This window comes from Oncorhynchus tshawytscha, linkage group LG16 (genome assembly GCF_018296145.1).
Source record: "Oncorhynchus tshawytscha isolate Ot180627B linkage group LG16, Otsh_v2.0, whole genome shotgun sequence".
NCBI classification, from domain to species: Eukaryota; Metazoa; Chordata; class Actinopteri; order Salmoniformes; family Salmonidae; genus Oncorhynchus; species Oncorhynchus tshawytscha.
The window spans coordinates 76,161,761-76,233,849 of NC_056444.1; the positions used below are offsets into that span (position 1 = coordinate 76,161,761).

At 43.1% G+C, this 72,089-nt stretch overlaps 3 protein-coding genes across 8 annotated transcripts in view; 1 reads left to right on the plus strand and 2 right to left on the minus strand.

The window, feature by feature from the left end:
• The first annotated feature begins 17,251 nt into the window (after positions 1–17,251).
• LOC112216365 (proton-transporting V-type ATPase complex assembly regulator TMEM9) lies at positions 17,252–28,759 on the plus strand. 3 transcript variants are annotated; one of them, XM_024376312.2, is made up of 6 exons: positions 17,252–17,386; positions 17,919–18,088; positions 18,879–18,970; positions 19,268–19,376; positions 25,226–25,357; positions 27,274–28,759. In XM_024376312.2, the coding sequence occupies exons 2-6, from the start codon at positions 17,993–17,995 to the stop codon at positions 27,424–27,426; spliced, it is 582 nt and encodes a 193-aa protein (XP_024232080.1). In that variant the 5' UTR covers positions 17,252–17,386; positions 17,919–17,992; the 3' UTR covers positions 27,427–28,759. The 3 variants fall into 3 exon arrangements, with proteins under 3 accessions (XP_024232080.1, XP_024232082.1, XP_024232081.1); XM_024376314.2 differs by having other exon boundaries at positions 17,296–17,390; XM_024376313.2 differs by having other exon boundaries at positions 17,322–17,421.
• Positions 28,760–30,797: 2,038 nt separating this feature from the next.
• LOC112216366 (structural maintenance of chromosomes protein 1A-like) lies at positions 30,798–48,953 on the minus strand. Its single transcript, XM_024376316.2, has 23 exons — positions 48,622–48,953; positions 47,881–48,069; positions 47,445–47,557; positions 46,780–46,983; positions 46,155–46,393; positions 45,694–45,952; positions 44,395–44,535; positions 44,103–44,285; positions 43,726–43,833; positions 42,400–42,585; positions 40,439–40,618; positions 40,122–40,268; positions 39,736–39,873; positions 39,313–39,536; positions 38,893–39,034; positions 37,413–37,558; positions 36,992–37,145; positions 35,492–35,602; positions 35,094–35,250; positions 34,270–34,424; positions 33,753–33,974; positions 32,505–32,612; positions 30,798–32,297 (listed from the first exon to the last, which is right to left on the minus strand). The coding sequence occupies exons 1-23, from the start codon at positions 48,728–48,730 to the stop codon at positions 32,217–32,219; spliced, it is 3,696 nt and encodes a 1,231-aa protein (XP_024232084.2). The 5' UTR covers positions 48,731–48,953; the 3' UTR covers positions 30,798–32,216.
• A 13,157-nt stretch (positions 48,954–62,110) lies between these two features.
• Positions 62,111–72,089, minus strand: part of LOC112215235 (neural cell adhesion molecule L1-like) — a 57,234-nt gene continuing 47,255 nt past the window's right edge. For 2 of the 4 annotated variants that reach the window (XM_042299654.1, XM_042299656.1), the window contains exons 24-30: positions 68,042–68,155; positions 67,609–67,758; positions 65,226–65,357; positions 63,732–63,804; positions 63,562–63,573; positions 63,312–63,323; positions 62,111–62,867 (exon numbers count right to left, since the gene is read on the minus strand). In XM_042299654.1, coding sequence (XP_042155588.1) covers positions 62,609–62,867; positions 63,312–63,323; positions 63,562–63,573; positions 63,732–63,804; positions 65,226–65,357; positions 67,609–67,758; positions 68,042–68,155 — 752 coding nt within the window. In that variant the 3' untranslated portion in view covers positions 62,111–62,608. The remainder of the gene's footprint in view (positions 62,868–63,311; positions 63,324–63,561; positions 63,574–63,731; positions 63,805–65,225; positions 65,358–67,608; positions 67,759–68,041; positions 68,156–72,089) is intronic. The other 2 variants (XM_042299657.1, XM_042299658.1) reach the window with 2 other exon arrangements.

The window sequence follows — 72,089 nt, forward strand, 5'->3', positions numbered from 1 at the left end:
TACCTCTCCTCCCTCTACCTCACCCCCCTCTAACTCTCCTCCATATAACTCTCATCTACCTCACCCCACTCTACCTCTCCTCCCTCTACCTCACCCCACTCTACCTCTCCTCCCTCTACCTCACCCCCTCTAACTCTCCTCCATATAACTCTCATCTACCTCACCCCACTCTACCTCTCCTCCCTCTACCTCACCCCACTCTACCTCTCCTCCCTCTACCTCACCCCCTCTAACTCTCCTCCCTATAACTCTCATCTACCTCACCCCACTCTACCTCTCCTCCCTCTACCTCACCCCCACTCTACCTCTCCTCCCTATACCTCACCCCACTCTACCTCTCCTCCCTCTACCTCACCCCCTCTAACTCTCCTCCCTATAACTCTCATCTACCTCACCCCACTCTACCTCTCCTCCCTCTACCTCACCCCACTCTACCTCTCCTCCCTCTACCTCACCCCCTCTCTCCTCTCTACCTCTCCTCTCCTCCCTCTACTTCTCCTCTCCTCCCTCTACCTTACTCCTCTCCTTCTTCTACATCTGCCTCTCCTCCCTCTACCTCTCCTCTCCTTCCTCTCCTCTCCTTCCTTGACCTCTCCTCTCCTCCCTATAACTCTCCTCTACCTCTCCTCCCTCTACCTCACCCCTCTACCTCTTCTTCCTCTACCTCTACCTCTCCCCTCCTTCCTCTAGCTCTCCTCTCCTCCCTTTACCTCTCCTCTCCTCCCTCTACCTCTCCCCTCTAACTCTCCTCTCCTTCCTCTAGCTCTCCTCTCCTCCCTCTACTTCTCCTCTACCTCTCCTCTCTTTCCCCTACCTCCTCTCTCCTTCCTCTACCTCTCCTCTCTTTCCCCTACCTCTCCTTTCCTTCCACTACCTCTCCTCTCCTCCCTCTACCTCTCATCACCTTCCTCTACCTCTCCTCTCTTCCCTCTACCTGTCTATCCTCTACCTCTCCCACTCCTCACCTCCCTTTACCTATCCTCCCTCAACCTCCTCTCCCTCTACATCTCCTCCCTCTACCGCTCCTCCTCTCTATCCTCTACCTCTCGTCTCTATCCTCTACCACTCCTCTGTATCCTCTACCACTCCTCTCTATCCTCTACCACTCCTCACCTCCCTTTACCTATCCTCCCTCAACCTCCCCTCCCTCTACATCTCCTCGCTCTACCTCTCCTCTACTCCTTCTACCACTCTACCTCTACCTCTCCTCTCCTCCCTCTACCTCTCCACCTCTACCTCTCCCATCCTCCTCTACCTCTTCTCTCCTCCCTCTACCTCTACCTTTCCTCCCTCTAATGCTCCTCTCACTGTCCACATATCCTTCTCTAGTCCTTTCTGTGCACAGTTCTCATGCCTACCAGATTCACATGACCAGTTAAAATCCCATCAATAATAATGTGATATATTCACTTCTGTGTTCCAAGGTGATGTATGTTGTCTTCTTTATTAGTGCGAATGGTACAGTTTGTGTTTTAGTAACTATAGCTACAACAATGATTCCCTTACAGAACTATTACTATCCCAACTATCCTCTCTATTGCTACTACCAATAAACCATACACACAAACTTTGTCCGTTCCACTTCCTCCTCTCCCCCAAAGTGATCCTCTTCTGTCACCTTGAGCCTGGTCGTCATGCTTCCCTGACCATTCCAAAGGTCACAGCTTGTAGCCACTGTCATTACCTGTCACTCTTCCCACATTCCCTCCCTCCTTCCCTCCCTCCCTCCATCCCTCCATCTCTCCCTCCTCAAGACGCTCTCTGTCATGGATTTCATTCCTCGGCTCTGGGTGACACATCAAAGTGCCATTCTTAGTTGGGCTTTGAAGGTTAAGAGCGGAGAGAGGGAGAAGTGATCCTACTAGGAAATGAGCAGAGTGTGTGTGTAGCGTGTAGCGTGTAGCTTGTAGCGTGTAGCGTGAAGAATGTAGTATGTAGTGTGGACATGGGAGGGAATGCAGAACATGCAGAGGCAGGGCAGTAGAGTCAAGTTGACCAAGGTTGCTCTCAACTTGACCCTGTTGAAGTGTTCATTTATGTGTTTCATTGTATCAGACAGTCTGCCATTTACAATGACAGTTTTATCTGATTCTCAGTCTATCCACATCTACGGATTCATCATTCTAAAATTTTGGGAGGAACAGATAGTTGTGTTTCAGCACAAAAGCAGTTTAGTCTAATCAGGGAATGTTGTTACTGTGGGAGGAACCAAATGAATGGGAGGCACTGCAGACAAGTCACTGTCCTTCATATTACCAGAGAAACACTCAGTAAACAAAGCTATTGTAACAGCTTTGTTTAATTGAAACAAGCTTGATTGAGAGGAGAAGGGAACAGCTTAAAGAGGCAGGGATGTGAACACAGGCAGCTGTGGTGTCATTTCATCAACCAGGAGAGAGAAGGGAGGGTCGCAAAACTTTAATCACATCAGATCAGTTATTCATGTTGTGGGCCCTGGTCATTCACGCACGCACGCACACACGCATGCACGCACACACGCACAGACGCATGCACGCACGCACACACGCACACACGCACGCACGCACACACGCACACACACACCATTCACGCACGCACACACGCACACATGCACACACGCACACACGCACGCACACACGCACACACGCACGCACACACACACATGCACGCACACACGCACACATGCACACACGCACACACGCACGCACACACGCACACACGCACGCACACACGCACGCACACACGCACGCACACACACACACGCACGCAGACATCATTCACGCACACACACACGCACACACGCACGCACACGCACGCACACACACACACGCACGCACACACCATTCACGCACGCACACACGCACGCACACACACACAAACAGACCTGACAGACAGACTGGCGGGCTGGAATGAATAATGCAAGCAGCATTTACACTGGAAAGTCCATCTCTGATCTCTGCTCAGTCTGTTAGAAACATTATGTAACAACAGGGAATGACAAGTAGAGAGAGAGGCAATGTATCAAACAGGATGAGACAAAACCCTCAAACTAAACCGGCCAGGTCACACCAGACCCACTGCAGTATTAGACGTTTGTCCTGGCAGCAGGGTAAAATACGTTGTAGATGTGTCCTGTAACACCACCACAGCATGTTTTAAATCAGTCTGTTATACACATTACGACAACTGAGGACATATCGCTACAAAATTCATTGCAACTTGGAAGTTATTGCTGTCAAGGGAGAAGGGAGACAACAAAGACAGAGAGAGGTTCTGGGGGAGGGAATAGGACAGAGAGAGGATGATGGGGTGGAGGGGGGGGGGCGAAAAGAGGCAGGGAGGGGAAACCAGGGAGGGTGAGATAGATAAAAAATAAAAGTGAAAAGTGTAATTCTTGGCTGCCACCATTTATCGTTAAATCCCTGACAGGCACCTACCATAAGTCACTAAATAATCGCACAGAGATCCCTCATGTCCTCCTCTCTCCTTCCTGATGCCCTTGGTACCACCGCAGTGATAGGTCAAACTACTGTCTGTCGGTACCGGATCTGCTATATGGTGCGTTGGTTTTGTCTCTGATTGGTTCATTCCACAGGAGTTGTGTTGGGTCTACTGTACAAGAACAGCTGTGCTATATGGTGCGTTGGTTTTGTCTCTGATTGGTTCATTCCACAGGAGTTGTGTTGGGTCTACTGTACAAGAACAGCTGTGCTATATGGTGCGTTGGTTTTGTCTCTGATTGGTTCATTCCACAGGAGTTGTGTTGGGTCTACTGTACAAGAACAGCTGTGCTATATGGTGCGTTGGTTTTGTCTCTGATTGGTTCATTCCACAGGAGTTGTGTTGGGTCTACTGTACAAGAACAGCTGTGCTATATGGTGCGTTGGTTTTGTCTCTGATTGGTTCATTCCACAGGAGTTGTGTTGGGTCTACTGTACAAGAACAGCTGTGCTATATGGTGCGTTGGTTTTGTCTCTGATTGGTTCATTCCACAGGAGTTGTGTTGGGTCTACTGTACAAGAACAGCTGTGCTATATGGTGCGTTGGTTTTGTCTCTGATTGGTTCATTCCACAGGAGTTGTGTTGGGTCTACTGTACAAGAACAGCTGTGCTATATGGTGCGTTGGTTTTGTCTCTGATTGGTTCATTCCACAGGAGTTGTGTTGGGTCTACTGTACAAGAACAGCTGTGCATTTTGACTTCCTTTTTTCACGGAACCCCTTAAATACGTACTAAAGATCTTGGGTTGAGAATCACCACTACAAGGTGGATGGATAAAAGACGATGGAATATAACAGGACACAGTGTATATTTCTAACACGGCATCACCGGGTGGTGATCCTGCATTTCAGAGGCCACATTAACTGTATTGACATCTGCATGGGAACGTTCCATTGCATTTGCAATACTCAATTCACCTTTGTCCTCTTCTTAAATTCCATTTAAGTTACAGATATTTGAGACGCAGGAAGAGTATCCTTCTTTCTGAACATATTTGACATGTTTATATCTACAGTGCTTTCCAAAAGTATTCATACCCCTTGACTTATTACATATTTTGTTGTGTTACAACCTGAATTCATAATGGATTTAAAAATATATATATTCTCACCCATCTACACACAATACCCCATAATGACAAAATCAAAATATGTTTTTAGAAATATTTGCAAATATATGGAAATATCTCATTTACATAAGTATTCACACCCCTGAGTCAATACTTTGTAGAATCACCTTTGGCGGCGATTACAGCTGTGAGTCCTTTTGGGTAAGTTTCTAAGAGCTTTGCAAACCTGGATTCTACAATATTTTACCATTAACATTATTCATTAAGCTCTGTCAAGTTGATTGTTGATCATTGCTAGACAGGCATTTTCATGTCTTGCCATAGATATTCAGGCTGTTTTAAGTCAAAACTAGGCTACCCAGGAAGTCTTCTTGGTAAGCAACTCCAGTATAGATTTGACTTTGTGTTTTAGGTTATTGTTATTGTGAATTCATTTCCCAGTGTCTGGTGGAAAGCAGACCGAACCAGGTTTTCCTGTAGGATTTTGCCTTTGTTTATAGCTGTATTTTTTTAAACCCCCCTAGTCCTTGCTGATGACAAGCATACCCATAACATGATGCAGCCACGGCCATGCTTAAAAATATGAAGAGTGGTACTCAGTGATGTGTTGTGTTGGATTTGCCACAAACTTAACACTTTGTATTTATTTCTTTGCTACATTTTTTGCAGTATTCTGTTAGTTTGTGCATTGTTGCAAACAGGATGCATGTTTTGGAATATTTTTATTTTTATTATGTACAGGCTTCCTTCTTTTTATTCTGTCATTTAGGTTAGTATTGTGGAGTAACTACAATGTTGTTGATCCATCCTCATTTTTCTCATATCACAGCCATTAAACTCTGTAACTGTTTTAAAATCACCATTGGCCTCGTGTGAAATCCCTGAGCAGTTTCCTTCCTCTCCGGCAACTGAGTTAGGAAGGAGACCTGTATATTTGTAGTGACTGGGTGTATTGATACACCATCCAAAGCCAAATAACTTCATCATGCTCAAAGGGATATTCATATATGTTTTTTATTATTACACATCTACCAATCAGTGCCCTTCTTTGCGAGGCATTGAAAAACCTCCCTGGTCCTTGTGGTTGACTGTGCTTGAAATTCACTACTCGATTGAGGGATGTTACAGATAACTGCATGTGTAGGGTACAGAGATGAAGTAGTTATTCAAAAATCATGTTAACTAACCACTGTCATTGAACACGTAATGAGTCCATGCAACTTTTTATGCAATTTGTTAAGCGCATTTTTACTCCTGAATTTATTGAGGCTTGCCATACAAAAGGGATTGAATACTTATTGACTCAAAACATTTCAGCTTTCAGTGTATTATTCATTAACAAAAAAAAATTCTACAAACAAAATTCCATTTTGACATTATGGGGCACTGTGTGTTGATCAGTGGCACGACATCTCAAGTTATTCAATATAAAATTCAGGCTGTAAAATCAAATCCAATCAAATGTTTTTGGTCACATACACATGGTTTGCAGATGTTAATGCGAGTGTAGTGAAAAGCTTGTGCTTCTAGTTCCGACCATACAGTAACATCTAACAAGTAATCTAACAATTTCACAACAACTACATTATACACACAAGTGTAAAGGAATGAATAAGAATATGTACATATAAATATATGGATGAGTGATGGCCGTGCAGCACAGGCAAGATGCAGTAGATGGTGTAGAGTACAGTATGTACATATGAGATGAGTAATGTAGGGTATGTAAACATGATATAAAGTGGCATTGTTTAAAGTGACTAGTGATACATCTATTACATCCAATTTTTGAATATTAAAGTGGCTAGAGATTGAGACAGTACATTGGCAGCTGTTTAACAGTCTGATGGCCTTGAGATAGAAGCTGTTTTTCAGTCTCTCTGTCCCTGCTTTGATGCACCTGTACGGACCTCGCCTTCTGGATGATAGCGGGGTGAACAGGCAGTGGCTCTGGTGGTTGTTGTCCTTGATGATCTTTATGGCCTTCCTGTGACATCGGGTGGTGTAGGTGTCCTGGAGGGCAGGTAGTTCGCCCCCGGTGATGCGTTGTGCAGACCTCACTACCCTCTGGAGAGCCTTACGGTTGTGGGCGGAGCAGTTGCCGTACCAGGCGGCGATACAGCCCAACAGAATGCTCTCAATTGTGCATCTGTAAAAGTTTGTGAGTGTTTTCGGTGACAAGCCAAATTTCTTCAGCCTCCTGAGGTTCTACAAAGTGGATGGATGGTATTAAACTAACTAACTTATCAATTAATTAACAACTAAATGATAATGTGATCAAAACACAGAATAATACAGTATGCATAGGTCATAAATGCTAATAACATAAAGAACTGTTATATACAGTACCAGTCCAAAGTTTGGACACACCTATGCATTCCAGGGTTTTTCTATTTTCTTCATTGTAGAATAATAAAGAAGACATCAAAACTATGAAATAATACATATGGAATCATGTAGTAACCAAAAAAGTGTTAAACTAATAAAAAATATTTTATATTTAAAATTCTTCAAATTAGCCACCCTTTGCCTTGATGACAGCTTTGTAGACTCTTGGCATTCTCTCAACCAGCTTCATTAGGTAGTCACCTGGAATTCATTTCAATTAACAGGTTTGCCTTGTTAAAAGTTAATTTGTGGAATGCATTTGAGCCAATCAGTTGTGTTGTGACAAGGTAGGGTTGGTATACAGAAGATAGCCCTATTTGGTAAAATACCAAGTCCATATTATTGCAAGAACAGCTCAAATAAGCATGAAGGTCAGTAAATCCGGAACATTTCAAGAACTTTCTTCAAGTACAGTCGCAAAAACCAAACGATATGATGAAACTGGCTCTCATGATGACCGCCACAGGAAAGGAAGACCCAGAGTTTCCTCTGCTGTAGAGGATAAGTTCATTAGAGTTAACTGCACCTCAGATTGCAGCCCAAGTAAATGCTTCACAGACTTCAAGTAACAGACACGTCTCAACATCAACTGTTCAGAGGAGACTACAGTACATGAATCAAGCCTTCATGGTTGAATTGCTGCAAAGAAACCACTACTAAAGGACACTCGTAAAAAGAAGTGACTTGCTTGGTCCAAGAATCACGAGCAATTTACATTAGATCCATGGAAATCTGTCCTTTGGTCTGATGAGTCCAAATTAGAGATTTTTGGTTCCAACCGCTGTCTTTTTGAGACATGTCCAATTATTTGACTGGTAATGTATATGTCATGTTAATGTCTTTAAATGTGTTGATTGTGTTTGTTGGGCCACACTATGTATCCTTGTCATGTCCCTGCCTGTCACACCTGAGGAGGAGTAGAGGAGCGATGAGCCCCATGTTAGGATGATGTACGGTGTCTTCCTTTTGACTCTGATAAAAAGGTAGAGTGTGTCTGTACAGACGGACCGATGGATGGAGATAGGGATCAATTCTTCCCTCTGTCCTCTTCCTCTCCATGTGTGATATTTATCTGATAAAAAGGTAGAGTGTGTCTGTACAGACGGACCGATGGATAGAGATAGGGATCAGTTCTTCCCTCTGTCCTTTTCCTCTCCATGTGTGATATTTATCTGATAAAAAGGTAGAGTGTGTCTGTACAGACGGACCGTTGGATGGAGATAGGGATCAGTTCTTCCCACAGTCCTCTTCCTCTCCATGTGTGATATTTATCTGATAAAAAGGTAGAGTGTGTCTGTACAGACAGACCGATGGATGGAGATAGGGATCAATTCTTCCCTCTGTCCTCTTCCTCTCCATGTGTGGTATTTATCTCCCCTCCTCCCCGAACAGGGATATTTTGGACACTTTGTACCAGTCTACAGAGATTAGCATGAATTTGGGGGACATGCATGAAATTGTTTTCTTGTGTTTTATTGTCATGATGCTGTTTATACAGTGTGGATGGGGGGGAAGGGGGGGAGAGAGATTAAAAAAATAAAAAAGGTTTTGTCTTCCGGGAATGGGGAACAGTAAATAAGGAGTAATGAGGGAAATGCATGCATATGTGTGTATGCTTGTGGGTGTGTGTGTGTGTGTGTGCACATGTATATGTGTGTGTGTATGTGTGTGTGTGTGTGTGTGTGTGTGTCGTGTAATGAATGGAATCCTGCAGTGTCATATTAGCCTCACTGGAATGCCACACAAGGCCCTGCTGCAATGCTGCCTATTCATTTAGGTGTGTGTGTGTGTGTCCTGCATGCCTGTGTGTGTCCATCATGTGTCATGGTAGCTGCTAGGGCTGCGTGTTCTGTCTGGCTGAATCTCCTGCTCTGCTTCAGCAGTCAGTCTCCTCTCAGTTCCCTCGAAGAGCATCTCTGTCCCTTAGAGGCTCTACCTCTTCTACACTGCATCCATTTCAGATACACTCTCTTCTCCTCTCCTCCTCCTCTTCTCCTCTCCTCCTCCTCTTCTCCTCTCCCCTCCTCACCAGACTCACCACAGCTCCTCTCCTCCTTTCTTCATCCTCCCCCTCCTCCTCCTCCTCCTCCTCCTCCTCCTTCTCCTCCTCCTCTCCCGGGACTCAGGTGTGTGATTGACAGCTGTCCACTTATAAGAGGCAGAAGAACACCAACAGTTCTCAGACTGAACAACACTAGAACTAGTCTAAACCAGATTAACTGTTTCCTCTTAACATTTCTCTGTTTTTCTTTTTATCAGCTTCTTAAAAAGGTACAATATGCAGAAATCACTCAGCCATTTCCTGGTTGCTAAAATTCTAATAAACTCATCAAAAAAAGAAACGTCCTCTCACTCTCAACTGCATTTATTTTCAGCAATCTTAACATGTGTAAATATTTGTATGAACATAACAAGATTCAACAAACATGTGACTAACAGAAATTGAAAAATGTGTCCCTGAACAAAGGGGGGAGGGGGTCAAAATCAAAAGTAACAGTCAGTATCTGGTGTGGCCACCAGCTGCATTAAGTACTGTAGTGCATCTCCTCCTCATGGACTGCACCAGATTTGCCAGTTCTTGCTGTGAGATGTTACCCCACTCTTCCACAAAGGCACCTGCAAGTTCCCAGACATTTCTGGGGGGAATGGCCCTAGCCCTCACCCTCCGATCCAACAGGTCCCAGACGTGCTCAATGGGATTGAGGTCCGGGTTCTTTGCAGTCCATGGCAGAACACTGACATTCCTGTCTTGCAGGGAATCACGCACAGAACGAGCAGTATGGCTGGTGGCATTGTCATGTCAGGATGAGCCTGCAGGAAGGGTACCACATGATGGAGGAGGATGTCTTCCCTGTAACGCACAGCGTTGAGATTGCCTACAAATACAACAAGCTCAGTCCGATGATGTTATGACACACCGCCCCAGACCATGACGGACCCTCCAGCTCCAAATCGATCCCGCTCCAGAGTACAGGCCTCAGTGTAATGTTCATTCCTTCAACAATAAATGCGAATCCGACCATCACCGCTGGTGAGACAAAACCATGACTCGTCAGTGAAGAGCACTTTTGCCAGTCCTCTTTAATGCAGGTACTATTTAATGAAGCTGCCAGTTGAGGACTTGTGAGGCATCTGTTTCTCAAACTAGACACTCTAATGTACTTGTCCTCTTGCTCAGTTGTGCACCGGGGCCTCCCACTCCTCTTTCTATTTTGGTTGGAGCCAGTTTGCGCTATTCTGTGAAGGGAGTAGAACACAGCGTTGTACGAGATCTTCAGTTTCTTGGCAATTTCTCACATGGAAGAGCCTTAATTTCTCAGACCAAGAATATACTGACGAGTTTCAGAAGAAAGGTATTTGTTTCTGGCCATTTTGAGCCTGTAATCGAACCCACAAATGCTGATGCTCCAGATACTCAACTAGTCTAAAGAAGGCCAGTTTTATTGCTTCTTTAATCAAAACAACAGTTTTCAGCTCTGCTAACATAATTGCAAAAGGGTTTTCTAATGATCAATTATCCTTTTAAAATGATAAACTTGGATTAGCTAACACAACGTGCCATTGGAAAACAGGAGGGATGGTTGCTGATAATGGGCCTCTGTACGCCTATGTAGATATTCCATAAAAATCTGCTATTTCCAGCTACAATAGCCATTTACAACATTAACCATGTCTACACTGTATTTCTGATCAATTTGATGTTATTTTAAATGGACCAAAAATGTGCTTTTCTTTAAAAAACAAGGACATTTCCAGGTGACGCCAAACCTTTGAACGGTAGTGTATGTCAGAGCGTTGGCCTAAGATACAGTGGCATAGTATAGAGTACAGTATATACACTACATATCAGATGGGTGATGCAATATTTACAAACAATTAAAGTGACTAAGATACCGTAGAATAGTATAGAGTACAGTATATACATATCAGATAGGTGATGCAATATTTACAAACAATTAAAGTGACTAAGATACCGTAGAATAGTATAGAGTACAGTATATACATATCAGATGGGTGATGCAATATTTACAAACAATTAAAGTGACTAAGATACCGTAGAATAGTATAGAGTACAGTATATACATATCAGATGGGTGATGCAATATTTACAAACAATTAAAGTGACTAAGATACCGTAGAATAGTATAGAGTACAGTATATACATATCAGATGGGTGATGCAATATTTACAAACAATTAAAGTGACTAAGATACCGTAGAATAGTATAGAGTACAGTATATACATATCAGATGGGTGATGCAATATTTACAAACAATTAAAGTGACTAAGATACCGTAGAATAGTATAGAGTACAGTATATACATATCAGATGGGTGATGCAATATTTACAAACAATTAAAGTGACTAAGATACCGTAGAATAGTATAGAGTACAGTATATACATATCAGATAGGTGATGCAATATTTACAAACAATTAAAGTGACTAAGATACCGTAGAATAGTATAGAGTACAGTTTACACATATGAGATGAGTAATGCGAGATACGGAGACAAAGTGGCTAGTGTTTAATTTCCTTAAAGTGTCTATAGGCAGCAGCCTCATATGTGCTGGAGATGACTGTTTAACAGTCAGTGGTGTATTATAGAATACAATACAGTATATACATATGAAATGGGTAATGCAATATGTAAACACAATTTAAAAGTGACTAAGATACCGTAGAATAGTGTGGAGTGCAGTTTATACATATGAGATGAGTAATGCCAGATACGGATCATTATTAAAGTGGCTAGGGATCCATTTCTAAATGTGGCCAGTGATTCCTAATCTATGTCTACAGGCAGCAGCCTCTGATGTGCTAGTGATGGCTGTTTAGCAGTCTGACGGCCTTGAGATAGAAGCTGTTTTTCAGTCTCTTGGTCCCAACTTTGATGCACCTGTATTGACCTCACCTTCTGGATGATAGCGGTGTGAACAGGCAGTGGCTCAGGTGGTTGATGTCCTTGATGATCTTTTCGGCCTTCCTGTGGCATTGGGTGCTGTAGGTGTCCAGGAGGGCAGGAAATTCGCCCCCGGTAATGCGTTGAGCAGACCGCACCACCCTCTGGAGAGCTTTGCGGTTGTGGGCGGTGCAGTTGCCATACCAGGCGGTGATAAAGCCCGACAGGATGCTTACAATTGTGCATCTGTAAAAGTTTGTGAGGGTTTTAGGTGTTAGGCCAAATTTCTTTAGCCTCCTGAGGTTGAAGACCCCATCATAGCACTGAGACGGCACTTGTGAAGGTGGTAAATGACATTTTAATGGCATCGGACCGAGGCTCTGCATCTGTCCTCGTGCTCCTAGACCTTAGTGCTGCTTTTGATACCATCGATCACCACATTCTTTTGGAGAGATTGGAAACCCAAATTGGTCTACACGGACAAGTTCTGGCCTGGTTTAGATCTTATCTGTCGGAAAGATATCAGTTTGTCTCTGTGAATGGTTTGTCCTCTGACAAATCAACTGTAAATTTCGGTGTTCCTCAAGGTTCCGTTTTGGGACCACTATTGTTGTCACTATATATTTTACCTCTTGGGGATGTTATTCGAAAACATAATGTTAACTTTCACTGCTATGCGGATGACACACAGCTGTACATTTCAATGAAACATGGTGAAGCCCCAAAATTGCCCTTGCTAGAAGCATGTGTTTCAGACATAAGGAAGTGGATGGCTGCAAACTTTCTACTTTTAAACTCGGACAAAACAGAGATGCTTGTTCTAGGTCCCAAGAAACAAAGAGATCTTCTGTTGAATCTGACAATTAATCTTAATGGTTGTACAGTCGTCTCAAATAAAACTGTGAAGGACCTCGGCGTTACTCTGGACCCTGATCTCTCTTTTGAAGAACATATCAAGACCATTTCAAGGACAGCTTTTTTCCATCTACGTAACATTGCAAAAATCAGAAAATTTCTGTCCAAAAACGATGCAGAAAAATTAATCCATGCTTTTGTCACTTCTAGGTTAGACTACTGCAATGCTCTACTTTCCGGCTACCCGGATAAAGCACTAAATAAACTTCAGTTAGTACTAAATACGGCTGCTCGAATTCTGACTAGAACCCAAAAATTTGATCATATTACTCCAGTGCTAGCCTCTCTACACTGGCTTCCTGTCAAAGCAAGGGCTGATTTCAAGGTTTTACTGCTAACCTACAAAGCATTACATGGGCTTGCTCCTACCTATCTCTCTGATTTGGTCCTGCCGTACATACCTACACGTATGCTACGGTCACAAGACGCAGGCCTCCTAATTGTCCCTAGAATTTCTAAGCAAACAGCTGGAGGCAGGGCTTTCTCCTATAGAGCTCCATTTTTATGGAACGGTCTGACCCATGTCAGACGCTTCTCAAGTCCTTACCGAAGACTTATCTCTTCAGTGGGTCATATGATTGAGTGTAGTCTGACCCAGGAGTGGGAAGGTGAACGGAAAGGCTCTGGAGCAACGAACCGCCCTTGCTGTCTCTGCCTGGCCGGTTCCCCTCTTCCCACTGGGATTCTCTGCCTCTAACCCTAATACAGGGGCTGAGTCACTGGCTTACTGGGGCTCTCTCTTGCCGTCCCTGGAAGGGGTGCGTCACCTGAGTGGGTTGATTCACTGATGTGGTCATCCTGTCTGGGATGGCGCCCCCCTTGGGTTGTGCCATGGCGGAGTTCTTTGTGGGCTATACTCAGCCTTGTCTCAGGATGGTAAGTTGGTGGTTGAAGATATCCCTCTAGTGGTGTGGGGGCTGTGCTTTGGCAAAGTGGGTGGGGTTATATCCTTCCTGTTTGGCCCTGTCTGGGGTGTCCTCGGATGGGGCCACAGTGTCTCCTGACCCCTCCTGTCTCAGCCTCCAGTATTTATGCTGCAGTAGTTAATGTGTCGGGGGCTAGGGTCAGTTTGTTATATCTGGAGTACCTCTCCTGTCCTATTCGGTGTCCTGTGTGAATCTAAGTGTGTGTTCTCTAATTCTCTCTTTCTCTCTCTCTCTCTCTCTCTCTCTCTCTCGGAGGACCTGAGCCCTAGGACCATGCCCCAGGACTACCTGACATGATGACTCCTTGCTGTCCCCAGTCCACCTGGCCGTGCTGCTGCTCCAGTTTCAACTGTTCTGCCTTATTATTATTTTACCATGCTGGTCATTTATGAACATTTGAACATCTTGGCCATGTTCTGTTATAATCTCCACCCGGCACAGCCAGAAGAGGACTGGCCACCCCACATAGCCTGGTTCCTCTCTAGGTTTCTTCCTAGGTTTTGGCCTTTCTAGGGAGTTTTTCCTAGCCACCGTGCTTCTACACCTGCATTGCTTGCTGTTTGGGGTTTTAGGCTGGGTTTCTGTACAGCACTTTGAGATATCAGCTGATATACGAAGGGCTATATAAATAAATTTGCTTTGATTTGATTTGATTTGATTTGAAGAGGCGCTGTTGCGCCTTCTTCACCACACTGTCTGTGTGGGTGGACCATTTCAGTTTGTCAGTGATGTGTACGCCGAGGAACTTGAAGCTTTCCACCTTCTCCTCTTTGGTCCCATCAATGTGGATAGGGGGGTGCTCCCTCTGCTATTTCCTGAAGTCCTCTCCTAATATTGTTGACCGCCAAAATAAAGGAAACACTTGAATAAATGAGGGATACAACGTATATTGAAAGCAGGTGCTTCCACACAGCTGTGATTCCAGAGTTAATTAAGCAAGTAACATCCCATCATGCTTAGAGTCATGTATAAAATACCCAGTTGTCCATTATTTGGGCTACCATGGCTAGAAGAAGAGATCTCAGTGACTTTGAAAGAGGGGTCTCAAAGTAGCATAGGGGGTTTCAAAGGTATGTGTGTGGTGTGTTAAATCAAACTTGATTTATTTGTCACGTGCCGAATACAGCAAGTGTAGACTTTACCGTGAAATGCTTACTTACAAGCCCTAAACCAACAGTGCAGAAAATATTTGCCAAGTTGACTAAAATAAAAAATTATAATAAAAAGTAACACAATAAGAATAACATAACAGGACTATATACAGGGGGCACCGGTACCGAGTCAGTGTGCAGGGGTACAGGCTAGTTGTGGTAATCTGTAAATGTAGGTGGGGGCGAAATGACTATGCATAGGTAACAAACAAACAGCGAGTAGCAGCAGTGTACAAAAGGGAGGGGGTCAATGTAAATTGTCCAGTGGCAATTTTATGAACTGTTCAGCAGTCTTATGGCTTTGGGGTAGAAGCTGTTGAGGAGCCTTTTGGTCCTAGACTTGGCACTCTGGTACCGCTTGCCATGTGGTAGCAGAGAAAACAGTCTATAACTTGGGTGACTGGAGTCTCTGACAATTTTATGGGCCTTCCTCTGACAGCTGTTATTAAATAGGTCCTGGATGGCAGGAAGCTTGGTGATGTACTGGGCCGTTCGCACTACCCTCTGTAGTGCCTTACGGTCAGATGCCGAGCAGTTGCCATACCAGGCGGTGATACAACTGGTCAGGATGCTCTCGATGGTGCAGCTGTAGAACCTTTTGAGGATCTGGGGACCCATACCAAATATTTTCAGTCTCCTGAGGGGGTAAAGGTTTTGTCGTGCCCTCTTCACGACTGTCTTGGTATGTTTGGACCATGATAGTTAGTTAGTGATGTGGACATCAAGGAACTTGAAACTCTCGACCCGCTCCACTACAGCCCTGTCGATGTTAATGGGGGCCTGTTCGGCACCCCTTTTCCTGTAGTCCACGATCAGCTCCTTTGTCTTGCTCACATTGAGGGAGAGGTTGTTGTCCTGGCACCACACTGCCAATTCTCTGACCTCCTCCCTATAGGTCGTCTCATTGTTGTTGGTGATCAGGCCTACCACCGTTGTGTCGTCAGCAAACTTAATAATGATGTTGGAGTCGTGTTTGGCCACACAGTCGTCGGTGAACAGGGAATACATGAGGGGACTAAGTACACACCCCTGAGGGGCCCCAGTGTTGAGGATCAGCGTGGCAGACGTGTTGTTGCCTACTCTTACCACCTGGGGGAGGCCCATCAGGAAGTCCAGGATCCATTTGCAGAGGGAGGTGCTTTGTCCCAGAGTCAGCTTAGCGATGAGCTTCGTGGGCACTATGGTGTTGAACGCTGAGCTGTTGTCATTGAACAGCATTCTCACATAGGTGTTCCTTTTGTCCAGGTGAGAAAGGGCAGTGTGGAGTGCGATTGAGATTGAGTCATCTGTGGATCTGTTGGGGCGGTTTGCAAATTGGATTGGGTCTAGGGTGTCTGGGAGGATGCTGTTGATGTGAGCCATGACCAGCCTTTCAAAGCTACTGATGTGAGTGTCATGGGGCGGTAATCATTTAGGCAGATTACCTTCGCTTCCTTGGGCACAGGACTATGGTGGTCTGCTTAAAACATGTAGGTATTACAGACTCAGTCACGTTATCTAGAACAGCTGGTGTCATCTATAACAGCTGGTGCTCTCGTGCATCCTTCAGTGTTGCTTGCCTCGAAGCGAGCATAAAAGGCATTTAGCTTGTCTGGTAGGTGTGTGTGTGTGTGTCAGTCACCAGATCTCAACCCAATTGAACACTTATGGGACATCCTGGAGCGGCGCCCGAGCATCCCTCCAGTAGAGTTGACCTTCTGCCTTATATAACTATACCAAAGAAAACATATCATACTAATTTCATTGTCCTGGAATTACTTTAACTATGTTCCGTCTAGTCTATGAGACCAGTCTGAAATACAGATACAGGTGGGGGGAAAGAGGAAGACAACCAGACAATACAGATAAGTGTTTACACTGATGTTAAAGCTCATTAAATAAGTATCAGTGTCTCCCTCTGCCATTTCTCCCCATGATGACTAGGACCTCAAGTGTTTTCAGCTGCATCCGTTGCGTTATTGATTTGTATGACGTATTAAAAGGTAGCCTAGAGTCTAGGCTGAAAGAATATATATGATAGGATTACCAGGAAATAGAGATATTGATCGGGTCAAGAAGAAGAAGCAGGGTTTACGTTACAGCTAAAGAGAGGATTCGAGGGCGGCAGGCAGCCTAGTGGTTAGAGCGTTGAGCCAGTAACCGAAGGGTCACTGGTTTGAATCCCCGAGCCGACAAGGTGACAAATCTGTCGCTGTGCCTTTGAGCAAGGCACTTAACCCTACTTGCTCCTGTAAGTCACTCTGGATAAGAGCGTCTGCTTAATGACTCAAATGTTAAATGATACATCAGGCTACACATCGTAAACAGACATTTTAGCCAATATTTCACATGCTGGACTGAGGCTTTTTCCCCAGCAAGCATTAAATTGCATTCAAATATGTAAATAATTTGTGCATTGCCAGGAATCCTAAATACACTCGTCCTTTCCAGAGGAAAACCTATAGCTCTGGTCTTTCTATTCCAGCCCAGAAGGTGGCGATAAGGCACTCACAGTTCGCTACCAACCGCCATTACACTCCACTGAAGAAGAACAAGGAAAAGCAGAAGTCCTGTGGTATGTGCGTAGCAAATAAATACAAATTTTCACAGGTATTTGCAAGCTAATACATATTACACTGGTGTGGAATTTGTAATGTTACTTTTGCCACATACACATATTAATTAATGACACGAATGTCTTCGACTTAGCCTCTAATAAAGGCCTTTATCGACAGCATGCTAGCTACTGTTAGCCAGCTATTAACGTTAAAGCAGCAATCATCAGTTAAAACAATAACAAACCTGAGAAATGTAACCACTCTAAAAATCAGAGATATAGCTATGAATGCAAAGACTGACCATCCCATATATCAAACTTAGGCCAAATAGCGTTTACATTTACTCCTGTTTACAAACATTTGGGTAAAACATGCTTAGATTTGGGGTTCTGATGGTGTACGACTAATCTCAAGAATCAACGTTACTGTTGACAGCAGTTGTAAATATATTTGTTTATTTAAAAATGTAGCAAAAGCAAACCTGTGGGAAAACTTACCATAAAGAGTGTGCATGTGACCGACCACCTCTCCCCTCCCCTTCCCTCCCAGATACAGCTCGGTCAGTGGTCTTCCTCCTCCAGTCCAGATTGAGGAGATTGCTACCTGTCTTCCTGTCTGTCAGTATGTCATCCAGGAGAGAACAGAGTTCCAGGTCTCTCCTATTTGGCTTGCTGCTTGTGCTGCTCTGTGAGGTGTTCTCGTTTGCACATGCAAGCAAGGTATGTTCATTGACAGGGCCATACTCACTGGTGTACAGTGTCAATTTCTGATGATGCTCACACAAATCATTAGCCTGGTCCCAGATCTGTTTGTGCTGTCTGCAGTCATTGTCAGTTGATAAGACAGCACAAACAGATCTAGGACCACACTCTTATAAAAAAGGGTTCTTCGGCCATCCCCATAGACGGGTTGGTTGTTCAGCAACTATGTGGCAGAACAGACAGGGTTGGCATAGATGGTTGGCAACATGTTAAATATATTTATTATATATATTTAGACTATATTGCGAATGTTTATTGAAAACATAAATAAGTTTACACACAATGTGCGCTTGTTGTCTCTCAAATACATTGTTACAGATGTTGGTTAACTAGCTAGGGGATTTTTGCCATAGACCTCAAAACAAGACTTGGTATCAAGAACGAGATAAAACGAGTTGAAACGAGCAACCTACGATTCCCACATGGCAGCTTCTTGTCATTGTTGCTAGTAATCTGACCATCCAGTATCACAGCACCACACGGACTTCTGCCTGATTGCAGCACATCGTTTTTTGGACTTTGTTAGCTAACCCATCTATAGGATAACCCTCTGTGGAAAAGGTTCTACATGGAACCCAAAATGATTTTTTACGTGGAACCAATAAGAGTTCTTGAAAGGGTTCTCCTATGGGGACAGCCGAAGAACCCTTTTAGGTTCTAGTTATTATAATTTTTTCTGAGAGTACAGGCTAACAAATCACTGTGTTGAAGACCCCCATGACGATAATGTTATTCTCTATGTTCACAGAGTTTTGAAGACGTGCGCTGCAAGTGTATCTGTCCACCTTACAGGAACATCACTGGACACATCTACAGCAGGAATGTCTCCCAGAAAGATTGGTGAGAAATGTTCTATCACATAGGCCCAATGCACATCATGCAGAACTCACAATCTGGTCAAACTCAGTCACTCATCTTTGTTCACTCCTGTTGTCTTCCACAGTACATTTAACTAGTTCTGTCATGAAGCTGTGGATTTAAGGATCCCCCACGCACACAATTTGCTGATCGATGTCTTTGTAGTTTTGGAAAGAATGAATAAAAGTGTCAGGCTTACATCTTGGACTAACATAGAGGCAGTAGACTAATAATAAGAGACTAGTTATTTATAATGTGTGTACCTTTGTCTGTGCTCAGTAACTGCCTCCATGTAGTGGAGCCCATGCCAGTGCCAGGCCATGATGTGGAGGCCTACTGTCTGCTGTGTGAGTGCAAGTATGAGGAACGCAGCAGCAACACCATCAAGGTACTACTGACCCTTTACAATGACACACACAGTTGATTTCAACTGATATTGCCTGGTCAAAAGTGACCCGTTTTAGTGCTGAAGAGACTATGGTGTAGGGAAGGAGTATGATATTCAACAAGTTACATCATTAGTAAAGTAACAGATTGACTGGCCATCCATACAGTAGTCAGTCCCCTCAGTGTTTATTTATTTATCATATGCTACTATCACATCCTTCAGCCCTACTGACTTACTCAGCCTCTGAGTGCCAGAGAGGAAAAGGCACAGCTTCGCGACAGGCATGCTTGCAGCTTTACAACAATAGAAACGGCTTGTCTATAGCCCATTCAAAACATATGGCCCAAATTACTGGAGATACCTTTTTTCATTCTGTGCCGGATTTGTCCGCATTTTAAATAATTTCACAAACCATGTTGCGGGCTGTTTTAAACTAATCCCAGGACACAAATTATAGGTTTGATAACAAACACCCTTGTTCAGTCGTGTTTTAGATTATATTTTGCCCAATATGAACTGAATGGTGAATAATGTATTGTGTAATTTTTGAAGTCACTTTTATTGTAAATAAGATAGATGTTTTTGAACACTTCTACATGAATGTGGATGACACCATGACTACGGATAATAATGAATGAATTGTGAAAATGATGATCATACCCCCAAATCATGACTAAAGATCATACATTACCCCTTAAGAAATGCTAATCTCTCGGGGATAACAATCATACTTTTGGGGGGTATGATATTTGTGTCCTCTAACTTTCTCATTTGTCATTATTCACAATTCATTCATGATTATTCCTTACCATGGTAGCATCCGTATTGATGTAGTAGTGTTCAGAAACATCTATTCTTATTTACAATAAAAGTGACTTCACCATTCAGTTCTTATTGGATAAAACATCATCCGAAACACAAACAAAACAAACGGTAAATGCATCCAACAGGTTTGTAGTGTCACAAGCTTGATGTAGTCATCGCGTGCTAGGAATATGGGTCCGAATACTCAACTTTTGACTACTTTAATAAACTATAAGTGAATTTGTCCAAATACTTGACTTCTTTAAATGGAGGAGTAGATGCAAAAAAGTGCTTTCATTTCTGAACAGTAAAACAGATACAGATGTAGGATCTGTTTTTGACCAGTATTGTCGTAGCAAAAATAATCGTGCAGCAACAGGATTTTAACCTTTACTCCACAATGTGCTTGTTCGGTGATTAAACTATTAGCTAGACAATAGTAGGCTTCATGAAAGTGCAGTACTGTTAATATAACTGTGGGTTAGTGTGGGGATTCAGTGAATTTATGTGGCATAGGAAAATTCTCAGCAACAAAAGTGATCAAATTAAGATCCGTTATCTGTATGTATGAAAATACCCTCAAATAAAAGGTGACATTCTGTATTGTTGCCTAATATGAAACATTTGATCTCGAATCCAAAATGCTGCAGTATAGTGTCAAATGTAAAACATGTAGCTTCTCTGTCCAAATAAATGAGAGAACCAGACTGAGACCATTGTTCAGAAATGCAAGTTTTTATTTATGGCTTAATGTTCATCAGTAAAATTCATTAGAATTTCATTAAGGTATGTGATGGCCTAATGTTGTACATAATGACTGGTTTACTGGTAACTGTAAGTGTAGTAGAAGGTTCCACTACTCAGACCGCAGGTTACGCTGTGACTGCCAAGCTGGAGGTTAGTGGTGCAGGTTCCCAGGTGGTCATCGAAGTTTAGGTCCTTGTCCCAGATCTCAAACTTGAGGGAAGCACTGGAAGGCACATTCAGAAAGTTGAATACAGCACTCCAGGATGGGTTTTGACTATCCTTGTGCCAGTCTGTCATGCCACCGGATTCACCACCACACCAAACCTTGACGTAGGGGTCAGGGTAATTACCAGCAGGGTCCCCTCGAAGGCCGCTGGCATGAAGGCCGGACACTCTGACATTTGCACCATGGACGCCAACCAGCATACAGAGAAACAGCAGTCCCAGAGAGAGGGAGGCCATGGCTTTCAGTAGGGGAAAGAAAACTAAGAGAGGGAAAACATAGAAGGGAAGGGTTCAAATACATTTGCATGTCAACAGGATGACAAAATATAGCTTAGTCAAGCCACATGAGAGTCAGAAAGAACCTGAGTCGGGCCTCCCAGGTGGCGCAGTGGTTAAGGGCGCTGTACTGCAGCGCCAGCTGTGCCACCAGAGACTCTGGGTTCGCGCCCAGGCTCTGTCGCAACCGGACGCGACCGGGAGGTCCGTGGGGCGACGCACAATTGGCCCAGCGTCGTCCGGGTTAGGGAGGGCTTGGCCGGTAGGGATATCCTTGACTCATCGCGCACCAGTGACTCCTGTGGCGGGCCGGGCACAGTGCACGCTAACCAAGGTTGCCAGGTGCATGATGTTCTCCTCCGACACATTGGTGTGGCTGGCTTCCGGGTTGGATGCGCGCTGGCTGTGTTAAGAAGCAGTGCGACTTGGTTGGGTTGTGTATCGGAGGACGCATGACTTTCAACCTTCGTCTCTCCCGAGCCCGTACGGGAGTTGTAGCGATGAGACAAGATAGTAGCTACTAACAATTGGATACCACGAAATTGGGGAGAAAAAGGGCAAAATGAAAAAAATGTTTAAAGCACCTGAGTCAAAAACACTAACCGTCTTCAGAGAGAAGAGGACACTAACAGTCTTCAGAGAGAAGAGGAGATACAACACTAACAGTCAACAGAGAGAAGAGGAGATAAAACACTAACAAACAGTCTTCAGAGAGAAGAGGAGATACAACACTAACAGTCTTCCGAGAGAAGAGGAGATACAACACTAACAGTCTTCAGAGAGAAGAGGAGATACAACACTAACAAACAGTCTTCAGAGAGAAGAGGAGATACAACACTAACAAACAGTCTTCAGAGAGAAGAGGAGATACAACACTAACAAACAGTCTTCAGAGAGAAGAGGAGATACAACACTAACAAACAGTCTTCAGAGAGAAGAGGAGATACAACACTAACAAACAGTCTTCAGAGAGAAGAGGAGATACAACACTAACAGTCTTCCGAGAGAAGAGGAGATACAACACTAACAAACAGTCTTCGGGGAGAAGAGGAGATACAACACTAACAGTCTTCAGAGAGAAGAGGAGATACAACACTAACAGTCTTCCGAGAAGAGGAAAAAATACAAATTAAGTCAGAAAATAAAAGGATAAACATTGTTAATTATCAAGGAAATAATTTTGTTTGTGGTACAATATGCAAAATGCTATGCTGTACACGTGTTACAGGACTCATTAAAACTATATAAAGATGAGACTGTACTAGATCTTACCTGTGCTATGTAGAGTCTGTAGACGATGGTCTGTATCTCAGGGGAACCAACCGCTGATGGTTTTTCTGTGCCCAATCGCTGTTTATAAATACTTAATCGGGCTTCTCCAATTCACCCCCAACATACAGTATGCCCCCAAAGATAACCCACAGGTGGTCTGTTCTCAGGGATTCCTCAACCAATGAGAGCACATGGAGGCAGCAGCACCTACAGTACAAGTGTTTTAACCTTTAATGCTGATTAAATGTTGGCCAGACTTTTGACCAATATGGCAATACCAAGTGTCATATATTTAGACAAACAGAACTTGGCATAATCTCAGGGTTGTTGGCATCATCTCAGTTACCACCTGCCCTTGAGTCACTAAACCCCCAACCTGCTCCAAGCGCTGCTCTGCGCCACGTGCAGCACAGGGTCAGCTACAGAGCAGCACCTGTGGAGCAGGTTAAGTGGTCTGCTCAAGGACCCACTGAGTTGGTGGCACCTGTTTTCGACAAACATCATCACTGTATAATGTATATATAAACTTATATTCTGTTGTGTATTCGACTCTGAACAAAAAAATAACCAGAACATGTAAAGTGTGGGTCAAATGTTTCATGTGGTGAAATAAAATATCCCAGAAATGTTCCATATGCTTATTTCTCTCAAATTTTATGTGTTTTACATCCCTGTTAGTGAGCATTTCTCCTTTGCCAAGACAATCCATCCACCTGACAGGTGTGGCATATTAAACAGCATGGTCATTACACAGGTGCACCTTGTGCTGGGGACATTAAAAGGCCACTCTAAAATGGGCAGTTTTGTCACACAGCTCAATGCCACCGATATTTTGAGGGAGCATGCAATTGGCACGCTGACTGCAGGAATGTCCACCATTGCAGTTGCCAGAGAATTGAATGTTCATGTCTCTACCATATGTCGCCTCCAATGCAGTTTTAGAGAATTTGACAGTACGTCCAACTGGCCTCACAACCGCAGACCACGTGTACATTTTCTGGCAACAACTCTGGTGGACGTTTCTGCAGTCAGCATGCCAGTTCCACGCCCCCTCAAAACTTGAGACATCTGTGGCATTGTGTTGTGTGACAAAACGGCACATTCGTTTTTAGAGGGGCCTTTTATTGAACAAGGTGCACCTGTGTAATGATCATGCATTTTAATTAGCTTCTTCAAATGCCATACTTGTCAGGTGGATGTATTATCTTGGCAAAGGAGAAATGCTCACTAACAGAGATGTAAACAAATTTGTGCCCAATATGGAACATTTCTGGAATCTTATATTTAAGCTCTTGAAACATGGGACTAACATTTCACATGTTGCTTTTATATTTTTGTTCAGTGTGTAAATAAAAAATAATATATGAAATAGCCCTCTCCTCCAACAGACACATCTCAACATCAGGCCTTCATGAAATTGCTGCAAAGAAACCAATAATAAGAAGAGACTTGCTTGGGCCAAGAAACACGAGCAATGGACATTAGAATGGTGTAAATCTGTTCTTTGGTTTGATGAGTCCAAATTTGAGATTTTTGGTTCCAACCGCCGTGTCTTTGTGAGACGCAGAGTAGGTGAACGGATGATCTCTGCATGTGTGGTTCCCACCGTGAAGCATGGAGGAGGAGGTGTGGGGGTGCTTTGCTAGTGACACTGTCAGGGATTTATTTCAAATTCAGGGCACACTTAACCAGCATGGCTACCACAGCCTTCTGCAGCGATACACCATCACATCTGGTTTGTGCTTAGTGGGACCATCATTTGTTTTTCAACAGGACAATGACCCAACAAACCTCCAGGCTGTGTAAGGGCTATTTGACCAAGGATAGTGATGGGGTGCTGCATCAGATGACCTGGCCTCCACAATCAACCGACCTCAACTCAATTGAGATGGTTTGGGATGAGTTGGACCGCAGAGTGAAGGAAAAGCCAACGAGTGCTCAGCATGTTGGAACTCCTTCAAAACTGTTGGAAAAGCATTCCAGGTGAAGCTGGTTGAGAGAATGCCAAGAGTGTGCAGAGCTGTCATCAAGGCAAAGGGTTGCTACTTTGAAGAATCTCAAATCTAAAATATATTTTGTAGAAATAGTAAAAATAAAGAAAAACCTTTGAATTAGGTGTGTCCAAACGTTTGATTGGTACTGTACATAGTGAGTCACCCACCCCATTTCTCCCAGCCTTAAGCAGAAGGCACCTGTTTTTGACAAATATCATAATTTATCATCAATTTATACATTAACATCTATTCTATTCTTCAGTTTTTTATTCAAAAAATGTCCATTCTTTTTTACATACAAGACTATGTGTCTGTATTTGCAAATAAACTGAATAGTAATATTATTTCTAATATATAAATAACAAATAACATATGAAATATCCCTCCTGCTTTTTAGATACATCCTTCCTTTCCTGTCTTTGTACCCCTGCATGTTTAACTTGTCAAATGTTTGCCTTAGCATGTCAGAAAGCAGCCAAAGGCTTTGTCTGCTAAACTTTAATCCAAGCTACATGTATTTTCCATTCCCAGGTGACGATCATCATCTACCTGTCAGTGGTGGGCTCTCTGCTACTCTACATGTTGTTCCTGCTGCTGGTTGAACCTCTCATCCGTAAACATGACCCCTACATCCAACCCCTTCACAACGAGGACGACTCTGAGGTATGTAAACAGATATACAGTGCCTTCGGAAAGTATTCAGACCCCTTGACTTCTTACACATTTTGTTATGTTACAGCCTAATTCTGAAATGGATTAAACAAAAACAATCCTCATTAATCTACACACAGACCCCATAATCATCATTTTTGCAAATGTATTTAAAAAAAAACAGGGATACCTTATTTACATAAGTATTCAGACCCTTTGCTATGAGACTCGAAATTGAGCTCAAGTGCCTCCTGTTTCCATTGATCATCCTAGAGATGTTTCTACAACTTGATTGGAATCCACCTGTGGTAAATTCAATTGAATGGACATGATTTGGAAAGGCACACACCTGTCTATTTAAGGTCCCACAGTTGACAGCGCATATCAGAGCAAAAACCAAGCCATGAGGTCGAAGGAATTGTCCGTAGAGCTCTGAGACTCTATTGTGTCGAGGCACAGATCTGGGGAAGGGTACCCAAAAAATATCTGCACCATTGAAGGTCCCCAAGAACACAGTGGCCTCCATCATTCTTAAATGGAAGAAGGATTGAACCACCAAGACTCTTCCTAGAGCTGGTCGCCCGGCCAAACTGAGCAATCGACGGAGAAGAGCCTTGGTCAGGGAGGTGACCAAGAACCCGATGGTCACTCTGACAGAGATCTAGAGTTCCTCTGATAAGATGGGAGAACCTTCCAGATGGACAACCATCTCTGTAGCACTCCATCGATCAGGTAGAGTGATAGAGTTTATGGTTGAGTGGCCAGACAGAAGCCCCTACTCAGTAAAAGGCACATGACAGTCCGCTTGGAGTTTGTCAATGGTCACCTAAAGACTCTTAAGATCATGAGAAACACCATTCTCTGGTCTGATGAAACCAATATTGAACTCTTTGGTCTGAATGCCAAGTGTCACGCCTGGAAGAAACCTGGTACCATCCCTACGGTGAAGCATGGTGGTGGCAGCATCATGTTGTAGGGATGTTTTTCAGCGGCAGGGACTGGAAGACTAGTCAGGATCAAGGCCAAGATGAACGGAGAAAATTACAGAGAGATCCTTGATGAGAACCTGCTCCAAAGCGTTTAGGACCTCAGACTGGGGCAAAGGTTCACCTTCCAACAGGACAACGACCCTAAGCACACAGCCAAGGCAACACAGGAGTGGCTTCGGTACAAGTCTCTGAATGTCCTTGAGTGGCCCAGCCAGAGCCGAGACTTGGAGAGGCCTGAAAATATCTGTGGATCAACCCTCCTCATCCAACCTGACAGAGCTTGAGAGGATCTGCAGAGAAGAATGGAAGAAACTCCCCAAATGTGCTCACCTTGTCTTGTTTTTTGGGGATTCAGTTCATTTGCATGGCAAAGAGGGACTTTGCAATCAATTGCAATTCATCTGATCACTCTTCATAACATTCTGGAGTATATGCATATTGCCATCATATAAACTGAGGCAACAGACTTTGTGAAAATTAATATTTGTGTCATTCTCAAAACTTTTGGCCAAGACTGTAAATGTGATAGTTTTTCAATTTCTTTAATAAATTAGTAAAAAATTCTTAACCTGTTTTTGCTTTGTCATTATGGGGTATTGTGTGTGGATTGATGAGGATAAAAAAAAAAAATCTATTTTAGAATAAGGCTGTAATGTAACAAAATGTCAAGCGGTCTGAATACTTTCCGAAGGCACTGTACACCACACATAGGAAACAAACTCGGGAAGATATGGTCTCTGCTTCTTAACATCTGCCACGCAATGTTACGTCTGTCGGGAGGCTGTGGGATGTGAGGGTTATGAGGAACAATTCTACTGGTTTCTACTTCACTGATTTAACAGGTGTGTGTAACGTCCTGTACACTCTGTCTGTCTCTCCTCTCTGTGTCTCTATCTCTCTGTCTCGCTCTGTCTCTCCCCTTCGACCCCTCCCATACAGGACATGCGGCCGCAGCCTGAGTGTGCTGCTGCTGCCCAGGGAGTCAGGGGTAACACGGTACTGGAACGGGTAGAGGGAGCCCAGCAGCGCTGGAAAAAACAGGTCCAGGAACAGCGCAAGACTGTCTTTGACCGACACAAGATGCTTAGTTAAACCTCAATGGCTGACTTCAGATCAGAGGCTAGAGTCACCTCCCAAGCTTTGTCCACATCTGCTGCTGTTGTATTGTCACTAGCTACATGTTGTTCTTCAGGATTTCAATCTCTTTGCCATTTTAATACAGTCCCTGCACATTTAGGATTGTTAATGAGCGTTATGGTAATTCTGTTTGGAACGATCGCTGGCCCATTTGTCCTTTGTTTCCAAAATGGTGGTTGCTGTCATGAGAATATAGATGTGTATCAAAATGAGGAGTATAGCCAAACAGCAAAGTGGAAGTTGTGGTTGCATCATCATCTCTGCATCATCTGCATGGAAAGATAAAACAGGAAATGGAACTGGATATATTACAATCACTTTATCCAAAATAAGCTTTGAAAAAGTAGGACTGATTCAGAATATTTTTAACATGCTTAAGCACATTTTACAAATAATTTTCAATCCTCATTGTAGCATTGTTGTATTGTGAAGCTAACTCAGCGCACCGGATACTTTAGGTAGGCTGAATGCTTGTGAATGATAGGCTCACTGTAAATAGGCTGCCGGTATGTAATTGGTTACTTTAATTATTAGCTGGTGCCAAGCCAAGTTCATTCCTTAGTTTAAGCACTATTTATCATCAGAACCACTTGTGGTTCATTTTGCACTTCCTGATGATATCCTTTGCACTTAAAGACACAAGAAAGGAAAATGTATTGTTTTATTTAGCCATGTAATGATGATTGATAGTTTGGCTGGCTTTGAAAAATGTGTTGTTTGATAGGCTGTCTCTACCCGGAGTGGACACAGATGAGTGAAACCTCTGAGGATGCTAAATGTGAATAGCTTAGCTTGTAACGGTCATTGTAATGTAGTAATTTACTGTAGAATCACTGGAATGCCAAATGTCTTTGTATGATTCCAGAGTGGAATATTGCAGTCAGTGGCTTGTCTCACATTCCATTAACTGGCACCGACTGAGGCTGTGTGCTGTGTGTGTGGAGGGGGGACATTTCCAATCACATTCTGAGGTGAAGTTATGCTAGCCTGCTTTACCTCAAACACACACACATTGAGAATTGATGAAAAGGTCTATTGAATTAATGTTTTAGCTGACGTATTTTAATGCAGATGTACTCTTAATTGAGATTATTTTGAATGTAATTATCAAAAGGAATATGGTAGGGCCTGTATGTTGATGTTAAAGACATATCAACTGATATGTGTGTTTTGATATTGTTTATTTTAGTTGGACTCTGTTCTGAGATCTTGCAATGTTGAAAGGATGTCTGTGTAATTGCCTACACCATGCTTGGAAAACAGTAAACATGGACCTTGGTTGAGCTTATATTTATCCTGTTGGAGTTATTTGGTGAAATCAGTATAACATAGTTTGATTGAAGCTGCTTGTGTATTTATAGACTATGTTAAACCCCTTGTTGTCGCTTGAGTTACCTGCCGTCATATCCCTTATCTTCAGAGGTGCCTGTATGACTCATGACCACTAGATGGCCACACAGCACATTATGATGTGGAAATGGATGTGGTCCTACGTTAGGTCAAATCAAATCAAATTTTATTTGTCACATACACATGGTTAGCAGATGTTAATGCGAGTGTAGCGAAATGCTTGTGCTTCTAGTTCTGACAATGCAGTAATAACGAGCAAGTAATCTAACTAACAATTCCAAAAAAACTACTGTCTTATACACAGTGTAAGGGGATAAAGAATATGTACATAAGGATATATGAATGAGTGATGGTACAGAGCAGCATAGGCAAGATACAGTAGATGATATCGAGTACAGTATATACATATGAGGTAAGTATGTAAACCAAGTGGCATAGTTAAAGTGGCTAGTGATACATGTATTACATAAGGATGCAGTCGATGATATAGAGTACAGTATCAACGTATGCATATGAGATGAATAATGTAGGGTAAGTAACATTATATAAGGTAGCATTGTTTAAAGTGGCTAGTGATATATTTACATCATTTCCCATCAATTCCCATGATTAAAGTGGCTGGAGTAGAGTCAGTGTCATTGACAGTGTGTTGGCAGTAGCCACTCAATGTTAGTGGTGGCTGTTTAACAGTCTGATGGCCTTGAGATAGAAGCTGTTTTTCAGTCTCTCGGTCCCAGCTTTGATGCACCTGTACTGACCTCGCCTTCTGGATGACAGCGGGGTGAACAGGCAGTGGCTCGGGTGGTTGATGTCCTTGATGATCTTTATGGCCTTCCTGTAGCATCGGGTGGTGTAGGTGTCCTGGAAGCAGGTAGTTTGCCCCCGGTGATGCGTTGTGCAGGTAAAGTATTAACTGGGCCTGGGCCCAAGATCTATAGTACCACACCATGCACATGTTGTCAATTCAGCACTTAGCTTTAGTCCATGACCATAATGTATTTTATATTTGAGACTTAGAGATCTGTTACTCTGTGTTACCTTAGATTGTAAACTGTCATGGTCAAAACATATAGATTCAATGGTTGGAAAGATGGGGAGACTTCTGTCCTTAATAAAGACGTTCTCTGCTTTTTGACGCCACACTCCAAAAAGCAAGTCCTGCAGGCTCTAGTTTTATTTTATCTTTATTATTGGTCGAGTGCTGCAAGGAAAGACCTAGTTAAGCAGCAGCTGGTCCAGAACAGAGCGGCACGTCTTGCTCTTCATTGTAATCAGAGGGACAATATAAATGCTATGTATGCCAGTCTCTCTTTGCTAAGAGTTGATGAGAGACTGACTACATCAATTCTACTTTTTATTAGAAACATTGTGTTGAAAATTCCAAATGGTTTGCATAGTCAACTTAAACACTGCTCTGACACAGACACATACCCCACCAGGAATGCACCAGGGGTCTTTTCACAGTCCCCAAATAGCGTACAGTATTATATAGAGCCATTATTGCATGGAACTCCCTTCTCATATTGCTCAAATGAAGAGCAAACCTGGTTTCAAAAAGCCGATAACGTAACAGCACATGGCACAACGCCTCTCCCCAATTTGACAAAAATAGTTTGTGTGTATGTATGCTACGTGTGTCTTTGTTTAAATGTATGTAGTTCTGTTCTTGTCTATTAATGTTCTGTATTATGTCATGTTTTGTGTGGACCCCAGGAAGAGCAGCTGCTGCTTTCACAACATCTAATGGGGACCCTAATTAAATATCTCCCCAAAAAATATATATCGTGAGATATCAATAAAAACTAAGAAATATCATGAGTGAGTGGACCTAGCCAGTCCACCGGAGTAGTCCTTTCTGGAGTGCATCTCAGGACAACAGATGAGTTCGCTTGAATTGTGCTGAACAATATAACATATGCTGCAGAATAACATGACAAATGTCATGCTGCTGCTACAACTCAATCGGAACACACAAGTTCTAAAATAGTTGTGTTTATTAACTTAAAATAATCAATCCACTGTCAATGGAATACACAACATTTCTGAAGCAGGATTGACCCATAACTGGAGTTACCCCCATATGTCTTGGACTGGTTAAAAATAAATGCCATGGGGCACTTTCAAAGCCACTATCAAACGCAGACATCACTTCCCCAAATCAATGGTACTCAGCTACTAATAACTTTATCACCTAAATAAATTGTCCAAAAGTGATAATACAATTCATGAAGATTGGATAGGAACTTTCTGCTAGAAACAGATGTACCTAGACGTGCTACAGTAGAAACACATTACTAGCAAAGCCTAAGGTAATAATTGCTTTTCATTATTTTAAAAGTGATGTTCACCAGTTGTCACCTCTATTTACGTGATAAAATGATATGGGTCACGCTAATGGAGTTCCATGATTTATCTCATGACAGTTTGTAATGTAGTCCATGCCTTTAAAGATCATTAAACAGTATACAATAAGTTGGGTCCTGTGTTTTGCAGTCATGTGACATGCCTGGATTTTAACCTTCATCTAAAGCTTTTTCAAACTGTCCCCTTTTATTTTAGGTGTAATTCTCATTTCTAGATAACCCTTAAAATACATGACAAAATCTTGCTATGGCACATGATTGCACAAAACACAGGGCCCAAATGTGCACCTGCTCTCTTCATCCACCTCAAACTCGACAGGTTCTCCATCTCCGACACTGAGAAAGGTATTATAGTGTTTTTCTTCAACACTGCAAAAGGTATTTCCTTGGGTTGTTTTACTTTATGGTCGTACATTGTACAAAAACTACTTATTTGGTGCCATTCCTGTTGGTGAAACCAACTGTAGCCATTCCTGACTTGATACTACACCTGATCTTAGGCAAAAGACAGAGAAATGATAACCATAGGCATTGCTGACATTGAACCACATTGTGAAGAAGTGAAACAACCAGAACAACTCAGTTTGGATCCAAGCTAGTTAAACTGGGGGGGTGGAGGGGAATCAGATGACATCCGACTGGCGATGACGCAGACATCAAATGAGACCTAAGGCTTTTCCACTTCTAACACAAATCACATAATGAAAGTAGCACAAAAAAATGAAAAATGCCCAAGCAGGCTGTACTAACCAGGATTTCAGAAACATACATTTCAGTGAGTTTAAAAAAAAAAAAAAAAAAAAAAGATAGAAAACAGGCAGAAACAGCAAGGGACTAGCTGGACTTTAAAAAAAAACACTAATTTCCATTGTCAGTTACAAAAGGTTTTAAAAGGTTTTCAGTTGCCTGCCCTAAGGAATACAACCATGGTTCAGTTGATCAAGCAGAACGTCAAAATGCCAATGAGTTAAAAGGTATGCCTGTCGTTTAATTTGCTCCTCTCCTCCGAGTGATGTCCTGCTGGTTGGGGTTCTACTCATTGGGGTTGGGGTTGGCCTCATGGTACACAGACAGGTCAAAGGTTAGTACTTTGCTGATGACGCAATCTCCTTGCTGTGGAGGGGAAAGAGTGGTGCTGTCAGTTTTGCCATTATTTCATAGAAAACAGCTGGCACACAACTACATTTTATTATCTAATGTGTGAGAGAAAATGTAAAGACAGTCTTATGGAAAGTATTGTTTTTATGTGAAAGTATTCAAATGATTTATGGATAGGTGTGTTGCCTCTATTGTTTATGCGGTGCTTGTGTGTGAGCATACCTCTGGATAGACCCCGATGAGCGAGTCAGCCTTGGTGTAGAACTCTTCCTTCAGAGAGATCACTATAGCCTGAGTATTCACTGACTGGTCCTTAATGTAGTTGGCCACCTGCAGGGTCACATATTTAGAGAGTTAGGATGTTGAGGTCTCTGCATTATGATGCATTTACATGACCTACATTCCATGGCAGCCATGTTAGCTCCTCACGGGCAATATTGACCAACAGCAGTTCACTGAATAATAAAGCAACGATAAGTACAATATTCAAAATTCTCATCATGAATGGATAAATGGAACGCTCGAAGGCGCCAACATGGCATCCATTCTTAAAGTTGGCCCAACTCTCTAAATATATGGCTCTGGTCACCTGTATAGATGGACAGTATTAGACATAATAGCATGGTCATTACATAAGTCATGTAGTTGGCCACCTACAAAATATGGAAGGACAACACATTAGACATGACAATAACATGAGGCTCGTCTGAAATGGCATCCTACTTCCAACCTTTCCCCGTTATACAGGAAGAATACGTGCTCTTTCCATGACAATAACATGAGGCTCGTCTGAAATGGCATCCTACTTCCAACCTATCCCCGTTATACAGGAAGAATACGTGCTCTTTCCATGACAATAACATGAGGCTCGTCTGAAATGGCATCCTACTTCCAACCTATCCCGGTTATACAGGAAGAATACTTGCTCTTTCCATGACAATAACATGAGGCTCGTCTGAAATGGCATCCTACTTCCAACCTATCCCGGTTATACAGGAAGAATACGTGCTCTTTCCATGACAGAATGACCAGGTGAATACAGATGCTAGAATCCCTTATTGTTTTCACTTGTTGAGGCAACTGAGAACAAACTGTGTATGCGTGGTATACAGAGGGTGAATGGGCAAGACTAAAACATATAAGTTCCTTGAACGGGGTATGGTAGTGGATGCCAGGCGCACCGGTTTGTGTCAAGAACTGCAATGCTGTTGGGTTTTTCATGCCCAACAGTTTCCCGTGTGTATCAAGAATGGTCCACCACCCAAAGGACATCCAGACAATTTGATACAACTGTGGGAAGCATTGGAGTCAACAAGTGCCAGCATCCCTGTGGAACGCTTTAGACACCTTGTAGAGTCCATGCCTCGATGAATTGAGGCGGTTCAGAGGGCAAAATGAGGGGGGTATGGAGTATGGACATTTCAAGAGATTTTTTTTTAAATGTAGTTTTTGCAGCAGGGTTTTAGACACCTTGCCGATGTTGGTGTTGTCCAGAGCAGCATCAATCTCATCCAGGACGAAGAATGGGGCAGGCTTGTAGCTGTGTATGGCGAACAGCAGAGCCAGGGCAGCTACAGTCTTCTCCCCTCCAGACAGGTTGTCCATGGGTCTGAACCTCTTTCCAGGGGCCACACAGTTATAGTTGATCCCATCCAGGTAAGGCTCCTCAGGGTTCTCTGGCCCAAGGAAGGCCTGGGGGGGGTAGACAGATATTTAACCAACATGTACACAGAGGTGCAGCCAAATATCACAACATCTGAGAAGGAATAGTTGTCTCGCTCACAATTAAAAGCTGATGGTATTATTTCTTTAGACTAAAAGCATAACTTTTAGTCCCAATTTTTTTAACATTATTTTGAATAAATAAAATGTAGTTTCTTCTGGGAACACAGTTAACCATGTAAAAGTCAGCCCCTGCCAAGGACACTCCATTTGACTCAACCCAATAGGACAAAACAATATGCTATCTGGTCACAGAGAGTGATACCTGGGCAGAGCTGTTGCGTGACAGGGCTTTGTAGATCTCATCGATGTTGGTGGACACAGCCTCAAAACAGGCGTTAAAGCGGTCAAACCTCTCCTTCTTGATCTGCTCAAACGCCTGCTTGGCCTTCTTGGCTCTCTTACGGGCCGCCTCAAACTCTGGAATACAGATTAGATCATCATGAACACATTATGCAATAATTATAATTTTTGTTCTTGTTTCAGTAACATTTCATACATTCAGTGAGAGAGGGATTAAGTTAGCCCATGTCTCCAGGCTCAAGTGTAAGCCTGGGTTCTGCATTTCTCACTTCATCCCCCTCCACCTGTCCCTGACAGACTCTAGTGTCTCCATGGCCTTCATGTTGGGTTCCACACCTTCCAACTAAATCCTGACCTCCTCCTCTCACCGTCACTGGTCTCCTGGATCTTGTCCCTGACAGACTGTAGTTTCTCCATGGCCTCCATGTTGGGTTCCACACCTTCCAACTAAATCCTGACCACCTCCTCTCACCGTCACTGGTCTCCTGGAACTTGTCCCTGACAGACTCTAGTTTCTCCATGGCCTTCATGTTGGGTTCCACACCTTCCAACTAAATCCTGACCTCTCCTCCCCCTCTTAGCCACTGGTCTCCTGGAACTTGTCCCTGACAGACTCTAGTTTCTCTCCATGTTGGGTTCCACACCTTCCAACTAAATCCTGACCTCCTCCTCTCACCGTCATTGGTCTCCTGGAACTTGTCCCTGACAGACTCTAGTTTCTCCATGGCCTTCATGTTGGGTTCCACACCTTCCAACTAAATCCTGACCTCCTCCTCTCCCTCTCACCGTCACTGGTCTCCTGGAACTTGTCCCTGACAGACTCTAGTTTCTCCATGGCCTTCATGTTGGGTGCGCTGATCCTCTGCAGTATGGACTGCTGCTCGTTGAGCCGCTGCTGCAGTGTGTGCATCTCTGCTTTGATCTCATCCTCTGCCAGCGCGTCCTGAGAGAGTGCAGACACACACACAAATATGTTAGGTGACTCATATCCTCGGATCACACTGCATTTCAAACTCACCTAAAACAACCCTATTGCTGGGTATTGAATCATGACTGAAACAGCTACAGTACACATAGATGTAGAGTCTGAGTCTATGTGGAGAGAGAAACTATGTCCCAATTCTCCACACGTCTCCCAGACTCAGCCTTAGTATGCAGGGTTCAGGCATGTGTGTACTTCTTACCTTGAGGTCTTCAGACAGGTTGCTGTAGTCGATCTCTATGAGAGCCTCTTTAGCCAGGACAGTACTGGACGTTCTCTGACTGCTGTTAGACTCCTCCTGCTGGGAGCTCCCCTAGAGGGGCAGAGAGTGAACACAGTGAGGCAGTCAAGTCAGGTCGGTCGGAAGCAGGGTTGGGGAGTAACGGATTACAAAAATGTTAACTGCAATCAGTTATTTTACAAGCTAAAATATTGCAATCAGATAACAGATACTTTTGAAAAACTAGATGATTACTTTTAAATTCAGAAAGGATGTTTGCAAAAAAAATCTTTGACTCAATGACATTCAAATCTGCATTGAAAAAAGACGCACGTTTAAGTTTGTTCTACCTGAGCAAGTCTGACCACAAGTCAGAGACCACTATGATGTCAGAGACCACTATGATGACACACCAAATGATGACCACATGTCAGAGACCACTATGATGACAGAGACCACTATGATGACAGAGACCACTATGATGACCACATGTCAGAGACCACTATGATGACAGGAACCACTATGATGTCACACCAAACGTGTTTGATGGATCTTGGGAAAAGAGCAGAAATAGGCTTTTGTAGGCTACAGTCCAAGCTATGTCTTCCAATGGTGAAACTTCTGTCAGCATCCAAAGATGATCCAACTTGAATAAACGCTTGGAGGTCAGGATGACAGCAGTGGTGTAGTCTGCGGCAATACGGATATCACTTGTTATTGATATCTACTTAGCGCATTGATGTGAACCACACTGCTGCTCTCTCATTTAGCTATTTGCGCCTTACGTATTGTGGTTGTTGTGGATGCCTGTTCACAAATCTAAATGTATATTTGAACCCAATAATAGTTGAATTCAAGAAGTTTAAGCTGCCTATCTAATCATTGTTTTTGAAACCAGTGGACAGCCAGTGAAAAATGCGCTCTTGCAACAGCTGCATAGTGAGGATCCCAGTTGATGGAATAAAAGTGGGGCTTTTATTAACCAATCTAATATATGTTGATAAAAAAATGCATCCATAGTCCTAATGGACACATGCTCGAACTCGCACACTTATTTTTATTTAATGTAAAGATATCATTTAATAATGTTATTATATGTAGTAGAAAGCGGTGGGTTAGAAGAAGCCTACATAACCAACCCATAAAGTAAAATTGAACATCCATATATGGCCAGCTATGTAAACTTTAACATTGATTTATCCTGCAATAGATGTTGTTTAATTGGTAACATACATTTTTGTCTTCTTCTAATGCCTCTTAAGGGGGAAAGTAATCTAAAAGTAACTGAATGTAATCAGATTACATTACCGTGTTTGGGTAATCCAAGAGTTATGTTACTGATTACAATTTTGGACGGGTAACTAGTAACAGATTACATTTAGAAAGTAACTAGCCAAACCCTGGTCAGAAGGGAGAAGGAGCGAGAGAAAGAAAAAAAAGCAGGAGAGAGAGAGACAGAGAGAGAGAGAGTGTGTTTAGTACCTCTCCCTGGCCGATGTCGTCCATGGTCCCAGAGCATAGCGGCAGTCTGATGTCCTGCATCTTACAGGCCTGCAGCAGGTTGTGGCGGTCACTACGTTTCTGCTCCAGCTTGGTCTCGATGGCCGTCACCTCTTTCTGCAGCTGGGTCAGCTCCCTGTGGAAATAACACATTGGTCAAACAATAAATGGCAGAAACTACAATGCTACAAACTAGTAGCAATCTTTCTGAGTCAGCTCCCTGAGGTAAACACAAACAGTTGTCAAATACTAAAACAATATGGCAACGCTACAACTGTTCTTTTTTCTTAAAACACATAAATAAATCAATGTAGTAAGTCAAAAAATATGTGCCTTTTAGAAATGGGTGGAAAAAAGAGGATGAGGGTTTGGTTTGTGTGCGTGTCTAAACTTTGAGACTCACTTGTTGGCTCCTCCCAGTTTCTTACGTATCTCTTCCATCTGGTGGTTCTTGTCATTGACCTCTGACTTCTTGGTGAGGTGCTGGTTCTTCAGGTCCTGCAGCTGGGCCATGGTCTCATCTATGGTCTTCATGTGGCGGTGCTCCTCCTGGGAAAGACAAGACACAGGGAGAAAAAGGTTCAAAACAACTCTTCCAATCTGACCAACAAAGAAAGATATTACACATTTGATTGATGCCATCGGTCTGAGAATTTAGGGCGCGTCCCAACACTTCCTCGTCACGCATTTAAAAGCATTGGATTGGTGGAGGGTGGTTGGCAGCAGATTGTTCAATCCATGAGAGGGAGTGTGCAATTGCACATTTCAGGAGAAGGGTAGCGAATCGGGACACAGACTTACAGTGCCTTCAGAAGTACTCATCATACTTCTCCACTTATTCCACATTTTGTCTTGTCCAAAATGTAGTATAAGCCTGAATTCAAAATGGATTAAATATACACTACCGTTCAAAAGTTTGGGGTCACTAAGAAATGTCCTTGTTTTTGAAAGAAAAGCTATTTTTTTGGTAAATTAAAATAACATCAAATTGATCAGAAATAGTGTAGACATAGTTAATGTTGTAAATGACTATTGTAGCTGAAAACGGCTTATTTTTTATGGAATATCTACATAGGCGGACAGAGGCCCATTATCAGCAACCATCACTCCTGTGTTCCAATGGCACGTTGTGTTAGCTAATCAAAGTTTATCATTTAAAAAAAAGGCTAACAGATTATTAGAAAGCCCTTTTGCAATTATGTTAACACAGCTGAAAACCCGACCGAACATCTCTGGAATACTTATGTAAATGTGATATTTTCGGTTTTTCTTAAAGCATTCTAAAAACCTGTATTTGCTTTGTCATTATGGGGTGTTGTGTGAATATTGATGAGGGAAAAAACTATTTAATCAATTTTAGAACAAGGCTGTAACATAACAAAATTTTGAAAAAGTCAAGGGGTCTCAATACTTTTAAAATGCACAGTATGTGTTGGGTACAGAGATAAGCTAGTCATTCAAAAATTATGTTAAACATTATTATTGCACACAGAGCGAGTCCATGCAACTTGTTAAGCAAAGTTTTACTCCTAAACTTATCTAGCCTTGCCATAACAAAGGGGTTGAATACTTATTGACTCAAGACATTTCAACTTTTCATTTATTTATTAATTTGTAAAAAAAAAAAAAGATTTAAACATAATTCCACTTTGATATAATGGGGCGGACAGTGTGTGTAGGCCACAGACCAAAAATCTGGATTCAATCCATTTTAAATTCAGGCTGTAACACAACAAAATGTGGAAAAGGTCCAGGGAGAGGAATACTGTCTGAATGCACTGTCGTTTAGAAGCCGTTTACATTAACCTCTCTACCTTCTTGAGACTCTATATATTGCCATGGTGTCTCTACCTTCATGAGTCTGTATCTCAGCCTCGACTTACCTTCTTGAGTCTCTCTATCTCGGCCTCGTCTTTCTTGACGGTCTGCTCCCACATCATGACCTTCTCTTGGTCCTCCTTCAGCTGGTTCTTCTCATAGTCCAGCTGGATGCCCAGACGAGTCTTCTGGGTCTCAAACTCCAGCCTAGAGGGCACAAAGACAGACACAAAATGGATGACGTTAGCTAAGTAAACCCACTCAGAGAAACTGAGACAGGCTAAATGCAAGGCATGAACTGGATTAATGTAAAGGGTCAACACACTCAGAGAAACTGAGTGACAGACTAGGCCCAAAATGGCTGATGTTAGGTCAAACTATCCTGAGAAACTGAGAGACAGGCGAGTCACAAAATGGACGCCTGCAGTGCATTAAAAACAGGTTGACTCGGTTCATATTGACCCATAGTGGAAGATGAGACTCACCGTTTCTTTGCGATCTCGTTCTGCCTCTTGACCTTCTCCTCCTCGAACTCTCTGATGTTCCTGACTCCAATCTCCTTACAGAACTCGATGAACACCTCGTCTTCCACAACGTTCATACGGTCTCTCAGATCATTGACCTCCTTCTCACGGGATTGGATGATCCTCTTGATGTCGTTAATGCGAGGGCAGAAGTTAGCCAGCTCACTCTCCAGCTTAGACTTCTCCTACAGGAAGTGGGAAAATGACTTGAGTTAGTCTAATGAATCACACCTAACACCACTACTACTATTAGGTGATTGATGACTCTTAATGACCAATTATAGGTCATCATGGAACCACAAATGGGCACTTTTGTAGCCTCAAGCTACAAAACCAACTGACACAGTTTGTGCTGTGGCCCCCTGTGTTGCTACACCTCCATACCTGCATGTTGAGGGAGAGGTGTCGGGTCTTGGTCTGTTCCAGGTCACTCTGGGAGTATTTCAGTCTCATCTGGAGGCCGTGGGCCTGAGACTGGACCTGACGCAGCTCTGCCTCCTTCCTCTTAGCCTTCATTTGCTCCTGTCGACATGAGAGAGGTGCATTGTGGGTAATGTAGTGAGCATCCTCCACAGATTTCTGATACTAAATTAGTTTAGTATATTTTGCACAGATACATCACACACACAGTAGTCAATGAACGGAGGGTAAACAAGTCCAGCACTGGCTTATCAGCACCCAGAATCATGTGCTTTTCAGGAAAGAAACTATATATACACACAAACCCCAATTCATTGTACAGGCCTATAACATTTTTAAAGACAGGTTACCTTGAGTTCCTCAGTGAGTTTCTCCTTCTTGTCCTTGAGTTTGTCCACAGCCTTCTCATCCCAGCGCCTGGCCTTAGCCTTCAGATCACTGGCTCCACCCGAGATCACACCAGACTTCTGGAAAAGTGTACCGTCCAGGGCCACCGTCTGGAGAGAGAGGGGGGAGGGAGGATGGAGAGGGGGAGAGAGGTGGAGTGAGGATGGAGAGAGAGAGTGCGTGAGAGGGATAGATGGATGGACAGACAGAAAAATACATTTTGTTAGGTTGCATAACTTTCAATCAACCAGTGAAGGTGTGTGTGTCCATGTGTTTGTACCTTGTGTCTGTAGGGCCCTCCGAAGGCGATGCGTCGAGCGTCCTCTACATTCTCACAGACCAGTGCGTTACCACAGGCGTACTGCAGGGCCTTCTTAATGTGAGGCGGCTCGTAGCGGATCACATCGATCACCAGCTTGGCTCCACGCAGCTCACGCAGCTTCTCATCTGTAGGCTTCACCTGGAGACAACACAGAGAAACCCGAACAGTAAAGACTGACACAACACAGAGAGACCCGGACAGTAAAGACTGACACAACCACAGAGAGACCTGGACAGTAAAGACTGACACAACCACAGAGAGACCCGGACAGTAAAGACTGACACAACCACAGAGAGACCCGGACAGTAAAGACTGACACAACCACAGAGAGACCCGGACCGTAAAGGCTGACACAACCACAGAGAGACCCGGACAGTAAAGACTGACACAACCACAGAGAGACCCGGACCGTAAAGGCTGACACAACCACAGAGAGACCCGGACAGTAAAGACTGACACAACCACAGAGAGACCCGGACAGTAAAGACTGACACAACCACAGAGAGACCCGGACAGTAAAGACTGACACAACCACAGAGAGACCCGGACAGTAAAGGCTGACACAACCACAGAGACAGTAAAGGCTGACCCCACAGGACCCGGACAGTAAAGGCTGACACAACCACAGAGAGACCCGGACAGTAAAGGCTGACACAACCACAGAGAGACCCGGACAGTAAAGGCTGACACAACCACAGAGAGACCCGGACAGTAAAGGCTGACACCCACAGAGAGACCCGGACAGTAAAGGCTGACACAACCACAGAGAGACCCGGACAGTAAAGGCTGACACAACCACAGAGAGACCCGGACAGTAAAGGCTGACACAACCACAGAGAGACCCGGACAGTAAAGGCTGACACAACCACAGAGAGACCCGGACAGTAAAGGCTGACACAACCACAGAGAGACCCGGACAGTAAAGGCTGACACCACAGAGAGACCCGGACAGTAAAGACTGATACAACCACAGAGAGACCCGGACAGTAAAGACTGAGTAAAGACTGACACAACCACAGAGAGACCCGGACAGTAAAGACTGACACAACCACAGAGAGACCCGGACAGTAAAGACTGACACAACCACAGAGAGACCCGGACAGTAAAGACTGACACAACCACAGAGAGACCCGGACAGTAAAGACTGATACACACAGAGAGACCACAGAAAGACTGACCCAGGACCCGGACAGTAAAGACTGACACAACCACAGAGAGACCCGGACAGTAAAGACTGACACAACCACAGAGAGACCCAGTAAAGACAGAGAGACCCGGACAGTAAAGACTGACACAACCACAGAGAGACCCGGACAGTAAAGACTGACACCACAGAGAGACCCGGACAGTAAAGACTGACACCACAGAGAGACCCGGACAGTAAAGGCTGACACCACAGAGAGACCCGGACAGTAAAGGCTGAGGTAACTGTGTACATCTAAGTTAGGATTCCACCCTATGTTAGTGCGACCAGTAACCGAAGTCTTCCCCCGTGTTTTACCTCCAGATAGACGAGGTTGAAGGAAGGTCTCCGGCTCTCCTCTCTGATGTACTGGATGCAGACGCATCTATCCATCCACCCATCCATCCACCCGTCCATCCATCCCTCCCTCCATCCACCCATCCATCCATCCATCCCTCCCTCCATCCATCCATCCGTCCATCCATCCATCCATCATACCTCCAGATAGTCGAGTTGCAGGAAAGGTCTCTGGCTCTCCTCTCTGATGTACTGGATGCAGGCTCATCCACCCATCCATCCACCCATCCATCCATCCACCCATCCATTCTTAGCATTATACCTCCAGATAGTCGAGTTGCAGGAAAGGTCTCTGGCTCTCCTCTCTGATGTACTGGATGCAGACTCATCCATCCATCCACCCACCCAACCATCCATCCATCCATTCTTAACATCATACCTCCAGATAGTCGAGTGGCAGGAAGGTCTCTGGCTCTCCTCTCTGCTCTTTGATGTACTGGATACAGTCTCTACCGGTCTTCTCTGAGTCCACGATAATGGCGTCCATATTCTTGCCTAGCACCTTGGTCACAGCGATCTGAAACTTCTTCTGAGTGGGCTGACACAGGTCGATCAGACGGCCGTACTGGAGGGAGGGTGTGGGGAGAGAACGTGAGCATTGGAATATGTAAAAACCATTTCCCGATGACTTCAATGTTCTGATGACTCAGTTAGTAGAGCATGGTGCTTCACATGCATGACTGGAAATCGCTTTGGATAAAAGCGTCTGCTACATGGCATATATTATCAATATTCCAAGACAAGAAACATGTCTAGAACACAATAACAGAGAACAGGTGTAAGGAGAGTAAAACAGAGAAGGAGACCGTCTTTCTACCGGACCAGTTGTCTCCACCTCTGAATACTCAGCTAAGAAAAGCCTACTGACATTTACTCCTGAGGTTCTGACCTGTTGCACCCTCTACAACCACTGTGATTATTATTATTTGACCCTGCTGGTCATCTATGAACATTTGAACATCTTGAAGAATGATCTGACCTTATTGGCCATGTACTCTTATAATCTCCACCCGGCACAGAGTACTGGCCTGTTTTTCCTAGCCACCGTGCTTCTACATCTGCATCTCTTCCTCTTTTAGGCTGGGTTTCTGTATAAGCACTTTGTGACAACTTGTGATATAAAAAGGGTTTTATAAAATAAATGTGATTGATTGATATTGACAGGCATAGAAAGTGAACTCTGTGGTTGTCCTGTGCCAGCATCCAGTCCCCAGTACTACCACAGATCTGCGGTAGAGTTTCTTCATGCTCTCCATGATCTCTGCTGTCTGGTAGCCTCTATCCTTTACAGGGAACGGTGTGGTAACTATATGCTAGCCGTTAGCCTCCAGTGATCCTACCACAGATTGAGTCTCCTGACCCTCTCCATGGTCTCTGCTTTGATTTAGCTAGCCTCTGACCCCAAACCTCTACAGCGAACTCTGTCGTTACCCTATGCTAGCCTCTGACCCCTAGCCTCTACAGACAACTCTGTCGTTACGCTATGCTAGCCTCTGACCCCTAGCCTCTACAGACAACTCTGTTGTTACGCTATGCTAGCCTCTGACCCCTAGCCTCTACAGACAACTCGGTCGTTATGCTATGCTAACCTCTGACCCCTAGTCTCTACAGACAACTCTGCGTTACGCTATGCTAACCTCTGACCCCTAGCCTCTAGCCTCTACAGACAACTCTGCGTTACGCTCTGCTAGCCTCCAGGTCTTACCACAGATCCGGGGTACAGTCTCTTGATGCTGTCCATGATCTCTGCTTTGCGTGCCTGCCTGCTGTTCTCCTGTCTGTCGATCCTGGCGTCTCCTAGCTGCTCCATCACCTAGGGAACAGACACAGAGAGACAGGCTGTCAATCAAATATCTTAATGTCCTCAGCCCAAACCATGTATATGACAGGATCCAGGGACTTGCCATTTGCTAGAAAATCCATAACAGCAAAACTGAAATGATAAGATTCTGTTTTTTTGCCAAGATTGGCATTTGTGATACAGCGATCATGTAATGTCAACACACCATGTTATGTTTTTCCCAATGTGTTTCAGTATCAATCAATGACTGATTGAATGATTGACAGATAGCGTTCCAGTACCTGATTGAGTTCCAGGTTGATCTCGTCGATCCTGTTCTTTGCCCCCTCCACCTGCTCAGTCAGCTCCTCCTCCATTCTGTTCTGTTCATCCAGAGACTGCTTGCTGGTGGTAATGTAGTCCTCCAGCTTCTCAATACGCTTCTGGTTCTCCTCTATCTCACGGATCTTCTGCTTGATCTTTGCCTGCAGATGAACATTTGAATAACATTTCTCTCTCTTTGGTCACTCCTTCAACTTTTCTTTTGGGTTCCCCAATGAGCACAACCCTTTATTCTGTATCAGCATCCTTTACCTCAGTCTCCACTTTCTTCCTCTCTTCCAGGTCGAGGCGATCCTGGTCTGCCTTCTGGTCTCTGTTGAACTTCTCCAGCTCCTGGGCAAGAGTGGCCGCCCGCTTACTGGCCTCCTCCTTCAGACGGTGGTACACCTTCACCTGGGGAGGGAAGGAGGGGGAAAAGAGGTGGAGAGTAGTAGATATTACTGGATGGTTCAATTCAAATCACATGTTATTTGTCTAATGCGCCGAATACAACAGGTATAGTTTCACCTTACAGTGAAATGCTTACTTACAAGATCTTAACCAACAATGCAGTTAAGAAAAATACCTCAAATAAATAAATAATAATAAATAAAAGTAACAAATAATTAAAGAGCAGCAGTAAAATAACAATAGCGAGGCTATATACAGGGGGTACCGTTAGCTAGCTGTGCGGGAGAAACAGAATGCTTATTGGCTGAAAGCTGTGGTATATCAGACCGTATACCACAGGTATGACAAAACAGTTATTTTTACTGTTGGCAACCAGTTACTAATAGCAATAAGGCACCTCGGGTGTTTGTGAAAACGCTTATCAGCAACGGGAACCGTTAACGCGGCTGGCTAGCTATCTTCCAGAGTGAACAACAGTAGAAGACGGGAAAAGGGAGACCCATTTCGGACAATCAGAGCCATAAGAGCTCTGAAAGGCCAAAAACCTTCCTAAGGAGGGCTGGTTCCGACCGAGATCAACGACAAACGAAGGCATAATGTAAGTACATTCAGGATTTCTTATTCCAAAAAGGCGGCGATTCGTGTGCAAAGTATATGATTACTTTGAGGATAGTTCTAAATTGTACCCCTCTCTTAATTTTCTGTGTAACAAGCCGCAATATGTTGTCAGTCTGTTAGGGACCTTTTTCTCATGTATTAAGTATGTATGTTTATTCTGTGTTATTATTTAGTTAGCTAGTAAATAATTAATTAAACCAATTTGTGTAGTACTGAATCATGAGTACGGCTGGGGGTTTTGCAGATGCATGTGGCTACGATTGTTCAGAATGATGATATGATAAGAGGTTATGATTAATATGTTGACTGTTTTATGGATGTTATAGGTAAAGACCTTCAGAGTTTAATTCAGGAGATGGTAACTCTTTAAACAACCGCTTTCGTGGTGCCCCAGATCCTAATGAGTTAAATGTTACATGATTCATTTAAAAATCGGGTAACAATTAAACATAGTTAGTTGATTAAATAAATAATAGTCATCGGCTTAATGAAAGTAAAGTCACCACAATCCTTATGACTCTTCATAGACTCCCTGTCTCGAACCTGATTTTCCTCCAGTGTGAGGTCCTGTCCCTGGCTCTGGGCCTCCTCCTCCATTCGGTCGTCAAACTCCTGCCGGGCCATCTCCACGGCACCCTGTTCTTTCTCCAACTCATCCATGTCCCCCTTCCTCTTCTTGTACAGCTTCTGGGCGTTCTGGAGGGACTTCTTGGCTGCTTCTAGTTTTTTGATCTTGTGGGAGGTGTTTTCTTTGGCCTTGATGTACTGGGGTCGCTTCTGGTTCAGCTCAGCGTCCTTCTCCCTGTAAAGGGTACGATATTCCTTCTTTAACTTCCAAATTGGTAACTATTTCCCCTGGCCTATCAAATCTCCACAATTTCTTAAGCTCCTTCCTCACGAGCTATCCCTCCTTTCCCTCGCTCACTCCCACCCCTGCTCCCTACTCGCTGGTCATCATCCTCCCCAGCTCTTTCTCCCTCCCTACGTCCATCATCCCCACTTACTTGATCTCTTTCTCCACAGTCTGTTGGTCTCTCATCATCCTCCCCAGCTCTTTCTTCTTCTCCTTCAGTTCCTCCTCCACGTGGTCCATCTTCTTGCGGTCCTTGTCAATCCCCTTGTTGTGTTGCGACAGCTCGCGGTTCAGCTTCTCGATCTCAGCATCATTGTGATACAGTTTGAACAGCTGCATCTGGACGTGGGCTTTCACCACCTCGTCCTTCAGACGCTGGTAACGCTCAGCCTAGAGAGGAGGAGGCAGAAAGTGAATGTGTGTGTGTGTGTGTGTGTGTGTGTGTGTGTGTGTGTGTGTGTGTGTGTGTGTGTATTGAAGGAAGAAAACAAGTCCCGCACTTCCTTTTTCAGGTGAAAAACAGGAAAATGTTTATTCCATTTCACAGGGCTAACATTTTGACCAACTGGTCTTCATCAATGTCAGACAATAGTGACAAAATGTGTGTCATAAGAACCACAACAAAGGACTATATGTATAGAGGAAGGGATGAGAGTATGTCAGTCTAACAATCTCAAAGTCCCAGTATGACCTTCCACCGGAAGATTAAAACGTGAGTGACGGGGAGAGGGAAAGAGCAGGATGTGGTGCCACCAGACAGGATGTGTCTTCCATACCTCCTCTTTCTCCTGCTTTGCCTCTTTGCGTTCCGCGGCGATGTTTTTCTTGCGGTGGTAGTTGAACTGTGTGTCCTCCTCAGCCTTCACCATCTCCTTCTTCCTGCGGTCGTACTCCTGAGCCAACTCCCCAGACCGGGAGATCTCCTCAAATAGAGCCGTACGCTCCTTAGGGTTCTTCATGGCTATGGACTCCACAGCACCCTGATTGGGGAATACATAGAGGTCACAGGTTACTAACACTGTCATACATAGGGTAAGAGAGGTCCATGGACAAATGGTCTCTAGAGTTTTAATTCACTTATGAGAAAACACTACACACATTCAGCTTAATTATGTAAATCGTTTGCATTTGCGTGATATATTGTGAACAAAGATTTGTTTAAATGCTTATGTTCATTTATACCATTTGTTTGCTTGTGACTATATTTGTGTGTGTGTTTTATTTGATTTTTATTTAACTAGGCAAGTCAGTTAAGAACAAATTCTCATTTACATATTTATTTATCGACGATGCTTGGCCAATTGTGTGCCGCCCTATGGGACTCCCAATGACTGCCGGTTGTGATACAGCCTGGAATCGAACCAGGGTCTGTAGTGACGCCTCTTGCACTGAGATGCAGTGCCTTAGACCGCTGCACCACTCAGGGAGCCCTGTGTCTCACCTGGAAGACGAGGAAGTTCCTGGCCTTGATGAGGATGCCTAGTTTCTCCAGCTCCTCGCTGTACTCTGCCAGATTCACCACCTTACTGTTGATTCGGTACTCTGACGACGAGCCTAAGACGTGCATTAAAAAGGGGTAAAACTATTATTATATGCATTACTGTGCGTGTCCTAAGCTCTTCACTGTGCTCAGCCAGACCCCCCGCCATACTGTTGATTCGGTACTCTGAGGAGGAGCCTGACACACACAGACAACATGGAAGATGGTTGTTATGCAGAATGGGGGGGGGGTGCATATCAACCTTGTTTGCACCATCAGATATATAAACATCTTCAAAGAGGACCAGACGAAACTGAGTTAGGTGTCATTAACCATACAGTTTCTCTCTACCAATGGATCTGTGTTGAGAAAGTCAGTGGGGAACGCCGTGGCTTACCAATGATGATTCTGGTGAAGGTGCGCTCTTCTCCACTGTCCTCATGGTACACCATGCTCACAAAAGCTCTGTTGGCTGCTGGTTTCCCCACGGGAGCTCCGTGGATCAGGTCCTTCAGAGTCTTCACACGCAGGTTACTGGTCTTCTCAGCCAGCACAAAGCTGATGGCATCCATGAGGTTGGACTTGCCTGGGAGGTAGAGAATATGAATGGAGTCAGTGAATGATCTATTCAAGTCTTGCAAATATGGTTGATTTGGAAAAGGACGTAACTAGCTGGCTTGGTTAAGACTACATAATAAAAGTGCTGCTCTAATGTTTATGCATGTGAGATCTCATTTATTTGTTCCTACTGACTGGGTGACTGTCAGGGAAGGAAATATGTAGGGCGAGTTCGTTTTGCATGTCCCGGTGCACTGGGTGGGCAGTGTTTACACATTTTACACCATTTCATTGGTCAAGAACTCTCCATCTACCAGCGCACCTGGCCATGCAAAACGAAGTTGGCCATTGATAGCTATCCAGCTAAACATTATGGAGGCGTGGCAAAATATGAATTAAAATGCAACGGTTCATATGCATGTACATTGCTGTCATTGTCAACAAAGTATTGAAGCATTGCAGCTTGAAACAAATGTAGCAAATAGTCAACCCGGCTAAACTAGTAACGTTACCAGCAGTGCAGTAACGCTAAAATAAGCATTAGCTAGATAGAATACTTGCAATATTGACCATAACTTACCGGATCCATTGGGCCCAATAATCGCCGTGAATTTGTGAAAGGGGCCGATGATTTGTCGGCCCTTGTAAGATTTGAAGTTTTCGATCTCTATTAGCTTCAAATAACCCATTATGATCAAATCGCGTGTGCGAAAACAAAGAATATGTGTTGTTGTGATAGCAGCTAATGCTAGCTAGCGATTGAACTCGTAACATGCACGCAAATTGTAAATATTTGTTAAAAATAATCAGAAGTTACATTATCGATCGGTGTGCCAGGCTAACTAACGCGATTAGCTTGCAACAACAATGCGCCATTTTCCAGTCCTCCTGCAGGATTGGAGACCACAGAGCGCGCGTAAGGGAACGACTTCTCGCGAGATCTTACTGCTACGATTTATCAAAATGCCATAATAAACTTCAAGCGTTTATGTTTATTTCGAATGTCAGTACACTGACTGATAAAATGATTACAGTGAAATTGATTTCAGACCGCAATCATTTTAGACGGTTTAAATGCCAAAGCAACCAAATATCTGTTTTGTTTAACTTTTCAGCCAACTACAGCCCTGTTCAAAACTATAGGGAGAATGTATAAAGTTGATTTGCGGTGGACAACCTTTCCAATGAGGCAGTGGAACGCCGACTGGCCGCGGAGGCTGCGCTCCAGGCTCGGGTCTTCAAGCATTGGGGAGAAGAGAACTGGAGGAGATGGAGGGTCAATGAGAGAAGGCCTTCGGTAAGCAACAGAGTGTGTATTCATGGCTGCCAAGGGAAGCCAGGCTTCCCCAAAAAAATTGACCAAGAAAATAAGAAAAAATACAAACACATTTTCTTCAATTCACAAGAGGCTAAATGTACAGTACACGGCCAAAAGGATATGGACACCCCTCCAAGTTAATGAATTTGGCTATTTCAGCCACACCCGTTGCTGACAGGTGTATAAAATTGAGCATACAGTCTCCATAGACAAATATTAAATATTGGCAGTAAAATGGCCTGTACTAAAGAGCTCAGTGACTTTCAACGTGGCACTGTCATAGGATGCCACCTTTCCAACAAGTCAGTTTGTAAAATATCTGCCCTGCTAGAGCTGCCCCAATCAACTGTAAATGCTGTTATTGTGAGTAGCAACAATGGCTCAGCCGCAAATGTTCATCGGGAGTTTCATGAAATTAGTTTCCATGGCCAAGCAGCCGCACGCAAGCCTAAGATCACCATGCGCAATTCCGATCTTTGTGGAAGTACTTAACTGGCTTGCACAGAGCCCTGACCTCAACCCTATCGAACACCTTTGGAATGAATTGGAACGCCGACTGTGAGCCAGGCCTAATCGTCCAACATCAGTGGCTGAATGGAAGCAAGTCCCTGCAGCAATGTTCCAACATCTAGTGGAAAGCCTTCTCAGAAGAGTGGATGCTGTTATAGCAGCAAAGGGGGGACCAATTCCATATTAATGCCCATGATTTTGGAATGAGATGTTCGATGAGCAGGTGTCCACATACTTTTGGCCATGTAGTGTATCTGACCGGAGAAAGCATCCAAGCAAACAAAATAGCGCCCCTCTGTCTCAGTATGTGTAGCCTATCTACCTGATCATGTCTGGTCAGAAAGAGTTTGACATTGTTGCCCCTGTAGCATTGAATGCAAGCAAAGCCAGAGAGCATTTGGCCTCCCTTGATCATTTAAAAAAATAAAATAATAGCCAATCAGCATTGAGCTAAACTGAGTGAACTCCACTGTGAATGGTCCTGGCGCACAAAAAAAAAAGTTTAAAGGGAAGCCAGTTTGGATTTGGCTTCACACCAATCACATCACATCAAGCCAAACGTCATTATTGACAAAAAAATTGTAATTGTTGCATCTCGTTGTGTTATCCTCTGGTGGCTAGCTAGCTAGCTAAAATTGTTCCTTTCCTAAAATTGTATGGAGATGTGGTTTTACTTAATTCTTTGTACTGGCCAATGATTATAACAGTGATTCTGATCCAACCATATTGGTACATTGTACACCTGGCCTGAGAGGATAGAAGTTCAACATGTAGCTAGATGTAGTAGACTAATGTTAACTAGCTGGCTAATCGTTGCCCATGAAAGGAAATTAGGCTAGTGAGTAAGCATTTTAGCCAGGTAGCCTAGGACAACAAAATTAAAAGTGTGTACTGTATCACAGAGTGATAGACAGTTTTGGCAACATGAAAGAGAGGAGGATGGCATTGGTGTTTCTCTACAAGTAGGGGGAGTCAACATGTTTTTTCTACTTACACACGCGCAAACACACACCACAAAAACACACACACGCACAAACACACACCACAAAAACACACACATACACTCTAACACACACACACCAGCCAAGGATGCAGATCAGGAAGCCAGTCTGGTGAGACTGTGAGCCATGACATTGTGAGTACTCACAGGTTTTTATTACATTTTAATTAAAAAACGAATTGAAGAAATTAAATGATGCGTACACACTCACTCAGGAGAGATAACGAGCACATTAGACGCGACAACACACACACACACACACACACACACAGACACACATTTTGCGTGGGCAGAGTGAGTGTCCTTTTATCAAAGCTTTTCCCCTTGTCTCATTTGCCTGACTGACTTGGTATGAATAGATTCATCCCAGTGGGAAGCATCATTATAAATGCTTATGTCCACACTGTTTTTTCATGTCAATTATGTGGTTTCTGTTAATTACCCATTATGCATAGTAGCTTCGCTGCACTACAGACACAGACATTGTGGTTCAGACAGATATCTCCAGAGCCATTTTAGCAGGTAGTCTCTTGACTTAGGAGGTTCAACCAGCCTAATCTTGTGAGCTGACATTCTGTTTCACTGAAGTAAAGTATCATAGCGGGTCTGTCTGGCTACGAGGCTAATTGAGTCTATGGCTGACCCTTCCTCAAGGTAAAAATTGTTCGTAATGACAAATCTAAAGTCAGACTACACATTACCTCGAATAGTAAGGGAGAAGAGAACATGTTAACCTGGCTGGTTGAGAAAATTTCAAGACTGTGCAAAGTGTCATCAAGGAAATTGGTGGCTACTTTGAAGAATCTCAAATATAAAATATATTTTGATTTGTTTAGCACTTCTTTGGTTACATGATTCCATATGTGTTATTTAATAGTTTTGATGTCTTCACTATTATGTAGAAAATAGTACAAATAAAGAAAAACCCTTGAATCAGTAGGTACTCATTCAGTAGGAGAAAGTACTCACACCTACTTATTCTAGGATATATATATATGTATGTGTGTGTATATATATATATATATATCTCTACAGTTGATGTCGGAAGTTTACATACACTTCGGTTGGAGTCATTAAAACTCGTTTTTCAACCACTCCACAAATTTCGTGTGAACAAACTATAGTTTTGGCAAGTCGGTTAGGGCATCTACTTTGTGCATGACACAAGTAATTTTTCCAACAATTGTTTACAGACAGATTATTTCACTTAAAATTCACTGTATCACAATTCCAGTGTGTCAGAAGTTTACATACACTAAGTTGACTGTGCCTTTAAACAGCTTGGAAAATTCGCAAAAATGTTGTCATGGCTTTAGAAGCTTCTGATAGGCTAATTGACATGATTTGAGTCAATTGGAGGTGTACCTGCGGATGTATTTCAAGGCCTACCTTCAAACTCAGTGCCTCATGGGAAAATCAAGATAAATCAGCCAACACCAACACGCATTCTGTCTCCTAGAGTTGAATGTACTTTGGTGTGAAAAGTGCAAATCAATCCCAGAACAACTGCAAATGACCTTGTGAATATGCTGGAGGAAAGAGGTACAAAAGTATCTATATCCACAGTAAAACAAGTCCTATATCGACATAACCTGAAAGGTTGCTCCAAAACCACCATAAAAAAAGCCAGACTTTGGTTTTCAACTGCACATGGGGACAAATATGGTACTTTTTGGAGAAATGTCCTCTGGTCTGATGAAACTGTTTGGCCATAATGACCATTGTTATGTTTGGAGGAGAAAGGCTTGCAAGCCGAAGAACACCATCCCAACCGTGAAGCACAGGGGTGGCAACATCATGTTGTGGGGGTGCTTTGCTGCAGGAGGGACTGGTGCACTTCACAAAATAGATGGCATCATGAGGATGAACCATTATGTGGATATATTGAAGCAACATCTCAAGACATCAGTCAGGAAGTTAAAGCTTGGTCGCATATGGGTCTTCCAAATGGACAATGACCCCAAGCATACTTCCAAAGTTGTGGCAAAATGGCTTAAGGACAATAAAGTCAAGGTATTGGAGTGGCCATCACAAAGCCCTGACCTCAATCCCATAGAAAATTTGTGGGCAGAACTGAAATATTGTGTGCGAGCAAGGAGGCCTACTAACCTGACTCAGTTACACCAGCTCTGTCAGGAGGAATGGGCCAAAATTCACCCAACTTTTTGTGAGAAGCTTGTGGAAGGCAACCCGAAATGTTTGATCCAAGTTAAACAATTTAAAGGCAATGCTACCAAATACTAATTGAGTGTATGTAAACTTCTGACCCACTGGGAATGTGATGAAAGAAATAAAAGCTGAAATAAATACATCTCTCTACTATTATTTCACATTCTTAAAATAAAGTGGTGATCCTAACTGACCTAAGACAGGAAATTGTTACTAGGATTAAATGTCAGGAATTGTGAAACTGAGTTTAAATGTATTTGGCTAAGGTGTATGTAAACTTCTGACTTCAACTGTACAGTCGTGGCCAAAAGTTTTGAGAATGACACAAATATTAATTTCCACAAAGTTTGCTGTTTCAGTGTCTTTAGATATTTGTGTCAGATGTTACTATGGAATACTGAAGTATAATTACAAGAATTGCATAAGTGTCAAAGGCTTTTATTGACAATTACATGAAGTTGATGCAGAGTCAATATTTGCAGTGTTGACCCTTCTTTTTCAAGACCTCTGCAATCCACCCTGGCATGCTGTCAATTCACTTCTGTGCCACATCCTGACTGATGGCAGCCCCTTCTTGCATAATCAATGCTTGGAGTTTGTCAGAATTTGTGAGTTTTTGTTTGTCCACCCTCCTCTTGAGGACTGACCACAAGTTCTCAATGGGATTAAGGTCTGGGGAGTTTCCTGGCCATGGACCCAAAATACCGATGTTTTGCTCCCCGAGCCACTTAGTTATCACTTTTGCCTTATGGCAAGGTGCTCCATCATGCTGGAAAAGGCATTGTTCGTCACCAAACTGTTCCTGGATGGTTGGGATGTGTTGGTACCATTCTTTATTCAGGGCTGTGTTCTTAGGCAAAATTGTGAGTGAGCCCACGCCCTTGGCTGAGAAGCAACCCCACACATGAATGGTTTCAGGATGCTTTACTGTAGGCATGACAGCGGACTGATGGTAGCGCTCACCTTGTCTTGTTTTTTGGGGATTCAGTTAATTTGCATGGCAAAGAGGGACTTTGCAATCAATTGCAATTCATCTGATCACTCTTCATAACATTCTGGAGTATATGCATATTGCCATCATATAAACTGAGGCAGCAGACTTTGTGAAAATTTGTATTTGTGTCATTCTCAAAACTTTTGGCCATGACTGTAAATGTGATAGTTTTTCAATTTCTTTAATAAATTAGTAAAAATGTCTTAACCTGTTTTTGCTTTGTCATTATGGGGTATTGTGTGTGGATTGATGCTGGAAAATGCATTGTTCCTCACCAAACTGTTCCTGGATGGTTGGGAGAAGTTGCTCTCAGAGGATGTGTTGGTACCATTCTTTATTCATGGCTGTGTTCTTAGGCAAAATTGTGAGTGAGCCCACACACATGAATGGTCTCAGGATGATTTACTGTTGGCATGACACAGGACTGATGGTAGCTCTCACCTTGTCTTCTCCGGACAAGCTTTTTTCCGGATGCCCCAAACAATCGGAAAGGGGATTCATCCGAGAAAATGACTTTACCCCAGTCCTCAGCCGTCCAATCCCTGTACCTTTTGCAGTATATCAGTCTGTCCCTGATGTTTTTCCTGGAGAGAAGTGGCTTCTTTGCTGCCCTTCTTGACACCAGGCCATCCTCCAAAAGTCTTTGCCTCACTGTGCATGCAGATGCACTCACACCTGCCTGCTGCCATTCCTGAGCAAGCTCTGTACTGGTGGTGCCCCGATCCCGCAGCTGAATCAACTTTAGGAAATGGTCCTGGCGCTTGCTGGACTTTCTTGGGCGCCATGAAGCCTTCTTCACAACAATTGAACCGCTCTCCTTGAAGTTCTTGATGATACGATAAATGGTTGATTTAGGTGCAATCTTACTGCCAGCAATATCCTTGCCTGTGAAGCCCTTTTTGTGCAAAGCAATGATGACGGCACATGTTTTCTTGCAGGTAACCATGGTTGACAGAGGAAGAACAATGATTCCAAGCACCAACCTCCTTTTGATGCTTCCAGTATGTTATTCGAACTCAATCGGCATGACAGAGTGATCTCCAGCCTTGTCCTCGTCAACACTCACACCTGTGTTAAGGAGAGAATCATTGACATGTCAGCTGGTCCTTTTGTGGCAGGACTGAAATACAGTGGAAAAAGTTTTTGGGGGATTCAGTTCATTGACATGGCAAAGAGGGACTTTGCAATTAATTGCAATTCATCTGATCATTCTTCATAACATTCTGGAGGCAGCAGAAAATTTATATTTGTGTCATTCTCAAAACTTTTGGCCACGACTGTATATAGTAAAATCAGTTGTTGTGATCATTGAAATAAGATGTCTATCTCACAACCATAGAGAGAAAACAACCATCATTGTTGATTCATCTAAAGAAGCAATCGCATCATGAACCACTCCTTGGATCTTCATCCTTTCTTATATTTCTCCCGTTTTCCCAGATGACATATTAGAGACTAAGGGAGATTGAAAAGCAGAGAGCCGCTGCCTGGGACTTCCAGCGCATGGCGCAGAACAGAGAGGATGAGGAGGAGGAAAGCAATGGCGCTACAGAAGTAGAAGAGGATTGAGATGGACCGATATGACAAACGGCTGGCCAGAGAGCAGCACAAATAATAATCATAGAACACAACCACACTGAGACACTTCACTCATTACATTCTTTCTTTACAGATACTTGGTGAGAGATATCTTGCCACATAACCATTCACAACAGAGACACACAAACATGTTACTGTCAAAGTACACTGCTCAAAAGAATAAAGGGAACACTTAAACAACACAATGTAACTCCAAGTCAATCACACTTCTGTGAAATCAAACTGTCCACTTAGGAAGCAACACTGATTGATAATACATTTCACATGCTGTTGTGCAAATGGAATAGACAACAGGTGGAAATTATAGGCAATTAGCAAGACACCCCCAATAAAGGAGTGGTTCTGCAGGTGGTGACCACAGACCACTTCTCAGTTCCTATGCTTCCTGGCTGATGTTTTGGTCACTTTTGAATGCTGGCGGTGCTTTCACTCTAGTAGTAGCATGAGACGGAGTCTACAACGCACACAAGTGGCTCAGGTAGTGCAGCTCATCCAGGATGGCACATCAATGCGAGCTGTGGCAAGAAGGTTTGCTGTGTCTGTCAGCGTAGTGTCCAGAGCATGGAGGCGCTACCAGGAGACAGGTCAGTACACCAGGAGACGTGGAGGAGGCCGTAGGAGGGCAACAACCCAGCAGCAGGACCGCTACCTCCACCTTTGTGCAAGGAGGAGCAGGAGGAGCACTGCCAGAGCCCTGCAAAATGACCTCCGGCAGGCCACAAATGTGCATGTGTCTGCTCAAACGGTCAGAAACAGACTCCATGAGGGTGGTATGAGGGCCCGACGTCAACAGGTGGGGGTTGTGCTTACAGCCCAACACCATGCAGGACGTTTGGCATTTGCCAGAGAACACCAAGATTGGCAAATTCGCCACTGGCGCCCTGTGCTCTTCACAGATGAAAGCAGGTTCACACTGAGCACATGTGACAGACGTGACAGAGTCTGGAGACGCCGTGGAGAATGTTCTGCTGCCTGCAACATCCTCCAGCATGACCGGTTTGGCGGTGGGTCAGTCATGGTGTGGGGTGGCATTTCTTTGGGAGGCCGCACAGCCCTCCATGTGCTCGCCAGAGGTAGCCTGACTGCCATTAGGTACCAAGATGAGATCCTCAGACCCCTTGTGAGACCATATACTGGTGCGGTTGGCCCTGGGTTCCTCCTAATGCAAGACAATGCTAGACCTCATGTGGCTGGAGTGTGTCAGCAGTTCCTGCAAGAGGAAGGCATTGATGCTATGGACTGGTCCGCCCGTTCCCCAGACCTGAATCCAATTGAGCACATCTGGGACATCATGTCTCGCTCCATCCACCAACGCCACGTTGCACCACAGACTGTCCAGGAGTTGGCGGATGCTTTAGTCCAGGTCTGGGAGGAGATCCCTCAGGAGACCATCCACCACCTCATCAGGAGCATGCCCAGGCGTTGTAGGGAGGTCATACAGGCACGTGGAGGCCACACACACTACTGAGCCTCATTTTGACTTGTTTTAAGGACATTACATCAAAGTTGGATCAGCCTGTAGTGTGGTTTTCCACTTTAATTTGAGTGTGACTCCAAATCCAGACCTCCATGGGTTGATACATTTGATTTCCATTGATAATTTTTGTGTGATTTTGTTGTCAGCACATTCAACTATGTCAAGAAAAACGTATTTAATAAGAATATTTCATTCATTCAGATCTAGGATGTGTTATTTTAGTGTTCCCTTTATTTTTTTTCACAGTGTATGAAGAGATACTGTACATGGTGAAACAATTGAAAGTCCCAGTTCACATAAAAAGAGGGACTGTTTTATTGTAAAAACAGTCTGTGACGGTGTATTTCTTTCCATCTTGTCTCCACCAGTCACTGGTACCTGGCCAAGCAGCTGTACACCAGCCGACCCACAGCCCAGAACCACCCGGTTCAGCAGCAGCTCACGCTGGGGGATCACCAGCACAGACTCATCGCACAATACGGGATCTCAGATTCAGATGATAGGCACAACACAACAATAAAATCAAGTTTATGGTATAGGCACACGTTACATGTTTTCATGTCTTTTATCCCTAAGATTTAGTCACTAGGTCAAATGTTGAAGTGTTCTGCAACTTATTCTCTCAGGAGCTGTATTTGATGTATAAAATGACTATCTAGCTGTTCTTTTATGTTTCATGTGTCGTGGTCAGTATCTAATTTGGCTTATCTTTTGAAGATAAACATGCATGTTACCATCTTTAGACATGAATGCTAAGAGTAATTGAAATGATGACAACCCGATGATGCCTCTTTTGGTTCAGATTGTTCCAAGTTCTTTTTATTTAATCAATCACATATTTAGTTACAAGTAGCTGATTCATAATGCAGATAGTTACATTGTCATTGGGCCCATAACATACAGTACAAGACCCCCTCCATACAGTGATCCCAACCCACTTCACTTCAGTCTCAACCAATGGCACGAGCACACTAGCCCAGTCCCAGATCGGTTTGTACTGTCTTGCCAACTCCTACGACTTTAGCATGATAACAACCATAGGAGTTTGCTATACAACCCAAACAGATCTGGGACCAGGGTGTGAATTCACTACTGTACCTTCCAGTCCCCCAAAACCATTTTACTAGTGTTGCACCCCAAACAAAGCACACAGAGGCACTCTGTCTCCCCTCAGGCAGTGAAATACATAGTGTACATAGTGTCCCTCCCCTCCCTCCATCACGAATATAAATCCATGAATGTCATGTCCTAAAATAAGCTGTTGCTGTCATTCTCCTCTATATGCAATTCTTATTCACTTTTTTTTATTTGCTTTTATGTTGTAAGTATAAAAAACAGGTAAGGAAAGTAACAGAGGGGAAAAAAACAAACGCTAGCGCTAAGTCTGGCTTACACGATCTCCTCACTGACCACGTAAGAAGCAAAGCAGAGCTAGATAGATATATAGGCAGGCTGGCTGGCAGGCAGTAGAGTGAGTATCTGTGTGTTCAGTAGTTCACTCATTCAAAGCAAACATTTGTCCTGAAATCACACCATGATAAACACAGATGGTTAGCAGCTCTATTGGCACCCTCCCCATATAGTGCACTTTTGACCAGGGCATATGGTTATTTATCTGAACACAAAGGGCTCTGGTCATAAGTAGTGCACTATATAGGGAGCCATTTGTGACGCAATCCATAGTCGTGATAGAATAACTGGCATATTACTTCATTTTCTCATTCCCATATGAAAATAGATTTCTGAAAAGAAATGTTTTTGTCCTGAGTGTGTCTGTAACAGCAAACTACAGGGAGCTGGGCTCACTCAAACCTCTTGTTCAGACCCACTGTCTTTCTGCCAAGCCAGAGACAATCCCACTTTCTCTATCCCATCTCCCTGGGGATGCACTGAACAGTAACGTTTTGGCTTGCAGTCAGACCTGGGTTCAAATAGTATTCACCCTTTCTCAAATACTTCAATCTGTGCTTGATTGAGACTGCCTGGCACAATGGAACAAATAGAGGAGTCCCAAAAGTGCAAACCTTGGTCTCCGGCGATCCAGGCAGGCCCAAACAAACTCTTCTTTGAAATAAAAATAATCTTATTTGAACCTGGGTCTGTCTCAGAATAGACTGTAGGCTAGATTGACTGGGTGAGCAGTGAGAGCAGAGCCATCACATTGCATATGCTCCCTGTGGTGCTTCATCACAAGCTAGCTCACTGCATCCCTCCTTGCCTCATCATCACACTGCCTCAGCACAAAAAGTGTATGAAATGGCAACCTAGTCCCATAATTAGTGCACTACATAGTGAATAAATTGCATTTTCAAAGACAGTACATAGACTCTCAACAGATACTCACTGGACTGCAAAGGGACACTTTAAAGTCAGGAAACAAAACATTGATGTACATGAACATTAGCCTACTTTTTAACCTCTGCTTTCAATAGGTGGGTTTTGATTCTACTGTATATTTTAAAATGACATTAGCTGCTGATTAATCTTGACACCCAGAACCAAATCTCACATGCGCACTTCTACTAGTAGTGATGTAAAATGTATATTTTTTGTTTTCTTTTAGAGCGTTTCTAACATGAAATGGTGTGAAGATACATTTTTTGCCTTTTAGTTTTTTTCTGTACTATTGACTATTTGTTTTAACAGCCAAATCACTGTCATCACCTTCAAAACAAGTATTCATTCATAGGTTTGTTGTTACAAAACACAAATGAAATGTATTTTTAAGTCAACTTTAAAGTAAACTTAAAACACACATTTTTATCCAACAAACTCATCGATAAATAACAATATTTTGGGTTGTATTTACATTCAGAGCGACATAAAAAAAAAAGTGATCTTTCTAGGTCTCGTTCCTCTCTAGAGGAGATACCTCTGTTCTCCTCTCTAAATGCTTGTTTCTGTCTGCTTCTTGTCCTCATTCTTACCATTGTCTAATTCAAAACAAAGAGTTTTTGGCATGTAAATATTATTTCTACTCAGCCCTACAAAGAACACATTCTACACATTAGATGCATAAAGCAACCAATCTACGCATATGCCTTTCCGCCCAATCGGCTGATCAGGTAAGCCTGTTTTGGATTGCCAGCGTGCATTGTTCATGGCTTGAATGAAAGAAAGATAGAGAGAATCTGTGTATTTTACTACAAGCTAACTGTAAATATACAGAACTACTGCTCCCTACCACACATTATAGCGTGTAATAGTGTTATGTTATGCTATACTATGACATGAAGAGGTATGGGAAAGATGACATTTATCAGCTGACAGTTTAATACACTGTAGAAAGAGACAGACAGAATAGATACAGAAAGCTAGAGGTCTACATATAAATTACAATATCATACCAATAATGAAGTCACTCTTGTGGTGAAAAGGCGAGAGTAGAGTACAGTAGAGTAGAGAGGATTAGAGTACAGTAGAGTAGAGAGGAGTAGTGAAGAGAGGAGTAGAGTAGAGTAGAGTAGAGAGGAGTAGATTAGAAAAGAGAGGAGTAGATTAGAGAAGAGAGGAGTAGATTAGAATAGAGTAGAGTAGAGAGGAGTAGAATAGAGAAGAGTAGAGAGGAGTAGATTAGAAGAGAGGAGTAGAGTAGAGTAGAAAAGAGGAGTAGAGTAGAGAGGAGTAGATTAGAGTAGAGAAGAGTAGAGTAGAGAGGAGTAGATTAGAAAAGAGAGGAGTAGATTAGAGAAGAGAGGAGTAGATTAGAATAGAGTAGAGTAGAGAGGAGTAGAATAGAGAAGAGTAGAGAGGAGTAGATTAGAAGAGAGGAGTAGAGTAGAGTAGAAAAGAGGAGTAGAGTAGAGAGGAGTAGATTAGAGTAGAGAAGAGAGGAGTAGATTAGAATAGAGAAGAGTAGAGTAGAGAGGAGTAGATTAGAATAGAGAAGAGTAGAGAGGAGTAGATTAGAATAGAGAGGAGTACATTAGAAGAGAGGAGTAGAGTAGAATAGAGTAGAGTAGAGAGGAGTAGATTAGAATAGAGTAGAGAAGAGAGGAGTAGATTAGAATAGAGAAGAGTAGAGTAGAGAGGAGTAGATTAGAGTAGAGTAGAGAGGAGTAGATTAGAATAGAGAAGAGTAGAGTAGAGAGGAGTAGATTAGAATAGAGAAGAGAGAGTAGAGAGGAGTAGATTAGAATAGAGTAGAGTAGAGAGGAGTAGATTAGAATAGAGTAGAGTAGAGAGGAGTAGATTAGAATAGAGTAGAGTAGAGAGGAGTAGATTAGAATAGAGAAGAGTAGAGAGGAGTAGATTAGAAGAGAGGAGTAGAGTAGAATAGAGTAGAGAGGAGTAGATTAGAATAGAGTAGAGAAGAGAGGAGTAGATTAGAATAGAGAAGAGTAGAGTAGAGAGGAGTAGATTAGAATAGAGTAGAGTAGAGAGGAGTAGATTAGAATAGAGAAGAGTAGAGGAGTAGATTAGAATAGAGTAGAGTAGAGAGGAGTAGAGAGGAGTAGATTAGAATAGAGTAGAGTAGAGAGGAGTAGATTAGAATAGAGTAGAGAAGAGAGGAGTAGATTAGAATAGAGAGGAGTAGATTAGAATAGAGAAGAGTAGAGAGGAGTAGATTAGAATAGAGAAGAGTAGAGAGGAGTAGAATAGAGTAGAGTAGAGAGTAGATTAGAATAGAGAAGAGTAGAGAGGAGTAGATTAGAAGAGAGGAGTAGAGTAGAGTAGAAAAGAGGAGTAGAGTAGAGAGGAGTAGATTAGAGTAGAGAAGAGGATTAGAGTAGAGAGGAGTAGAGTAGATTAGAGTAGATAAGAGGAGAGGAGTAGATTAGAGTAGAGTAGAAAGGAGAAGATGAGTAAAGTAGAGTAGATAAGTTAGAAGTAGAGAGGAGTAGATGAGAGGAGATAAGAGTGGAGTAGAGTAGATGAGTGGAGTAGAGTAGATAAGAGAGGAATAGAGTAGATAGGAGTAGAGTAGATAAGTGGAGTAGAGTAGATAAGAGTGGAGTAGAGTATATAAGAGAGGAGTAGAGTAGATAGGAGTAGAGTAGATTAGAGAGGAGTAGAGTAGATAAGAGAGGAATAGAGTTGATACGAGAGGACTAGATAAGAGAGGAGCAGAGTGGATAAAAGACGAGTAGAGTAGATAAGAGAGTAGAGTAGATAAGAGTGGAGTAGAGTAGAGGAGGAGAGAGTAAGGATGTAATCTGGTGCTCTGTGTTGAGGGCCAGTAGGCACTGGAACTCATAATGAACATGTTGTACATATCTATAATACTGTATATGGCTAGATAGATAACATTGTAGAATAACAGATGCTTCTGAATGGTCAGTAGTATATTGATCATGTAGTCAGTGATCTTATCAATGGAAAAGTCAGTCAAGTAGATAGCTAGATAGATGTGTTAGAGATAGCTAGGAGTGTGTGGGCAGTGGGCATGTTTATATTGTTGACATGTTGTACTGTAGTTGACAGAGATATTTTGGTCTAACAGATAAACAGTTACTAAGGCAACGGGATTATCTAAAACGGCCACCTCTAACTAACTAGCCTAATCTAAAATGGCGGCCGAGTTGGGCAGGCCATTGGTGGTGGTGTTGGGATTGAGGGGGGAGCTGTCCTGCAGTGTGCCCGGGTCCGGGGTGGCTTCACTGGGTCGGCTGTACTGGCTGACCAGGGATTCTTCCATGGTCACCTCGGTGACAGCAATGCTACCGTTGTTATAGCCATCCAGGTTGTCGTCACTGATACACAGTTTGCTCTCATCACACAGAGACGGCTGGCTGGCTGTCCGCTTCTCCTCGTTGTCACTACAGGATGGAGGGAGAAATTGTGGGGAGAGAGGGAGGGGGGGTAGAGAAAGAAAGAGGGAGATGAAAGGAGGTTGGTAGGTGGGAGAGTGTTACTATGTGTGGGTGGTTCACCAGTGGAGGCTGCTGAGGGGATGACGGCTCATAATAATGGAGCGAATGGAATGACATCAAACCATGTGTTTGATGTATTTGATACCATTCTACTGATTCCGCTCCAGCCATTACCACGAGCCCGTCCTCCCCAATTAAGGTGCCACCAACCTCCTGTGCGGTTCACATACCAATGCCAGTCATTGTATTGTATTACATAGCCATAGGAAGGGTATTGGCTAGGTATACTGGGAAAAGAAGAGGATAAATGGGAGAGCCTCTAGAAAAAACATAGACTATTTGGAGTCAGTTGCAGGAAAGGCATGCAGAGTAGAGCACCTTACAGCATACCTCTCAAGAGATCTGGCAAAGCAGGGGAAAGCATTATGGGAGAGAGGAACAGTAATGAACACAGGACACTGGGATAAAAACACACATATCTTTTCAAACAGGGGATCAAAGCGATCATGTTGACATTTAAAACATGCTAATTTGCGGGGTATTGACTTGCATTGTTTGTTTTTATTATTATTTTTTTTTTTTTTGCATTTTCATGACAGCAGCCAGGTAAACAAAGCCAAACCATGGATCGCTGTCTTACCTTGTCCAAAGACTGCTTACAAGGTAAGGAAACCAATATGTCATTTTGTAACTTGGGTAAACTATCTTTTTAACTAATATTCAACAATTATATAATCTACAGGTTTGAAGGAATATTAATACATGATCAATGCCTAATAATCAGTATATCGTCTGATTAGACAGGCCAACCTGTACTCTCCGAATGTTTCATCCTTCATAGGGCGCGCCTCAGAGTCTACCTGACCCTCCTCCTTATCTTTGACTGAGAGAGAGACAGAGACAGAGACAGAGAGAGACAGAGAGAGAGAGAGAGAGAGAAAGAGAGAGAGAGAGAAAGAGAGAGAGACAGACAGAAAGAGAGAGAGACAGAAAGAGAGAGAGTGCGACACAGAGGGAGAGGGAAAGAGAGAGAGACAGAAAGAGAGAGACAGAAAGAGAGAGAAAGAGACAAAGAGAGAGAAAGAGACAGAGAGAGACAGAAAGAGAGAGAGACAGAAAGAGAGAGCGCGACAGGGAGGGAGAGAGACAGAGAGAGACAGAGACAGAGAGAGAGCGTGACAGGGAGAGAGAAAGAGAGATAATTTAATTTCGGTATCTGTTCATTAATCAGTAGAATGTCCTTTCTAAGCTAGTGGCTGGCTGAGGTTTTGGTAATGCCATAGACGCTGGCCAGTTAGTGAACTAGCAGCACAACAATATAGAGAATGTGTTGTGCTTTTTTAGAGCTACCTGGTCTGCTACATATCATGTGATTTGTCAGAAACTCCCTGACATATAGGGTTTCTCAGAAACAATCTGGTATGGCCCAACTCGGTGGACTTGTGGTTGGAGTGTCTGCCCTGATATTGGAAGTTTTATTCCTGGCCGAGTCATAACAAAGACTGTAAAAATGGGACCTGATGCATCTTTGCTTGGCACTCAGCATTAAGGAGATAGATTGGGGCTAAGGCCCTGTGATTGACTAGCATCCTGTCCAGGAGGTGTACTTATACATCAAGCTGCCTCAAACTATAGAAACAGCCAAGGCTCCTGCAAGGCTATTTACTTACCATATTTTATAAGTGGTTTGTTAGAAACTACATTCTACAGTATATGTGGTTTGTTAGAAACTACATTCTACAGTATATGTGGTGTGTTCGAAACTACATTCTACAGTATATGTGGTTTGTTAGAAACTACATTCTACAGTATATGTGGTTCTGTTATGAAACTACATTCTACAGTTATGTGGTTTGTTAGAAACTACATTCTACAGTATATGTGGTTTGTTAGAAACTACATTCTACAGTATATGTGGTGTGTTCGAAACTACATTCTACAGTATATGTGGTTTGTTAGAAACTACATTCTACAGTATATGTGGTGTGTTCGAAACTACATTCTACAGTATATGTGGTTTGTTAGAAACTACATTCTACAGTATATGTGGTGTGTTAGAAACTACATTCTACAGTATATGTGGTTTGTTAGAAACTACATTCTACAGTATATGTGGTGTGTTCGAAACCACATTCTACAGTATATGTGGTGTGTTAGAAACTACAGTCTACAGTATATGTGGTGTGTTAGAAACTACATTCTACAGTATATGTGGTGTGTTCGAAACTACATTCTACAGTATATGTGGTGTGTTAGACCTGACGTGGTTTGTCTGGTATCTGGTGGTGTTATATTTACACCTACCTGAATACTTTCCCCCTTTGCCCCTCTTGATAAAGCAGAGGATGAGCAGCACCAGCAGCAACAGCACGATGGCGCTCACGAGCCCAATAAACCAGCCCTGAGTAGCAAAGCCTGTCTGCATATCCATCACCCCTACATAGGGAGGGAGGGAGGGAGGGAGGGAGGGAGGGAGGGAGGGAGGGAGGGGGGGGGAGGGAGGGAGGGAGGGAGGGAGGGAGGGAGGGAGGGAGGGAGGGAGGGAGGGAGGGAGGGAGATGGGAATGGACAGAGGTCGAGTGAAAGGGAGAGAGGGTCGTAGCAAGGGATCGTAGAGAGACGTAGGGGGATGAAAGGAAGGATGAAAGGAAGAGAAGAGATTAAGAAGAGAGGGTGGGTATGGAGCGCACACGCACTGTGGCTCAGTCGATACACACACTCACACAGACATAACCTAACATACATTACACTAGGGATGTAGGAAATACAGTCCAATTCTCCAAACAAATACTACTAATAGAGCACTTCATTTGGCCTCTGAACGTCTTGCTATCTAGTCTCTTTCATGTAGGACATTTCAAAGCAAAGCACTTCCAACAATAGCAGAGTGCTGCTGTACACTGTCAGATGTAGACAGGAGAGGCCCAAAGGAGAAGCTGTTTTGCTGTGCGTGTCTGTGTGTGTGTGTCTGTGTGTGTGTGTGTGTGTGTGTGTGTGTGTGTGTGTATTCTTGCGTTCACATGTGTGTCTGCCTGCCTGTCTGCTGTGTGTGTGTGTACAGGCTATGCTCCAGTACCTGCTCCCTCTATACTTGTGGGGACCAGAAGGGTTAGTTTTAGGGTTAAGGTAAGTTTTTTAGGTTAGGGAAAATAGGATTTTGAATGGGACTGAATTGTGTGTCCCCACAAGGTTACACAAGTATACTTGTGTGTCCCCACAAGTAACTGTATGTGTGTGTGTGTGTGTGTGTGTGTGTGTGTGTGTGTGTGTGTGTGTGTGTGTGTGTGTGTGTGTGTGTGTGTGTGTGTGTGTGTGTGTGTGTGTGTGTGTGTGTGTGTGTGTGTGTGTGTGTGTGTCTAGGTGTGTGTGTACAGCCTGGGATTCCTACCAATCCCTCGGTTTCAGTCTCCCAGAATATATATATATATATATATATATATATATTACTGCCTCCGGTGCTCCCTTTGTGTGATCTCAGTCTCCCAGAATATATATATTACTGCCTCCGGTACCTGCCCCCTTTGTGGTGATTTCAGTCTCCCAGAATACTGCCTCCGGTACCTGCCCCTGGGATTCAGTCTCCCAGAATATATATATTACCCTCCGGTACCTGCTGCCGGTTTCAGTCTCCCAGAATATATATATTACTGCCTCCGGTACCTGCTCCCTTTGTGGTGATCTCAGTCTCCCAGAATATATATATTACTGCCTCCCCTTTGTGGTGATCCAGTCTCCCAGCTGCCCTTTGTGGTGATCTCAGTCTCCCAGAATATATATACTTACTGCCTCTCAGTCTCCCAGTACCTGCCCCCTTTGTGGTGATCTCAGTCTCCCAGAATATATATATTACTGCCTCCAGGTACCTGCTCCCTTTGTGGTGATCTCAGTCTCCCAGAATATATATATTACTGCCTCCGGTACCTGCTCCCTTTGTGGTGATCTCAGTCTCCCAGAATATATATATTACTGCCTCCGGTACCTGCTCCCTTTGTGGTGATCTCAGTCTCCCAGAATATATATATTACTGCCTCCGGTACCTGCTCCCTTTGTGGTGATCTCAGTCTCCCAGAATATATATATTACTGCCTCCAGTCTCCCAGAATACCTGCTCCCTTTGTGGTGATCTCAGTCTCCCAGAATATATATATATACTGCCTCCGGTAGAATATATATATTACTGCCTCCGGTACCTGCCCCCTTTGTGGTGATCTCAGTCTCCCAGAATATATATATTACTGCCTCCGGTACCTGCTCCCTTTGTGGTGATCTCAGTCTCCCAGAATATATATATATTACCTGCCCCTTTGTGGTGATCTCAGTCTCCCAGAATACCTGCCTCCCTTTGTGGTGATCTCAGTCTCCCAGAATATATATATTACTGCCTCCGGTACCTGCTCCCTTTGTGGTGATCTCAGTCTCCCAGAATATATATATATATATTACTGCCTCCGGTACCTGCTCCCTTTGTGGTGATCTCAGTCCTATATATTATTACCGGTACCTGCCCCTCCGGTACCTGTGGTGATCTCAGTCTCCCAGAATATATATATTACTGCCTCCGGTACCTGCTCCCTTTGTGGTGATCTCAGTCTCCCAGAATATATATATATTACTGCCTCCGGTACCTGCTCCCTTTGTGGTGATCTCAGTCTCCCAGAATATATATATATATTACTGCCTCCGGTACCTGCTCCCTTTGTGGTGATCTCAGTCTCCCAGAAGGTGTTGTTGCTGAAGGTGAATCTGAGGCGGTACTGTGACCCCGGGGTCAGACCTTTCAGCTGGTAGAATGATGCAGACGAGTTCAGCTTCTCAGACTGCTTCCACTTCCCACCATCTGAAGACAAAATAACCACTTTATTTGTTTAGACATAGAAATAGACAACATATATATTTTTCCTTCTTGTTCTTACAGGCAGGGGAGTGAAGTTATATTTACAGATTTATTTTAAAAACATGTCAGTCTCCTCAAGAGAGACTATGTTTAAATTTCACGTTTCCATTCAGTTCCAAGTGTGTTTGGTGTTTCCACAGGTATACTGTTGGTCAGCTGGTAGTGTATGTTCTTGTTGAGGTACTGTACCTGCACGGCCACATGCACACACAAAGCTCATACGTACCTTGCTTGTTGAGGTACTGGACCTGGAAGCTCACACTCCTCTGTCTCTGGCCTGGCACCCAGCTCAGGTTAACAGACTTCTCTCCTACATACAAGCTGATGTTGGACGGAGGAGCTGGAATGGGTTGAGAAGGGGTTCGGGTGATTCTCATGGAACCAGTTGTAACCATGGCAGTAGCAAATTGAGTTAGAAACCATGATGCATCTGCAACAATCAGTTATTATTCTAAAGACTAAGATGCCTAGTTTATGGTGCAGTATTTTATTTGAAATACCTTTGAGATTTTTACAATAATTTTGTACAGATTTCACCCCAAATTTTCATTACCAAAATGCATCCAGATTAAATTATCTGATCATTTTATACAATTTTACCTTCGAAAAACCTAACTTAACTGAATAAAACAAAAAATATGTTGCTGTTGTTTGTCCCTAAATCATACAAATGGTATACTAGTTGAAGTTTACATTAAACTATAATATTTCTTACATAAAAACACAGTGTGTTTGTTTCTCAATACATAACACTTTTTCAAATTGCTGTAAAAATTCCAATCAAAGTTTTATTCACCCATGATACATCATCTAGAGGAGTAGTCCTTAGATGAGCACAAGTTCATTTCATTTATTCACCCATGATACATCATCTAGAGGCGTAGTCCTTAGATGAGCACAAGTTCATTTCATTTATTCACCCATGATACATCATCTAGAGGAGTAGTCCTTAGATGAGCAAAAGTTCATTTCATTTATTCACCCATGATACATCATCTAGAGGAGTAGTCCTTAGATGAGCAAAAGTTCATTTCATTTATTCACCTATATGCCTTCAGAATGAGGATCTTATTCTCAAAACAACCCCTTTACGACACTTGACCTTCTCATTGCCGAAATTACTAAAAAGCTCAAATTGAGAAAAACGTAGATAATTATTACCTTACCAGCGTGGAGGTATGAATGGGCTTTAGTGATGTGGTCAATTGTTTGCTGACTCATAATGGCTGTCTCCTATTACCTGAAGATTGAGTGAAGGGCCTTTCATTACCAAAACACACATTTCTAATTTCCGCATCATTTTTCAGTCTGTTTCAGTCATGAGAACCTCAATTTATGTAATGATAATAAGCTCATTATAATGTAAAGTCAGGGGATGTGCTGGTAACTTTAATTATTCACAAGGCCCACTGCTTACACCTATTGTATAGCTTTTTCTTGTGAAACATCAGTTATTTGATTAAGTAGGGGTTGTCAAGAAATACACATTTAATTTACTTGAAGCCACAATATGGAGTTTGTGTTTCAACAAAGAGCAACCCTGCCACTTAAAGGAGGAGATTTTGACAGGTGCACCTGTTTTAGCTCTTACCTATACTGTCGTCTGATATCCCAAGACAGTTTTGGTCCATATCCCACATATTTAAATACTTTATAGGCATATCATGTTATGTAATTTATCCTTAGGATCCCATTCAATTTTGAAATGCATATAAAATACATTGGAACCACACATATCCATGTCATTATTACACCAACATTGCCTGTAAAGGCCTTGGAGAAATTCGTTTTTTTATAGTGACTTATTTATACTTAAATCCACGTTTGAAAATACTTGCGCGTAATTACAGTCAGGTTAAAATAAATAGTGGGGGTACGCCATACCGGTAAAACGTGAGCCGATCACAATATATAGGCTAATACACCATTATTTCATTAACATGAACAATTTGCGATATATTTTGTGGTATACGCTTCAAATTGCGTTGTGGTTTGAGAAGAATCCTACACTTTGTCAAGGCGGGGAGTGGTGGTCGAGATTTATGGATTGAAACTCTTGGCGTTCCGTAGAGACGCTCGCGGACAAGGCGGAGATGTGTGGCGGAGACCGAGGTGCGCGTGGACAACAGTGGATCCATCAATTCAGGCTACTAGTGTAGGTCTCACAACGTTCACATCATTTCATTACGCTACTGGTAGGATAAATTATGTCTGTTTCCATTCATCAAATTGCGTGTGCACAGTGCACGTGAACGAAAGTGCGCGTGTAGCCTACAGCCTTTGTTAAGTTATTGACAATCGGATGAAACCATCATAACTGGTTGTGTTTATAGCACATTAAAAGGCACACTGTAGGCAGCGTGATGCATACTGTAGGCAGCGTGTCCATAAGGCTAGGAGAAGCTAAGCTTTCCCTGAAGTAAATTGAATTAAATAGCCAAAATTATATAGCCTAATTAGCGTATTCCTGTCTATACAAAAATCTAAAATAAAATAATTCAAAATAGGCTACTACACCAGAAAGCATGATTTGGCCACAGAGGAACATTAGCTTCTTCTTAGATTGTTTTAAATCGCATTGCCTATAGTTGGAAGGGCAGCGTGCGCAGCAAATACCGAATATACTGAACAAAAATATTAACGCAACATGCAACAATTTAAAAGATTATACTGGGTTACAGTTCATAAGGGAATCAGTCAATTTAAATAAATTAGGCCCTAATCTATGGATTTCACATGACTGGGCAGGGGTGCAGCCATGGGTGGGCTTTGGAGGGCATAGGCCCACCCACTTCGCAACCAGGCCCAGCCAATCAGAATGGGTTTTTCCCCACAAAAGGGCTTTATTACAGACATAAATACTCCTCACCCTCGCATTGTGTTGTGTGACAAAACTGCACATTTTAAAGTGGCCTTTTATTGTCCCCAGCACAAGGTGTACCTGTGTAATGATCATGCTGTTCAATCAGCTTCTTGATAAACCACACCTGTCAGGTGGATGGATTATCTTGGCCATGGAGACATTTCTCACTAACAGGGATGTAAACAAATTTGTGAACAACATTTTAGAGAAATAAACTTTTTGTAAGGATGGAACATTTTCTTGGATTTTTTTCTTTCAGCTCATTGGACCAACACACATGTTGTGTTTATATTTTTGTTAAGTGTAGATGATTGTTAAATTGCGTCTGTCAGTGAAAAGCAGAAAGACCCAGCCAGGCATATCTCAATATTTAAAAATACAATCACGGAAAAACTGTTTGGAAAGCAAATGGCTGTTGCTGTATAGAGTTGACAATGAAAAGACTCCAATCTGTCTTTTAGTTATCAACATTGTTCATTTAAAGGAGCGTACAATAGCCTATCTTACATCGGCCATATCCCAAGTAAGTGTGCATATAAACTGTCTTCAAATCAAATAAAATACTGTGAAATGCTTACTTACAAGCCCTTAACCAACAATGCAGTTTAAAGAAAATAGAGTTAAGAAAATATTTACTAAATAAAGTTATTTAAAAAAACATTTTTTTAAGTAACACAGCAAAATGACTATAACGAGGCACTATACAGGGGATACTGGTACTGAGTCAATGTGTGGGGGTACAGGTTAGTCGAGGTCATTTGTACATGTAGGTAGGGGGTAAAGTGACTATGCATAGAAATAAACAGAGAGTAGCAGCAGTGTAAAAACAAAGGGGGGCAATGCAAATAGTCTTGGTGGCCATTTGATTAATTGTTCAGCAGACTGATGGCTTGGGGGGTAGAAGCTGTTAAGAAGCCTCTTAGACCTAGACTTGGCACTCCGGTATCACTTGCCATGTGATAGCAGAGAGAACAGTCTATGACTTTGGTGACTGGAGTCTTTGACTATTTTTGGGGCCTTCCTCTGACACCGCCTGGTATATGCCACTTTTGTTTGTTTTTGGACAATAATTTCCTTCTACAGGTTAGATGGACGTCATATTCTATGTGTCGCCCCTTTTCGTAGGACGATTACATGGATCAGACAACATCTGTTTGTCAGTGTCAGCAGAGTAGGCTACCCTGTCATTTTTGTAGTATAAAAAAATGTGCAAAGAAATTAATTCCACTTTCACCCCTGATTACAGTACTTATAATTAAGATGAGGGTTATTTTAGTCAATTTTATTAAGATCAGTGATTTCAGTATTATGCAAGTCAAATTTTGCGATTAACAGATGACAGTTTGATGATGTATTGGGTTAATGAATCTCTAGTAGAGCTCAGTACAGTTCTTCAATGGCAAACTTTGCA

Bases quoted from the DNA above. Each gene is read 5' to 3' on its own strand.
- LOC112216365 (XM_024376312.2), top strand. From the start codon at position 17,993: ATGTCATCCAGGAGAGAACAGAGTTCCAGGTCTCTCCTATTTGGCTTG. The intron at 18,089-18,878 runs GTATGTTCATTG...CTATGTTCACAG, and splicing joins CGTTTGCACATGCAAGCAAG to AGTTTTGAAGACGTGCGCTG. The intron at 25,358-27,273 runs GTATGTAAACAG...CCTCCCATACAG, and splicing joins ACAACGAGGACGACTCTGAG to GACATGCGGCCGCAGCCTGA.
- LOC112216366 (XM_024376316.2), bottom strand. From the start codon at position 48,730: ATGGGTTATTTGAAGCTAATAGAGATCGAAAACTTCAAATCTTACAAG. The intron at 47,558-47,880 runs GTAAGCCACGGC...TGCACGTCTTAG, and splicing joins CTTCACCAGAATCATCATTG to GCTCGTCGTCAGAGTACCGA. The intron at 43,834-44,102 runs GTACTGGAACGC...TCTGTTCCCTAG, and splicing joins TCAACCTGGAACTCAATCAG to GTGATGGAGCAGCTAGGAGA.